Source organism: Vanessa cardui, chromosome 4 (genome assembly GCF_905220365.1).
Source record: "Vanessa cardui chromosome 4, ilVanCard2.1, whole genome shotgun sequence".
In the NCBI taxonomy this organism is placed as follows: domain Eukaryota; kingdom Metazoa; phylum Arthropoda; class Insecta; order Lepidoptera; family Nymphalidae; genus Vanessa; species Vanessa cardui.
The window spans coordinates 7,392,946-7,450,817 of record NC_061126.1 but is presented as its reverse complement, the minus strand read 5'-3'; the positions used below and the strand labels follow the sequence as shown (position 1 = coordinate 7,450,817).

The following is a 57,872-nucleotide window of genomic DNA, read 5'->3' as shown; positions in this document are numbered from 1 at the left end:
GCTACATTGAACATAAACCATAAATTCCACTTTTAAAAATGAAGTATTTATAAATTTAGCCTCATATACCATACAGGCAAGTATTATCTCATTTCATAAGTAAAGTCATTGACATAATATTTTTATATAAATATAAAAACTTAATAAAATATTTTCTATATTAGTTCATGTTTATTTATGTGAAGTATTTTCCGTGATAGGGACGAAGTTTGAAAGTGGTTGGCGGACCGTAAGAGTAACTCACTCAGCCGTCAATGAGTTCATAACGAGTTCATTCGCTGTCGATGTTCTGGAAACTCGGGCAAGGGCGCAAACATACTCTAGGAACACCTATCAGGTATTACTAATGTCGTTTGATCTTGCTATAATTATCTTGCTTTTAATTCAGATCAGATATTAACAAAATCTTGCGTGTTTAAGCTATTTATACACATGAATAGATATTGTGATTATTTTTTATTTATACTTTTCCATGACTAATAGACAACTATTCAAGTTATTTGGTGTCACTACCTATATATTATTTATGTATACATGTGATATTTTTAATTTTCTAAAAACAAAAAATAAAAATATTAAACTACCTTACTAGGAGTACGTCAATATTTTGCTATTGTATTGTAATAGTTATCCACGCAGAGTTATCGACAGCCCTGTTCAGTGAGTTCGACCCCCGGGCAAGTCTAGTCATCCATGTGAAACTTCAAACTGACTGCAAAGCTCTAGTAAATTTTTAATAGGTCACTAGATTCTTTCATCTCTATACTCAGGAATGAAATATTTATAGAATTAGCATAATAATTAGCTTAGCATTGATAGCCGCCTTTTCATGCCAAAAATTTAATATTACAAAGATATTCCATTATTAAACATTTAATATTTTAATGAATGGTTGGGTGTTATACAAGCCCGTCTGGGAAGTGACCCACTCATGATACATTCTACTACATTTCTTTCTACAACAAAACGTAGAGGGTGAGAGCCAGTGTATTATAAAAGGAAAGAAAAGAACATAACATTGTAGTTTCCAAGGTAAGTGGCGTATTGGCAGTCAATGTATGTAAGTGTGTCAATGCGGTGCATGGCATGACTAATAAGTCCTGTGTGGTCCCGGCGGGAAACAGATGATACTATTTTTCATCCGGTAAAATCACAAAATTTAAACCTCTCTTCTTAGATCGCATACATGTCTATTGAGGGTAGTCCCCATATAACATCAAATATATTACAAAATCAAAACATAAGGCTCATAAAAGCACTTTCGAACTGATAGATTTGATATTGCATTAATAAAAACTATCAGCCAGAGAAAACTCAGTATTTACTATTTTCCAACATTTCAATAATAAATTACCTATAAACTCTAATTGATACAACACAATAGAATACAATCAAATTATATATCCTTAGTAATTATTACTGATGAGTCAAAAACCCATTCCTATTTTATTCGGTATACGTCAAAATGTTGCACAGCGAATCAAATGCACATATATAAAAACTTGTTTATTAACTTGGTGCATATTCAGCTATTCTTGAAGTCGATTTAATAACTTTTTTATATACACATGAGCGATGCAAATAATTATAAACATATGCTTATGTGTGTATGTACAATCGGGGTAAGAAAAGGTTCGTCATCTTAAGATCTATTTTCGTGTGCTCGGTGTGAGCGATAATCTGCTTTACCGAACCAAAATGACATATTACGTGCAATGATTTGATGTTTAGATTCAAAAGGTACTAAGAGTTTAAGATTTGATAAAGGAATGAATTTGAAAACTGACGAAGGTTTTCTTACTGTGACTGTACTTATGATGTATGAAATTCGTTTATAAAGAAAAACAATATTCGTCCGTACCTACGTATATGGTAAACGTTTTTTTCTCCGACATGCATAATAAGATAAGCTAAATCTCGATTCTATCCTTGCCATGCAGTTGTTTATAGTTATCAACTTACTTAGTAATTTGTACCTAAAATTTCTCAATAATTTATAACTTCATAAATTTTCTAATTAGTTATTTACCTATAAATATGCGTTAAATTAACAAGGCGACAAAACCACAAAACCGCACATTACAAATCCGATATTGCCGGCATATTATATACATAGTATATCAACTTAATGGATAAATATATATAAAATAATTTACATTACAAAATACAGAAATTATAGAATATATTTAAAATGGCGTATTTGTTAGTGGACACCAAGCTTAAGCTCTAGCAAGTTATAAATTTGATACAAATTTAATTTGACTCATAGCAACATCCTCGTAGGATGTGAAAGATGTGGTGTTATTTACTGCACCGAGCTCAATATTGTCTCCAGTAGTGATAAAGATGTTACACCTGCCCACGACGGAGCGCTTTTTACGAGCTTTAATATTGTACTGCCAGTAACACTTACAAGTAATTGTCTTTAGATTATTTAATACCTACTAGAGCCGAGTACTATATGAATTTAATAATTTAAAATGACATGAGTTGGTTTTCAGAATCAAAATAGATCAAATCTATTATACTTTATTCGTTCTGGTTTTTACAAGCACTTTTTAATCACCATACTAAACATAATTCAGAATATTGTAATTTATATAATTAGAGTGTCTAGCAAAAATCTATAAAAATATCAAAAGCAATCGTTGAAATTCATTATTTATTGATATATTATAAAGCAATTTTTAATATTTACACTGAACAAATAAGATAAATCAAATCATCGATTTCCGCTTGTTTGGACTTGGAACGACAAAATATATCGTTATCGCGTACATGCATTCGAAATGATGTTAACTCATCTGTCTGCTTCAATCAATCATGATTACTTAAACGACTTGGCGCCGCCGTTTCTGTTGAATTAACGAAGTGGAATAGGTTCTCTGATTCCATGTCAAGTATGTCGGTTCATCATCAATATCTGTTACCGTATAACATACATGTACAATTTCTACAACCTTCAAGATTTTAGGCCAATCAGATGAAAATGTTTTAATATCAGAAAGAAAAAAATCCTATTCATAAATATTTTCTCCAAACAAGGATATTTACGCATATAATACAGTCAAATAGATAAAAATACAGCAATAAATTTGTTAGCAGTTCGTTGATCATGACGGACGCTCGGAGCCCCAAAAGAATATTTTCAAACATTTGGCAATTGGGCAAAGGGTCCTGGCAAAGTACCTACCACCAACCTATAAAGTTATATGTGATTAATTGGTAATACGCAAATCGTATCGGATAATTGTTGTCAAATTAAAAAATATAGTCTTATCCTAAAATCGTAGTTTTACTATAGAAATTAACGATAAATGATGATGTGTTAATAACAAATTATCCAGATATTTCTTCACATAAAAGCGTCGATCGGACTTTAAAGTTACACAACCAAAAATAATATTAAGTATACAATTTTTATATTTTTTATATCAGTTCGAATTTGTGTTTACCTACTGCTGTATTTGCATAATTAGAACATCAAGGTTGGCTCTGTAATATGTTAGGTACTAAGTATGAAAAAACATTAAAAAATGTTTATTGTTAAAGATTTGATTAAATTTTGAAACATTTCTTCTGTTACAAAATTAAGGGATCTCTTGTCTTGTCTCATGGGATATTTCCAAAATTGTTATAGTTCACTTTGCTGCAACCTACCATTTGTTTTTCATATCCTTCATTCATATCACTAAATCGCAAAAACATTAAACTGATAAGTCATGCACCCATGCACCCATTTCGATGCCAGAAATATCTCAGAATCAAGAGATATTTCTGGCATCGAAATGGGTGCATGGGTTTCTTCTTCATTTGTCAAGCCTTCAGTCGTAGTTGTAGCGTTGCAGTTTATTTATTTACATTTTATTTACATACAAAGTACCATATACTTTACTTCAAGTGTCAAAAATGACAAGTCGAAGAAGTGGTTGCTGACTGACGATGACTCATGATCACATATTTAATTTGAATAATGATGATTCGAATAAATATTGCACCGATATCGAACAAATTAACGAATAATATCTCATTACTAGTTTTATCTTACAATCACAATTAAATAAAGGTGTGTACTTACACCTTTTTTTTTAATTCAATCTACATCCGAACTTCATCAATCTTTCAAAGAAACAAAATCATAATTATTGCCAATTTTTGTTTTGGAAAAGAGCATTTGGTTAAGTTTGTAAAAGCAACTATTAAATTCAATTTAATCCATCAGAGGACCGTCGCTGTTCGACGGATTAAGCCATAGGCATTATAAATTGAGGCAATTTTCGGAGAATACAAATGTCTGCTAATTAATCTTATTAAAAGGACTAATATCACAATATTTTATTATAAAGTCTTCATAATAAAGAATTTAGCGATTCTTATGCTTAATTAAGAGCTATTAATCTGTACTTGATATTTTTTATATAAAAAAAAATAATTTTCTTGATAGAAAACTGTTCTTGGGTAGGAAATGTCACAACTATTTCAGTACTTTCTCCCACTTTATATTCTTAACTCAGCTATACTTAACGCTATCTATATTAAATTCTTCTACTACTAATTTAAACGGCGGTTTGAGATTATATGTAAGGCATGAACAGTCTTTTTGCACGAAGAGTAATTCTTATCATCCTTTTTTATTAACCATCCATTCACTTAAGGTCTTTTACTTTTCAAGCTTTACGTCTTTGGAATTCACAACCTTTGTCTATAAGAAGCAAGGAATACACCTCGAGCTATTTTTACAATCAGATCCTCTTCAAGTATCCTGAATGGTCACTACCGTTTTTGGCCTCCTCCAAGAAACGCTGCAACTCCCCGCATACGAGATGAGGTTTTTGTCAATTTAACTTATGGATTTACTAAAATAAAACAACATGAAAACAAACTAATTGATTTAACAATAAAAGGTCGTGCTATAACAATAAACATAATTTTTTCTTCGTCGTATTGGGTAGATTGAAGATTCGTGATATACTTGCGCCTTAAAGGTCAAAGCAAGATAATAATTTTCATAGAATATTAGCTTCTGACACGAAACGTATTAGTGGCACGTATTCCGTCAGTGCGATTATCCTGTCAAAATAGCTCGAGTGAACTATTCACTCATACAATGGCGTAGCTATCGTAGGGCCAGGTGGTGCAGTGCACCAGGGCCCCGGAGTTCAGGGGGCCCTCTAAACTAAACCGTAAGCTTTTGAAGCTAGAAAATCATAACCCTGCGCACAAGATTTCTTATTTGGTATCTATAATTTTAAAAGGTAATTATTAGTTAAAGAGGGGGTGAGGGCCCAATTCATTTTCTATGCACCGGGGCCCTTCCTCACCTAGCTACGCCACTGCACTCATAACGCGATAGAAGTTAATCAGATATATTGTTATATTTTTCGTGTAATGTTAGCATTTTTGCTGACTGACACACTGTCTTAATAGGTCTGAATTAAAGTCTATAGTTAGTAAATTATTAAAGAGATATCTCAAGGAAATGTTAATTGATAAACATTCTTAAAATTCTATCCGACATGATGTAAAGACAAGGATTCCTTGCGAGATTTTTCTTCATCACTACGTACAAGATGATCAACTAACGCCATAAAAACACCGTTGTTAGTTGGATTTGAGCATGCGATCTTCAATTAAGATACACGTATTCTACTGGGACACATCGGCTCTTTCAGAAGTTGTTTCCTATATGTTACTATATGTACTCAATTCCATTAGATTACTTTCGGCAATCTTGGTGCAATTACAACAAATATACATTTCATTCATCTATAACATTAAGAGAATAACAAGGAAGATTTCGTTCATCATATGTGATGCAAAAAACACATATTATCTGGTGGATTATTGTATTATTTAATTATTTCCGTACAGAATAATATATCACCAAAATTTTTGAATTCTATAACTTTTAAAAAACAATTGAAATGTTTGGATTTATGTGCCATTGGTTTAATGATCCTAGTATATACTCAAGAATTATTTTCCTAGATGTCTTGACCAAGTACGTTAAGAATAAGGCATGAATATAACATGATAACAGTAAACTAGTGTGGATGAAGAAGTCTTTGAAGTCTATTCTGCCAGCGCCGCCGCTGGGTCTCGCTGCACGGCCGAATTTCTTCCGGCTCATCAGGAAATTGTGGAGGAAAAAACACACTGAAAATTGAATTAATGTAAAGTTCATGCTCAAATAGTTTCTATTAAAAACACATACGCTGCAGTAAACGTTGCCGAGTCGAACCTGTGGTCCTATGAGTAACTAGACGACACTTTAAACTTTAAGGCCATATATTTTCCTTACCACTTAAAACTTTTATACAAACACGAGTTGGCTGCGCTTGTAACGTTCTCTTGAATATCTTTGACTATCCCCCGCATAAAAAGGATCTAATATATTGATCTACTGTACTAGGTACTGTATTACCGAATTTCGTTAAAACTCACAAAGCGCCTGGTAAAATAGTTTATTTTACTGTTAGATCCTATTATTAATGATTAATATAAAAGTAAGTTTTATTATAATATGCAGGTATGATGATAGTGACGATCCTCTCGACGGCTTTCGGCCAAGGAGGTTCTATTCAAGGAAGCCTAGCACACTAGACACTTTTTAGTCTAAGAGGGTGTACAAATAAATGTGCAGTCTCTATTCCCGCACCACCATAATCTGAATGGAATGACGAATTCCCGAGATAACGGGGCTTTAAAGGCTAGCTGCTAGACCAACAAGGCGGTAAAATGTGAATAGGTACATGTTATTCGATAATTATATGCACTGTTGATAGATAATAAATTATAATCAATCAAAAATTATTATACATTATCACAGACTTATTACAGTCGGTATATCTATTTGAAATTAATAAACTTCGACATCGTTTGACCGATCACCATAAAAGTTGGCACAAATGGGTATTTTTTCATGAAAATTATATTTATACACTCAACTTTGTAACTCGATATGAGCGATCTTACTTAGTTCTATACCGATCAGGCGGTTTTTCAGCAAGGTTTACTGAACTAAAATAAATTTAGGATCTACTTACATTCGCGACTCCTTACGCGGAAGTATAATGTTTGAATACAATTTTTGGGCTACCAATTGGCTTTTCCTCATGGAACTACTTGTACTACTTTTAGACCCATAGCTTTGTGAAGACCTGTTAATAGTTAGATCCAAATTATAGTGGTTATTTTTTTAATTAGATATACACTAATAAACAGTTCTTATTATAAAAAAAAGTTTCGCCGTTGAGCTGAGAGCTGAATTATAGACATAATATGGGAGCTCAGTGCTGCCTGGATTTTAAGCACAATTTTAGCCTTAAGATATTCTATCAGCTGTTGCTGCTTAAAATTATTTTTTTTTATAAAATATCCTATCAATGCGAGTAGTTTACTTTATATCAACTTTATAAAATTACATAAAATAACATTCATAATTGTCACAACGATGCTACAAAAAAGGCTTAAAGTTAATTCGATTAGGAACCTCTTTTTTTGCTATGTTTGTTAACGTATAAAAGAATTTTAAAATAAATAAAATTAAACCTAACCCAAATATATAAATATACGACATGTAATGAGCAGTTTCGAATACGTACACGGAAGCCTTTGATTTTCCAGTTTCCGAAGCGGTCGGCAATGGCCTTAGCATTGTATCGAAAGTTGATCGCGGCATACCAATGATCCCAAGAGCGATTCCCAACTCTGACAATTTCTCTTCTGGACCCGCTACCGCGTGCACCAAATAGAGAAGTCTTGGGGTCGGTCTAAAGAAATCACACATAAACACTAAATTGCAGAAGCCAGGGTAACTACAGAATAATGAACTTAATGTTTTTAATGTGTTAAAAGAACAACAACAGCCTGTTGCCTGTTGGCTATGGCCCCTCTCACTATGGAATACATCCGTGGTAAAATTTCTATGAAATTAAACACATGTGGGTTTCCTTACAATGTTTTCCTTGATCATCAAGCACGAGATGAATTATAAACATAAGTTAAGCAAATGTATATTCAGTGATCCTTAACTGGGTTTGAACCCGAAATCATCGGTTAAAATGCACGTTCTAACCACTGGGCCATCTCGGCTCACAATATATAATGTGTTATATTGTTATTTATTAGGTATATGAATAACTAAACAAAGAATTTAATGCCCAATTAAAGATAAATGGTATGTGTACTTGTATTAATATACATATGTCTATGCTGCTGGAAACTTACTGAAAACATTTGATAACGCCTAGTCCCAAAAGACGATAATCAATTTCCCTGTGACAGAACACCTCGTTCATGAGAGGCGAGCGAGTGTTGAGTTTCTTGTCGCGTCGCACGCAGTGACCCAGCAACACTGCACGTTCCTCCTTAGCCATCTTCGCGATATACCCAGTGTGTAGATTATGCTCCACCGCATTAAATATCTCAGACTTAAACACTCTATTCACCTCCAATTCTAATTTTAAACAAATTATAAAAATAATTATACAATTTTACAACCGTTTCTAAAATTATATATGAACACTAATGTAACTACACAATTAGGTACGATTAAAGTACATATAACAAAACATATTGAAGAATGATAATTTACAGTAAAACGTCGAGTACCTGTCAAAACAAACGCAATTTGTCCCGTGAACGTGTTATTTAAATGTGAGAGATAAAATCGTAATGTACACCTATCTGATTGAAAGACTTGCGACCGAGAGCCAGCCATACTATTTGAACACATACTCGTAGCAGTGTCTCAAAAAATCGAGCATCTTTATCAGATAATGATCGACGTTTCTTCTGGGGCCCCATATGATGGAATTTTTTCGTGTCATTTCCACCTACACAGAATAAAGATAAAAAATGTGATAGAAGTATGTAATAAAAAGAAATTGCGTTTGAATACTTCTTTTTTCAACAAACCAATGAGCATAGTGCTGTATTCTTTCGCTACTAAAAGTCTCAAATCCGATAAATTGTCTCGGAATTCGTTTTCAACTGTTTCACATTGTGGCGTACGTACTTTAGTTTCCAATTCAATAATACGATTTGCCATTTCGTCTGCTATCTTAAATTATAGACATATATACATTTTAAAATGGTATTTTACGCCGTACACCTAACATTAATGAAATTATTTATCAATAATAAAGTCAAGTTCACAAAAAAAATCCTTGATTTAATAATACAATACTAATATAATTAATTAATCGAACACGATGCAAAAATAATCATCATCATTAAAAAAAATATATATATCAAAACATTCATAAAATATAGAGAGGCATGAAGAAGCTCCTACTTTTTTGAAGTCGGTTAAAAACTAACTGTACAATAGTCTAGCTACCCGGGTTAAATATTGTGTACCTGTAAATAATACTGGCAACAGAGTACAAGCGCTCTAATGAATCTCTCCGTAGTAGGAAGATGTAACATGTTTATTAACATTGGACTTAAAATATTCACTGGAGCTGTATACAACGCTATGTCTTTAACATCCTGGAAAGTTATATTTCTTTATGATATTATGAAAAAATATTACTTTAGTTAACATTATTTTTGTAAATTTAATAAATTTAATTATAAATGTATAAAAATGTGTCATAAGTAAATTATAAGGAAATTTCGATTATTTACCTGAGTTGTGATGATATCTGCTTGACCCGGTTTTAATTTCCTTTGATAACGCCTTCGAAATCGAATCTTAATTAAATATATAACAAATTAAACCATTAATCAACAATAAATTATGAACCGTTTACATAGCAATGACAACTACAAGGATTTACATTTAATATACTTGTTAATATGCTTTATTGTACACCACAATGAAAATATGTACATAAATCTTAGGACTAAATAAAAAAAATATATATAAATAATTTATGTGTTGAACAAAAGCGAACTTATGACTAATAAGCCAACGTTTGCAGATAGATAACCCAAGCTGAAAGAGATTTTTATTAAAATATAGTATAAAATTGCGGTTTCTACATTCGAAAAACGACTAGTTATGGTTACGAATAATAGAAATATCTTCGAAGAGTAATTTAGAGGCTACAATTGACTTCAAGCTTACGATTCAGGAAGGAAGGAAACCACAAATATGGCATATAGGCTATATCAGTTTTTCAATTTAATCTTTCGTTTATTTAAATTTCGATTATTTAATTTTTCGAATCAATTTTTCATTAATATTTATTTAAAGGAAATAAAGGTGAGAAGATATAATTAATCGATAACTAATTAACTTAATAAAATATGATTATGTGTCTTACTACCTGCTCTATAAGGTCTACATCGTCTCTGAATTCAACTGTCCCAGTTGGGGCTTTAATAGGTATCTGAATTGCTTCCACTGGTTTTGGCGGAAGATCACTTGAAACAATAAAAAATTAATGAACTAAACAGGCGAGAATAAAGAAGTAGTAACTCTAGACGGCATATGACTAATGACAATTTTATATCTATGTGGCTGCATGGCTGGTACTTTAATTGTAAAGGTCATACCAAATATTTTTCTAAATTGTATATGAATTCACATAAGGTTGAATTAATTATTTTTTAAATTCTTTCACGTCTGAGGAAGCAAATCTTTTGCTAAATATTTTACCCGTTAACAGAAATAAAAACAGAGATTTCCATGACATTAATCATCAATTCATCCCATATTTCAATATCCTGGGTGATGTAACTTAAAATAAAACATTTCTAATGCACACCAACGTACCATAAGAAATTACAGTGCAAAATTAAATCATTCTATTGTAAGTAAATAATGGCGCTTGTTTATAAGAAAACCAGGCACTCGCTCTAAAGTAATAAATAGAAATTAATAAGGCCGGTGCTTCTATATACTACATATATATAACACAAATGCCTTTTAAATTACCTAATAAATACCAAGGCTTCTGTAGCGTCATCCCAAACCCAATGACCATCTTCATACAGGCCTCCAAAACCACCTTCATCCTCATCATCGGCCATTTCGATGTATTTTTATAAAAATATCAAAACTTATTTTCATTCAGTCTTGCAGTTACTGACGTTAAGATCAATGTCAATATTGACAAACAATTCTTATTTTATTTTTATTAGATACATTTCGGTACCAATTATTTTAATAAATTGTTTGAATAAAAAAGGTTACATTGCGGATGTTTAATTTTAGATAATTATTTCGCAAGTTTTAAAATAGTTTAATTATTTTGTTAATTTTTATTTGACCAATTAAAATAGAAAGAGATTCATACATTTTTATAGTAACTATAATAATTACCAAATACTCAGACGTTGTTAAATCTACTTTTTCATCGAGACATTAATAGAAAGCTCGCACAAAAGCTAGCTTGTACGTACGGTTATGTAAAATATCATAATTTAATTCATAGACGGCTATAACTTGTGAATCAAAATTTTTATCGAGCATTTGTAAGTTTAGTAGAATTTACGATGTCACCAGTAAGTTGCTCTCGGCAGTGTTGAATATAAAGTTATGTTAATGCAACTGTACTCAACTCTAACCCCTGTAACTTACAAAATATTTCTCACGAATTTCACATAAACGCCGGCGCTTGGATTAAAATTAGTTAAATAATTTACTTTTACTAATAAGCAAAGGTTTATCGAAGCATATTTTATTAAAGGATAACATTGAAAAGGGACCAGTGTGTCAGGTGCTAATTCATTGAATTCAAGCACACAGGCGATTGCACACAAGACTACGATGCGAGGCTTTGATCATGTGCGCTCTGCCATGTGATCACGGCCCTTTGCATGGCGCTGCGAATAACATAAGGCAAGGGCAAGCGATGTTATATAATATCATATATTAATTATAATATCATCTTCATTAAAGTATTACTCATGTGTACTTATAATGTATCTTACTCTAATAGGAAAATATATTCGAGCTAATACAGAACGTAATTTTAAGAGATCACTATCACCCAGACACCAGTGCTGTAAGAAATATTCTTCTTTTCTTTTAACATGAATGCGCCACCAACTTAAAGAATTGTGACTATATGACTCTTTTATTCTCGTGCTCACTCACCTTTCAAACCGAACTAAATTGTAAATTGTAAATAGTAGAATAGGTAGTCTGATGAGTGATTGATACCTACCCGCTGGGCTTGGCAAAGTCCTCTTACCAAATAAATAATATTAAATAATCAAAATGTACTAAATTTAAATAGGTACCGACGTATCCTCAATGTTAGTTTACGTTTATATTACCGTCAGATTACATTAATGATTTTTTATTCTTTTACAAATAGTCCAGTGTTATTTTACCAAATTTATTTTTATGAATGTGCTTAATGTAAAAATCAATATAAGAACCATTCAACCTGTTCTTCGTTTCAAAAATATATAAACAGGCAATTACGGACCACACAACGTTTATTTTCATCACACAGTTAATAAAATGCTGAATCACGAAACGGAATGAGCAACTCTTTCCACTCCGTTTCACTTTTATTTTCAAACTTCCAGTCCGTTGAGTCGAGCGATTGAACCTATTAGGAATAATTTTTCTACTTATGTAATACAACGAAAACACATATGAAACATAATTGATTTTATAGCTGATTTACGCGCTTCCATATTATTTGACCAACATTTATTTATAAAATAAATTGAACGTGTATAAAACGATTTGAAAACTGGCAAACATTTATTAAATTCATTTTTGTTGATTTATTTACTAGAAAATCTGTTTCGAAAATATAACTATCAAATTAACCAAGTCAATCTACTAAAATCAAATCATATGAAGGTGATTTTACCATTACTAAATGTAAGTATCTCTCACAGAATTGGATTGGAAAGGATTAAATCTAACATAAAAAAATAGAAGTTAATCCTTATTTTGATGTCAGCTGTATAAATATATGTTTGTCTTTATATTGTTTTATATTTATTATTAGGGAATAATAAAGGTCTCCTCCAAAAACAACAATCTAAATTATATGTCTAATATAAAATACCATTTTATTAACCGTTAGAAACCCATTTTAAACTTACTGAAGTGAAAAGTAGGGTACATTATTATCATTTCGCTAAACCTAAAACGAATTTCAAAAGTAAATAAATTTGACACTCCTTTTGTTTAAATCTGGCACAATTCTAATAAAATAGATTTCTATAAAATATAATCCAAGAGAGGTTTGTAGATACTAACAATAATGATATAGACTTAGATGAAATTATTTTAAAATAATAAAGTCTTATTGTTATATTCTATTATATTCTAATTTGTTAATATTTGAATTAAAAATGTGCTTGGTAGAGTATAAGAATAAAGGTAAAAATATAAACCATTTCCTATATCATCAAAGCGTGTTGCCATCTACCACTATATGCGCCTTTTATGTATAATTTAACTAGGTTGCTTTTTGTTGGTAAATAAATACATAATAAGTATGTAGGTAGGCCTTACCAGATTATCTTATATAAACCAAGAGAAATAGTTAAACTAAGTATACCTATTTAAGAATGTATTAAATCTTTGATGTCGTTATCGACATTTAAGTTATTAAATAAGTAAACATGAGAAGCAGACGTATAAGCTACTAGGCTTGTCACCAAACAACCAAACATACATTTTCTTACGAGCTCGCACTCTATCACCTCTCATTGTCTTTATATTCCGATGAATATTCATATCGTGATCGACGTTCGCCTCTCTTTATTCACTGTAAACACGTGTACGTGTCTTTCCAAGTTTGTCTTGTATTACGTAAATATTTAGTCTTTAACATAATTATATGAACAGCTTTGGTAAATTTTAATTAATATTTCGTCAAATAATTAATATCAGTGATAGGTAATTAAGTGCTGTATATTTATTTTTATATTTTACTTACTCTAATAAATAAAGTGAAGGACATAAGCTTACGGCCATAATTGTAACTAACAACTTTAAAAAAACTTCATTTTTTTAAAGATTAATGAAGTATATCGTTCCAATCGTTATGGAGACGTTGTAGAAAAAATATTCCTATTTTTGGCAAATAAATGAACTTATTATGGTAGGGCTTTGTGCAAGGTAGGTACCACCTACTCATCAGTACTCAGTATTGTTGTGTTCCGGTTTGAAGACTGAGTAAGCCAGTGTAACTACAGGCACAAGGGACATAACATCTTAGTTCCCAAGGTTGGTGGCACATTGACGATGTAAGGAATAGTTAATATTTCTTACAGCGTCATTGTCTATGGGTGATGGTGACCACTTACCATCAGGTGGCCCATATACTCGTCCGCCAACCTATACCATGAAAAAAAACTATGTAAAAAAAATTAGTAGAGATATAATTTAGGCACACTTTAAAACGGTTTTCGAACCATTCAAATAATATATTTTCTCAGCTGTTTAGGTGTTCATTAAAAAAGAGCTTTACAAAGAAACGTAGTCAAAATAGTTTTTCCATAAATCGTTTTACAAGAGATAGTAAGATGATAGTTGTCCATTTCAAAATAAAAAAATGTTAATATAATGTTAGGTATATATTGTTAAATTTAGTATATAATATCAAACGGTGCGTTGCAAAAAACGAGCAAAAATTATAAACAAAGAAAAGTATTCGATATGGTATACACGTAAAAATCTTACAACAAGAGCGCTTGTGCGCGTCCTTTACGACATTTGTTTTATTTTTTTAATATTATATATTAAGCAAAACTAAATAAAGTATCTCATACTCATATGAATGGATTCTTTTTTAAATTTACAGGTATTACCTAAATTTATTTTATTGTTCAAGGGATATGAGTATAACCTTCCCGCTGTGAATGAACAGCTTAACTCAGTTTTTAGTGTTAAATAGAAAGGGAAAGATAACCTTAAATTAGGACTGAAAGATAAACAAACTTTATAATTTATTGAACTTTGTTGAGAAATACATGAGTGGATGGATGATGAGTGGATTTGTCAATAGTTTGAAAGAAAGTTTATCGTTTGATACGGAGGGTATGAGTTTGGGGTTGTGGAAAACTTAATTTTATGGTGTTATTACCACTTAAACTAAAAGTTCGTTGGTAAGTTCGACTAACTGACATTGATACAGCTCGGGTGGTATATTTTGGTAATTATAGTTATTTTTAGTTAAAGTTATATTAGCGTAACTCATCAAATTGCGTATTGATTCTTTTATATACAGGGCTATTGGTAACTCGACGTATTAGGTTGGGGAAAAAGTCTTTTCGCATATAGTATGTATGAACTTGTAATAAAATCTCTTTGGCTATACCATTTGTATCTGGCTGGTTTTGGTATCATTAAAAAGTTTTAATTTTAAAGAAGGCACTTCCAAATTCAAATTAGGAATTTGTGTGATTTTCATTTGTTTTTGTTGTTGTTAAAATGAGTGAATCTAAAGAAGAAATTCGATACATTTTAAAATTTTACTAAAAAAAAGGTAAAAATGCAACTCAAGCCGCGAAAAAAATTTGTGATGTTTATGGACCTAATGCAGTATCTGTGAGAGTAGCGCAAGTTTGGTTTAAGCGTTTTCAAGCCGAAAATTTTGATATCAAAGATGCATCTCGCTCTGGTCGCCCTGTTACGGACAAAATTGATGCCATTTTTGAAAATGTGGAGCAAGATCGGCATATTAGTAGTTACAATGTAGCTGAAGAACTGGCAATTGACCACAAAACGGTTTTGACTCATTTGAATAAAGCTGGGTACACAAAAAAGCTCGATATATGGGTGCCTCACGAACTCACTGAAAGAAACCTAATGAACCGTGTACTCATTTGTGATTCTTTATTACGACGTAATGAAACCGAACCATTTTTGAAGAAGCTGATAACTGGTGATGAAAAATGGATCACATACGACAAGAACGTGCGAAAAAGATCGTGGTCAAAGGCCGGTCAAGCTTCACAGACTGTGGCAAAACCCGGATTAACTCGCAACAAGGTAATGCTGTGTGTGTGGTGGGATTGGAAGGGCATCATTCATTATGAGCTGTTACCGCCCGGCAGGACCATCGATTCAGAACTGTATTGCGAACAATTGATGAGATTGAAGCAAGAAATTGAGAGAAAGCGGCCAGAATTGATCAACAGAAGGGGTGTGGTTTTTCACCATGACAACGCTAGACCTCACACATCTTTAGCCACTCAACAAAAATTACGAGAGTTTGGCTGGGAGGTATTAATGCATACCTTCAGATTTTCATCTGTTTCGGTCTCTGCAGAATTCCTTAGGCAGTGTCAGGTTAACATCACGAGAGGACTGCCAAAACCACTTGTCGCAGTTTTTCGATCAGAAGCCCCAAAATTTTTACAGCAATGGGATCATGTCACTACCAACAAGATGGCAAAAAGTTATGGAACAAAATGGCACCTACATACTTTAGTCAAATGTAAATAAACTATAAAAAAAACTTTTTGAATTTTCATATAAAATACGAAGAAACTTTTTCCCCAACCTATTATATCCGTTAGGAGGTGGTATGGGTGTCTATTTGCAATAATTTTAACCCCCACGTGCATAATCCAAAAGTGAACTATTTTGAGTTAGTTAGTTAGCAACTTCAAAAATTTATTTAAAAAAAAGTTTCAATTAAAATCTATTTTTTTCTTTTGTTTTATAAAAACGATTAAACGCTGGATATTTGTCAATATTTAAGTAATAATTATCGGTCCAAATTTAAAAATGCGAGACGGTAACGAATTTATTTCAATATTTTTTTGATTTTTTTTCCCTCAAAAATGCCTCAAAAACTAAAAAAATCTTTATGAAACTTGACCTGCATCTGCAATATAAATTTTTGGAAAGCTAAAAAAAAGGGTTATATTTTTAAAATAATCTGCAGGTCAAGTTTCATAAAGATTTTTTTAATATAATTAAAAATATTTTTTAATATGATTTTTAATCATAAAGATTATGCATATGGGGGTTAGAATTATTGCAAATGGTCACCCCTATCACCTCCTAACGGATGTATGTCGAGTTACCAATAACCCTGTATAATTTTGGACTACAAAGTGATGGTATTATAAATTCAATACAATGTCGATGATTTTGGTGAAATGACGATTCAAAGGTGATCGAAAGGGTCTACTATATGATTATAACTATATTACTTATTTACATTTACTACTGCACTATATAGATACTGTTTAATATAACAGTCCCCCAGTATATACCCTATTCTAATATATCTTCAGGCCTAAAGTAAAATATTATAGATACCAACTGGACACTAAGATTATACATAGACAGACAAATTTATTACTTTTACTTTTTACAAATTGTTATAATCTTAACAATTACTTGAAATAAATATATTTTGATTGTGACTACTAATTTAATGTGGACGATAGTAGCGTTTTTCACTACTGGGTGGATTCACACAAGAAAAATTTCCTCAAGTAAAAAATTTAATAAATTTAAATCACGTTTGAATGCTAGTAAAACTAGATAAAATAATTGTAGGATATCTAAAATTCTCCTAAAATGTGATTAGACTAATTTTTAACACCTAAATCGGAAGATATTATCATTTAAATAAAAAGAGGTGAGATGGTGTTGACGGCTGTGGTATGGCGATGATTTACACATGGATGGTGATGATCTTTAGTGTATGGTGATGACACTTTATACATGAATTCACAATTAAATGACAAGTTTTGAGGAAATCAACTTTATTAATAATTAATCAACAACAAATAAATCAACAGTCTAAAATGTAAAGTATTAAACTTAGTAGGTACTCAAACATTTTTTTCTTAAATCAACTTATTATATTTTTATATTCATTGAGATTTAATTTGGTTTTTTTTTTGGTAATCAGTCTTATGGAGGTGAAATTATATGTAATGTCTTTACCTTTCCGTGATTTATTCTTAATTATTATCACGTAATCATCAAATTTCTCAGTTTTTAATCATTTACTTACTCAATAGTTATTTAGATGTTTTTTTTTTCATAATTTGACAATCTTCTCACACTTACTAATCTACCTGCATGTAGCCATACAATTTCGGACTATTTTTTTTGTATTTGGATTAATTTGTTGGAGAGTATTTTTATATTTGAAGGCCCCGCTACAAGTACTTTTTGATTAGTTGGTAAATTGGTAACGTCACAAAGAGTTTGACGCTTTGTTGTTGCTAATAAAGTGACATGATCTCTGTCTTCGTCCTAATTTGTGGTTATTGCGGCTGTATGTGGTATGTTTATAAAACCTAAATGTTTTCCATGATCACATATCTGGCTACATGTGCATTTGAAGCAACTAGATGATTTCAAAGTTAACCTATCACAGTGAACAGTAACTGTTACATTGGTGTGTGTTTGCAAGACAGTCAAAAATTTATCAATACTAGTAATGTCTGTGCCATGATTCACTAGAAAATCAGCTGTCCTCTTGACTACAGCCCCCACCCCATCTGCGGCTCCTTTTCCGTGGCCAGCTTCAGTGTAATTCCATGTGACTGTTGTAATTTGTGGGAAATCTTGGCAAAATTGTGATACTATAAAAAACTGTACTTATTTCTATATTGTGATGTAGGCGAATCTGATTGGAAATGAAGTGTGTCTAGAAATGGATTAATTTTTAAACTTTCTTTTATCAGAGGTAAAAGATGTGCCCATATTGATGGAGCGTCATGTCTTAGACATTCGCTGACGGTGCAGACTGATGTTGGTTTTATATCACTGCTTTGAAAATCAAAAGCATAAATAACGGCAGTATGGAGGGTAATTTTTTTGCGGCTCCCGCCAAAATGTAATGACTGAACTTCACTAGCTGCTTCCATTCTATAATTTTCCGAAATGTCGACATGTATGATAGCAGAATTAATAGTCAAAGAATTTTTGAATTCTTTAAATTCACTATATTGTGTATAGATTAAGTAACAGTGTTCGAAAAATGACTTCATGTCTGTATCCAACTTATTGATAACTTCGAGGGGTTTTGCTTTAATTTCGTCTTTCTTGATGATAGTGATAGTTTTAGGACCTTTTTTTGTTGAAATTAATTCTCGGGATCGTATCCATTTATTTATTTAGAAGACTATCTCATCTTCATTAGAGAACTCATTAAATTGAATATTCTTGCGTTTGTAGAGGACGCATTCTCTTTTAAGACATTTCTCTGCATATCTTGAACAACAAAGACTTTCCAGCAATTCGTGATGATTCTTCTCTCTAATGATTCCCACCTTAAATAAAGATTCCAGCTTGAGATCAATATTAGCATGTACTTCACACATGCATGTGTCTCTTTCCGCCGCAGTGGCTGGCAATACCCAGAATGGACGACATTTCCAAAACGTACAGTAGCTCACCCTTATTTTATGAATCTTCACAAACTTCTCGTGTAAATCTTTTATCGAACTTTTGAGAGTCCTTTTCTGCATTTGTGTTTTAAATCGTGTAATATACTGTTTCTTTCCGGGACATATCGTACTGTTTGCATCATCAACATAAAACTCTTTTATTAATTTAGTGATCTTTGTTTCTGGTAACATTTTGTTTTCTGTATTTTCAATTTAAAGTTTATATTTTTGGATTTTTCTTTGGTTTCATTGAGTTTTTGCCCATAAATATTTTGTCTCAGTCGTTTATTTTCTTTTTTCAAATCCATAATTATTTTTAACAATTGTCTTCGTTTATTGTATTCTAAATGTGGAATTCTTTTAATTTTTACTGAACAGTTACATTTTGGCTTGGTGGGTGTTGTTAATGGGTCCTGATTATCCTATTCTAAATGATCGTTTGTAGTCGTCTCATTACTATAATCGGGATTTATCAATATTGGTTTTAGTTCAATAGTCTTATGTTTTGCTTCATTTTTTTTCTTTTCCCGATATCTTTTAGCTGCTTCACGCCATTTCTTGCACTGTACTCTCTGCTCTCTTGGACTTTTTTCATTTATTGATACGAACTGACCTAATGTTTCTTTTCTGTATTTATATCTTTTCTTTTCTTTTTGTTTAATAATATTGTGTAACTCAGGATCCTGCTGTATGGTGGCATAATTTACACGTTTAATTATAGCTATATTTTGTTTTGCTAACTGAACTTGTCCTACATTTTTTTTTCTTTTACTCATACTATTGATCTGAAAGTAAACAGTCATATTAATAGAGCGTACAATTCTTAGGGTAGGGTATAACATGAAGGGACCGTTACGAATGGTGGTGGCTGATGATAAGTCTGTTCTTAGTTTGCTATAAACTTATACTGATGCTAACTCTATTCTCGGTTTGAAATAGAAAAGAACTTAGATATATAAACCGTTCGTTAGCATGTTGAACTGAGATGGCCCAGTGGTTAGAACGGGTGCTTGTGCGGGTGGTTTCGGGTTCAAAACCAAGCAAGGATCACTATATATATATATATATATATATATATATATATATGTGCTTAATTTGTGTTTATAATTCATCTCGCGCTCGACAGTGAAGGAAAACATTGTGCGGAAACCTGCATGTGCATAATTTCATCGAAATTCTGCCTCATGTGCATTCCACCAACCCGCGTTCCAGCATGGTGGAATATGTTCCAAACCCTCTCCTTAATCATCAGAGGAGGCCTTAGCCCAGCAGTGGGAAATTTACAAGTTATTACTACTACTGTTACTGTTTGTAAATAAGCCAAACATAAGAATAAAGAGAACCTGAAACGCTATAAGTAAAACCTACCATAGATAACTTACTCTAATTCTCTATATTAACAATTTAAAAGAGTAAAATTAGTAACATTTGATGTCTTAGTGTAAGTTTCAAGCAAATTAAGAAAATCGTCATTACCAAACGCCTGTTGTCATCACCGCTTATTAATTATAAACGGTAATGATGCGTATGGTGATGACAATTAGGATGTTACATCGATTTTTCTAGAAAAGTAATAATAATAGTAGGATACCGCTACTCTTTTTGGCATCTTCACTTATAAGTAAGTTTTTATACAATTTATCGTAAGCTTATTGAATGTACTTACCTTGAATGCAAAACTTGACGGAAATGACGTAACTTTGGCTAAACACAACTTTTTTGGACACTTACTCAAAATTTTTGGTGTCGGACCGCGTTTCGGCAGACTTGCGTCTCTTTTCACAGTTTGCTAAGAACTGAGGAAGCGGGTCGGAGTATCGCGTGCCCCGCAAATGCTATACATACGGAACTACCTCCACTTTGATGTTTCCGTGACAGTGTTGACAAAAATCGGTGCTAATTTTTTATTTATTTATTTTACGAAGAAATTATTATAACTTTTTTTTAAATATAGATACAATATGGATAAATGTAAATCATAAATTAAAATCTGCTTATTACATGGGGTAGTCGATTTATTTGACCGCAAACTGTAAGTCATATTTTTTTGCCAGGTGGTGATGATTTTGATGGATGTATTAATTTTGTTAAAAATCAGCTGTTGACTTTGAGGGTGTTTGGATTAAAGTGCTGTATAAAATAAATACGTAAAAAGCCTCCAAATATAAAAAAGTAAAGATATTTTGGCAGTATATTTTTTTCTGTGCCTTCAACGTGATTTTTCAACGATATTGTAAATCCACCCTACTGTGTATGTCTCTAACTCACTAATATTGTGATAGTAGTCCTTGACATGGATCTGAGATATTAGTATTAATAAATACGTACTTGCTTTATGTATTGATAAGGAGGGTTTTTGACGAATTGTTTTCTGATGCATTATACTAGATTATATTAAAGCGTCAGTCTGCTCAAATTATTATACTAAATGCTCGTTTGACCAAATTAGTATACGAAACCGACCATTTTTATTCTATATTATTGTTTTTTATAAGTGGTATTTTAACCAGCATTTTTAATATTTTTAGCTGCTTAAAAATGGCATAATTGTTTGTAGAAAAAGGAAGATCCTTATTCTACCACCCAAGCTGTTTCGTTGTGTATTGGTGGATACACAACGCAAAACTTTCGTAATAACTTTTCCTTCTCTGCAGAATACATACAATAATTTATAAATACAACATGTTTAGCGCTAGAAAACATAACAATTTTCACAACACGCGGTCTGTCCACTGAGATCTCTCTCCACTAACAATTTCTATTTCTATATTATAATAAAGTAAAATTAACGCATTACATTCCAAGCACTTATCTTTATTAAATAAAAAAACACACAAAACAATTATAGATGATTTTTATTTCAACATTTTATAATAAAATTAACTTGTACATTAAATAATAGTATTTGGTATAACTTATGTTACTTTTTTTTCATATCGTGCCGATCTACTTGTCATTAAGGTAGGAACTCTACTTAAATTAAATGTAAGAAAATAGTAATAATAGTAGAACCAGAAATAACAAACCCCTAATGCACAGTAAACTGAAGTAATCATTAGAGGCAGGAATGGTAAAGTTTTATCAAATCCCAAAAATGTATGTATGGAATTCTCATAAATACATACTGCCATAAATCCGTACAAATACAATGACTGAAATCTTTTCAGGCCAGGCAGAAGCATAAAACCTCTTTTCTTGTGAGGTTTCGTCTTAACGAGTTCATATAATGACGGTATGTAACAAAATGCAATAGCCATATGTGTTAAAAGCATGAAGATTTTAATAGAAAGCAAATTTTTCGGATACAATAGAGGAAATAATGAGTAATGTCCAACCACAGATATAAATAAAAATAAGTTGCAGTCAATGTCGCCCAGAACGGAGAGAAAACTGAAACAAATAGAATTTTTAGTTTACTTTTTTTTACAGCACATATATTGAGTAACCACCATGATGGTAATTGGTCATTACTCATAAGAAATTTTAACTACTCCTTATATCGCCGATACACCTTGGAAATTGAGATGTTACGTTTTTGTGCCTTTTATTACTCCGGCTCACTGATCCTTCAAACCGGAACAAAACTATACTAAGTAATGTTGCTTGGCGATAGAATATCAAAAGAATGGGTGGTATCTACATAGAAGGACAGACACACATAAAGCCATATCACCATGTGAAACAAATGGCTTTTCTTGTATATATATTTTTTTTCGTATAGTGAATTGACAACAACAATTGTGTTTTGATAAACTCACCACTGACATCTAAACATGTATAACTCATAATAAAACAATTCGTTGTTTTAATTTTTAACGAAAATTAATAATTCGTTGTACCAAATAATACATCAAAAACAAAACATTATTAAAAAAAGGAGTATAGTATGAAATACAGTTGACCAGTGGTGTTGTTGACAATAGACACAGAAACTATTTTTGTACGGGATATTTATACCAAACAAAAATAATTTTGGTTTTTGTTAATTTATTTCTAATCTAACATTATTTAGTTAATTAATTATATTAATGAATAATTTAATGCTGTGAATATAACTTTCATTATATTCTTAATGACAAACTGGGAAATAGGAATTGCATACCTGAGGGGGATTAAGATCATGAGTATGGCTTTTTCGTGCACATGCCATCCAAACATAAATGCACACGTAGCACACAATGTTAAACATCTGTAAACAAACAAAACCATTAAATTTTATAAATCCATTAACAGAACAAAAAATCCTCATTGCCATTAAGTTTAAAAGATAATATTATCAATACATAGAATTAAACTAAGATTATCAAAATCTTATAGATTACTAATACCAATTTCTATCATATTTAATCGAATAAAATTCTTTGGAAATGGGAATTAATTCTATCATATGTAAAATATGACTATACAATATTTAATTTTTTAATTTACAAATTATATAAAGAGCAGAATTTATCTTTAATCTAATATACAGTGCAGTCTCTCATTTATGATAGAGTATTATTGGTTTTTATAATATTAATTTATATAAAACATTAAATACCTAACAAAACTTAAGCATCTATATCCTCTATCAGCTCCCAGGTGCCAAAGCTTGATAAGAGCAGGAATCATTGATATTGCAGTGATTGCAAAAGTAATACTTGGTGTTATTGTTGGCAACACTGCATGCTCAAATTCTTGTACCAAACCACCTGTCATTGAAGCTTCAGATGTTGCAACTGGGATACCAAATTTTAGACCTGTAATTAATTAATATTCACCTTGAAACATCTAAGTTTATTATACTTAACTCAACAAAGTTAACAAGTTATATTGGTTAACAATGATTACTTACATAACTTTTGTAAAATTTTATCAGCAATATTGTATAGAGCCCAAAAATTCGGAGCCCAATAGGCGTGGCACAATCCTCTTTTAAATGGGAACAATCTTGAAAAAACCTTAAAATAATTTCAATTTCTTAAAAAAATGTAACTAATTTGCAATAAAACAAAACAATAAAATTTTTTCATTACATCATAATTATAGGATGGATAATCCTATAATATTATATTAATATGTTTCTAAAAATGAGGTACCCTACAAAGAGGTTCTATTAAAATAAGACTAACATAAAAAAATAATCAAATAGATTTAAATACCTGTGGTAATTGATCAATGAAGGGTCCAAATGATAAACAAAACACTGATATAACAGTTAATGCCAATTTTATGAGATTTGTCAGTGAGAATGAATACCATGGTGTATGCACACCATCATTTGAAGATACTGTGAAGCAGTATGCTCTTAACATATAGACCACATAGACTGGTGCCACATACAAAAATATGTGTTTAAAGTTAAGTAGTACTGCAAACCAAAAAGCTGTGGCTATGAAGTTGCTCTGGAAAAATATTAAAAAATCATATTAGAAAATTTTCTCACTAAATATTTTATTTACGAAATTAATAAAAAACGTTATTTGAAATGATTCACCATAATCATATAACTCATACTTACTGTTATCATGTTTGATATAGACAACAATAGAATTCCAAATAAAAAGCCATTATACTGAAAGTGAATATGGTCAACCATCAGAAGCCCAGGATTCGCTACAAGAAGTATAAAAACGAGGAGGTTGCCATCGCTTAAAAGCTGTGAACAACTGAAAAAGTTTATTATTATTATTATTAAGCTGATAAAATTGACTTTAAAGTTCATAAACAAACTGCACAGACCTTTTAGCGCCATATATATAAACAAAATCCAATACTATGACTGATAATCTTTGAAATAAAACAGTCATATCTGAAGCATAATTTAAATTTTCTAATTTCACCATCTCCGGGTCAAAAACTTTTGCTATATGAGAAAGACCATACTCCAGCCAAGCAAAGAATGGTGGATAGTCTAGAGTCCATTCTGAAGTCTCGTCATAATACCACTGATCAATTGTAAGATTATGTGTTACAGCAAGCCAATTTCTATGCACTTCAAAATCTGTAGACCGACTGCGAAGATAAATGGTGAATAAAAGGGGCCAACATATGTTATTAAAATAATCAAAGCAATTTTATTACTTACTACAGTGGCATAAAAAATAGTTTCGCTGCCGTTACTATTAGTGATATTTCTACTATCATTTTAGTGCTTAACTCTTAAACAATATTTAGTAAATATAATTCTACACGATGTCGGCCTCATATAGAAACAGTTAAAATTGTTTTGGCAGGTATTTTAAGGAAATTAAAGTTAAAAAGTTGATCAATAAAATCATATCAAAATAATGCGGCTTCCAACTATACACATATTCAATTCAATTTTTAGTTTGACATTGACAATTTGACTTAATAATAATAAATACCAATTTTGACACGGAGGCTATTCACTACTCGATCAAATTTTACTTATAATACGACAATGCATTTTTATTTATTTTATAAATAATATTATAGATGATTTTTTCTAATATAAGAAAAATAAAACATGCATATTATTATTGAGATTATGTATCTGATTTAACTACATTTTATGAGTCTATTTAAAAATATTTCAAACATACATTTTTTTGGTTCTTGCAAACTTTCGACAAAAAAACGAGAAATGATAAATCATTACTGTCAACTAAAAAACGTCATTTTCAAATTGGCATATTATGTTATTTATGTTTACAATAGGAAACCAAAGTTAAATAATATACCTACTTTGATTCTTAATATACATTTAACTTCAGTTTTACTAAAGATTACATATATTCGTTTATAGAATGGCTATACTACATAGGGCTTTATTTACATGGTTTATTTTTTTAGTTTTCTTAATATTACTATGTCTGAGATTAGAATCAAGAACTCATTGGAATTGGTTTATAGTATTTATTCCCATGTGGGTCTACGACAGTATTTTATTAATTTATGTTTTATTTCACATGATATCTCATTGTCGAAATGGTATTGAAAGATTTAAAGGAACAATCAATAAAAACGTTTGGTACATAGCAGCTATAGGGCTCAAAATGGCTGCACAAATCATAATTTGCATAAAATTGGAATATACAAAACTTAATTTGCCAATATATGTAGTAATGGCCCCCATTTGGATGTTGCTACCAGTGCTTTGTGTTAAAGTTTTTATGCATCTAATAAAGATTTCAAGTAGAAGCAGTAGGTATTAAGAATTCTATATTTAGGCTTAAGCCCACTACTTTATTTTGTAAAGTATTATTATAAATATTTGGTGGGAACATGTGACTATGAGATAATTTTAAACTTGGCACTCATCCATTGACATCGTCAGTTTGCATAGTCATGACAAATCATTGGCTCTACTAGATTTTAGAAGCTGCAGTGATATAATATACCATTTAAAGGAGAATAACTTTTAAAAATGCCATCTATAGCAGAAAATATTGCTGATATTAAAAGTACTGTAGTTACTGAGGTGCCGGCTGGTTCTACTGTAGTTTTAAACTGTGATAGTAATGATTTTGATCATAACTTTATGTTTTGGCTCATGGATTCCCACCCTTTACAAATAATTGGCCCTGAGACGACATTTGATGAAAAAAAATATAAATATGAAGTATTATCAGGAAAGCTACATATAAATGTGAGTACTATTGGTAATATTAGGTATTTCTTGTAATAAATGTTAAACATTGTTTATTTTTGAAAATATAAATTTGGTCTGTTTGTTTTTATTTATAAATAAATGTATGATAGCTAAGAATAAAATGTATTTATGAATATAGTATAATATATACTATTAGTATTATAATAATTATATCCAAATCAATAACCAAACCTCATTAAATAGATTTTTCAATGGAGTTACAATATAATTGGATAATTTAAAGTAAAATAAGACTGTTTTAGAAGATGTTATAATATTTCAGAGTGTGTCACCAACTGAATCTGGATATTATAAATGCTTTTCAAAGAAGCTTGATGGTGTTGGTGTTACTGTAGGGGAAGTAGAAATGATTGTTCATGGATCAACATTCACAACAGCAGATGCAATCAAATTGTCAGCTATTGTAATCTCCATACTAGTGCTGATAGTATGTGCTGTTATATACTTTAGGTTAAGGAAAGAATGGAACAAATATGATGGTCGTACAGCTGTGCCAGGTAAATATGTTTTTAACAGATGTTTATTTGATGGTATATTAATTCTTGAAAATTATAATGAATATGATCTAGATAAATATATATCTCAATAATATGTTGTAATTTTGTTTCATAATATATTTATATTTAGCAAAATATATAGAAATATTTAAGTTTTGTTTTATTTCATTATTTAGTGGAAGATGATGAAGAGGATGGTGAGGAAATATATAACCGCACTACTACTGCTATCAGTCAACCAGCACCAGGTCCAAGCAGAAACCAATCATCAGAACATCTTCTATATGGTATAGATAACCAGGGCCTAGACACAGATTTTAATTCTGTCTTTGAAAATATACAAATAAAAACACCAAGTCCAAGTTTAATATAAATTTTGTTTCTGAATTACAAGTTATCTGTGAATCTATATATTATGTATATACTGTTATATATTAAGAAATAAAGTAATAAAAATAATTTTTTAATTACGCTTTTGATAACTAAAAATAAGTAGGATTATGGATAGACCAGGTCAAAAAAGTAGTTAAGTATTCAAACTTTATCAATATTTAAATATTTATTACACTATTGAGTGAAGTATTTTTTGTTTGACTTTTATAGTCCATTTTGTATATAGAGATATTAAAATTTAATAAAAATTGCTAAAATTTCATGTTTTATTTAATTAAAAAGTGATGTCTTGAACATTATGCTTATCAGGTGTGCTTTGATTTTCACTAGCATTTGTTCCTTGAGAAAGAGGTGTTGTATCCAGAGTTTCATCATCCTCATCTTCTCCATTTATTTCCATTTCAAACACTCTAACCTTCCTGTGACTGTTTGACAAAACAACAGCCACTTTACGACCACCGGATACAGCAATACGAAAACCATCCATTTTATCGAGAACCTTATAAACACTAACATCCAATTGTGGTGATATATTTCTCCTCACAACTTTCTCATTAAAAACTAATGACTTTGATTTCATATTGAATTCAGTTGAATTTTCTAAAACAATTTTCAGTGGAACTTGAATAAAAATTGTACAGTCTTCTATACTTGGATGATTCACTAGAACTGATAAATATTCTGGTGAATAAAACTGAAGGTCAAGAATTGAGAGATCCTTCTCAGGTATATCAATATTATCACGTAGTAAACAAGAGGATATAGAAAATTTCGAAGCTGTTGCTATACAAATTCTATCTTTAATATTTACAGACATGAATTTTATTCCTTCTGTCATATGTTCACTGTCAGTAAATGCCATCATGAATCTTTCCTCATTAGCATCGAATATCTGTGATATCCTTAAATGTTCCTTTGTTAATTTGTTTTGATATTCATTTAGTTTAAGGTTATACAATACAGAGAAATACTTGGCTACATCCTTAATTCTAACATCAAATATTTTACCCACAGATATTTTTAAGTGATTCTGCTGTTGTACCAAAGAAAACTTTTTAAATTCTAACATAGAAAAGATTGTATCATTCTCTTTTAATAGACATGAATTTTCTTTGAGAAATTTATGCCATGGATTGTCTTCATCATCTGGGAGTATTGTTAAATCTTCATCTAATAAATATTGACCCAACCTTTCTAGGTTAAATTTAACAGGTCTCTCCGTTGGACTTTCAGTGTTTTCCTCGTGAACATTATCAAAATTGTACAAAAACTCTGCAATATGAGTGAGCTCTTGTTGAGTTATTTTTACAATTTCACTTGAGGTTTGCTCATCCAGTAATCGAACTATTACAACAAAAAGCCACCTAAAAAAAGCTTTATAATTGCGCATTGATACATCAATTACTTGTTGCAGTTCAAGACATTTGTTTAGAAAGGCACAAGAAGCTCTTATTGCTTCGGTAACCATTTTCTCTTCTAAACATAAAACCTGAAATAAAAATGCATATTTGTATTTCAAGACCATATTTAAGGAGAGGACTGAGTACCGTCCCATTCTAAAGTAAATTTCCCTTTGTTGCAACTGTGAAAATATAGAAGAAGTAAATATTACCTTATATCTATCTGGTATTCTGGTTAAACCTCTCAATTCTGCTAGATGATACGTAACACTCTGTCCAATAATATTTAGCTGTCTTAAAACTAACTTTTGTATAGTTGAATAACTCAACTCAACCGAATTGCCAAATTTCTTTAAACCTTTGGCTGTTAATTCTTGGAGCAAGAACACTTCTAATTCATCTGATGGGACTCCTGAAAATAAATATGATAATACAATAACAACATATTTGGTGGTTAATTTATTATAAAAATACTCAACGCAATATATTTTCTATGCATAATATAGGTGTATTTAATATTAACTCCGTTCATAATAAATTTGATAGTTACCTAACATTAATAGTTCAAGCAAATCTGCTGACACTCCACCTTCTGCTACTGAAGAAGCATAATATGCCATTTTTGTGTCCATCTCTAATAGTATATGTTCCCAAGCTTCAGTTATCGAAATCATTGTTCTATCCAAATGTGTCAACAATGACACAATTTGACCATGTCTAGTTGCAACTGTAAACAGTTCTTCAGCATAAGCTGATAATACACTTGTGTTTACAAGAGACAAATTAATAGTATTAGTAGTTTTGTCCAAGTACAATACTTGCATAACACTAAAATCTTCAGATAAATTTATATCAAGTATTTTATATTCTCCATAATCATCCTTAGTGATGTGAGATAGATGAATAGTCCCATATGGATATCTACCAAAAACACTCATATAAATATTTCCACTACCATATGCAATCATTAGCATACTCAGTTGGGTCTGATCTATGGTGTCATGACAACTTTTTATATTATCCTCTACACCCTGATTTTTATATGTATTACTTGGAGAAGGAGGATTTGGTAGAAATATGGATGGGTCATCCTGAAAATAAAGTTAATTGAATTATAAGGCTACAACAAAAGTGAACTTATAATAAAATTTTCAAACAAAAAACTTACATATACATTATATTCCAATGCACTTTCTAAATTTCCTGATTTAACGGCCCAAGTAATACAAGGAATTCCATAATTATTTGCCATATAAAATTCTTCTGATGTTTCATAAGCAAAATCATATTTGTCAATAATTTCTTTATCTTCAATATCTATTATGCAAACAGTTCCAGAGTTGTAACCAATAGCCAATGCCTAAAAACAATGACTAATTAAAAAGTAAGTTATCAGAAAAAAAAGGTAAGACGAGTATCATAGAATCATATCATATCTATAGCATTAATACACCAACATTAAATATGTTTTAAAAAATACTTTTTGAGGGTGTTAAAAAAGTTATAAAATTATATAGATTCTGAGTTAATTCATACATTTAAAAAAAAAAACTTATAATAATGTACACAATACAACACAATTACAAATTATGCTACTCATTTTACCTTGCCATCAGGTCTCCAAGCCATTGAATCAACCACTATATTATCTTTGGGAGGTGGTAAATTCCAAACTTTTTGCCAGTGCAGCCTATGAACCTGGACTTCACCTGTAAAAGTAGAAAACAAAAAAATCATTTATATTCATTAAGTGTTATTTGTAAACAAAACATAAACATATAATTAATTACCTTTAAAATTGCTAAGAGCTAATAAATCAAGACGGTTACTCCAAACCATAAGATCTACTTGATTAGCAACATGTTTCTCTTCCATTTGTCGCATCCCACAATGAAACATTTTGTCCAGTTTGTATTATTTTTTCTGTATAAAATAATAATGACGACCAGTAAGAGCAATTACTAGATGTAAATCACTGGGAAAATCTATTCGACGTTTGTTTTACACTTTAAAGGACTAGTATATAAATTGAGGAATTAAGTAAGGCTCGAAAGTATATTTATAACTAAATAAATTCTTCGTTATAGTAGTATAATCGTTTTATTGTAATTTATATTATATACGTAAAACGCAAAAGTTAAATATCTAGTTTGAATTTGAAGAAATGATAATTCTGTGACAAAAAACAATATTAACACGAATTTACTATTTAACACAATTTAAGTATCTTAAATAAGTTATTTCACGTCCCTTCTTTCACCGGTGAAGATTTTTTTTTTAAATTATGTAAAAACAAGTGTCAACTGTCAAATTAGACAATCACATTGACATAAACTTTTTTATACATATATTGTCTCATGGTAAAGGTACACACCATACAGTCTTTTCAGTTAATTAAATTTCATATATTACATATTCGATAAAAATAAGTAATTGATCTTGCCTTCCACACGTTCTTGCAAAACAATAAATATAAGAAAGAAAATATAAGAGCGATAGATCTCTCAATAGCTTATACATGCTCGTTATTTTTAGTATAATCCTTCTCAATTATAATAATAACTACAAATGAAATTACTGTGCTGTTTTAATCGTTATTTCAATATATGGAAATCTCGATGTATGAATATCGCATAGTTAAATTAAGTTTACAAATTTAACTTAAACTATAGAACTTTAGAAGTAATGACAAAACTGGTTTTTACAGTTCGTGCGTATTGAAATAATGCTTAAAACTCCTCTCCTTCAGGGAGTTCTTCAAAATAAACATAAAAATATCGCATCTTCCCTGTTATTAGGTACTAAATCAAATGCTATTACATTTTAACAAGAACAAGTTGCTACACAAGAAACAATTTGGATTTACAAGGGCTCGCCCAACAACTGACGCTGGTTGAGCGCTCTCAAAAAATATTTACAGTGCCTGGGAGGAGTCACAAGATGCCCTAGGGAGTTTTTGTGATTTACCGAAGGCCTTTCGTCACCTCTAACTTTGGTCAGGAAGCTACGTCATTATGGAATCAGGGACACTGCACTCAGTCTTCTGATTGGAAATTCTGAATGGAAAGAGATCTCTCGGGGCTCAGGTTACCGTGGAGCCCCTTAAGGATCAATTCTTGGTCCATTTCTCTTCCTTGTTTATATAAATGACCCGCCACATGTGTTAGTTGATCTCGAGATTGTATTGTTTGCTGACGCTACGTCTTTAATTTTTAAAATAAAAAGACGCCTTTCAATGTTTGACGATGTGAAAAATGCTCTTTCAGAAATGGTACATTGGTTTAGTGTCAATAGTTTAATGTTAAATAGTAAAAAGACAAAATGTATTTAATTCACTAATCCCAATGTAAGATATGTCAAAACGAATGTACTGTTAAACGGGGAAGCGTTAAATGTATGTTAGAATCAACAGAGTTCCTGGGTATAACCATAGACTCTAAGCTCCAATGGGCCCCCAGTAAATTGGCGAATAGACTCAGCTCTGCAGCCTATGTGGTAGAAAAGATTAGACTTTTGACTGATGTGGATACGGCTCACCTTGTGTATTTTAGTTATTTCCACAGTATTATGTTATACGGCATCCAACTCTGGGGTAATGCAGCTGACATTAATACCATTTTTGTACTGCAGAAGAGGGCTATTCGTGCAATTTATAACCTTTTATAATAAATTACCAATCTCATACTAAATTGATGGTTAGCCTTTAATGGTTTTTGAAATATATAGGATTTGAATCAAATAATTTAAATATAATTCAGTACACAATGAAAAAAAGAGTTATATAAAAATAACTTTAAAAATAAGTTTATTTTTACTTATGTTACAATGATTGCACTTGCGGGTAATTAAATATATGATATTGATAATGTTTTTGATTTTTTAATATTGTTAGGTATTAATATTATTTAGTCCAAACAGTTCATTAAAAACTGCTGTTAAACCAAATGTTTCTAAATATTTTGAAAAACTGCTCATATCAATACGTATTTCCTCAAAATTTTTAAACTTTTGGTTCAAACTTCTTTCAGCTATGTTAAAGGTTTCTGTTTTTCTTATCACAATTTTCTTCCAGCTCATTGATTTTATGATTTTCCACCATTCTTGGCAATCACTTTCAAGACCTTCTATGCATATAACACCAGGCTTTCCTGATAAACAAAAACCTGTTAAATTATATTCTCTTGCCATTTTCACAATCTCCTCTCTCTTTTTCTTGTTATAAATGTGATGTGAATAAATCCACAATCTTGAAAAATTATATGTGCCACTAATTGCACTACACTGTGGACTTGTGGCTTCATTTAATTTATTTTTATACTGATCTATATTTTCTTGAACCCATGAAAATGCTGTGTATAAACACTGTTCTCCAAGGTGGTTATTTTTAATGTAATTGGTGAGATCAGAGTTTAAGTCCGACTCTTGTTGTCGATTTAATTGATTACATCTTATATACATATCTGGTTCTTCTTCTGGGTACAGGCTTGGTAAATTAACAGATATTTCTAATTTAAAGCCATCTATTACAAGATTTAATGTAAAATCTAAATGGTTAGGTGTATATGGAGTTCTATTTTCAACAAAATCTTTTATGTCTTTAAGGACATTAACATCAGTCAGGATAATATTATCTTCATTATAAATAGAAGTTAAAACTTCAATTTCACTTAATTGTTGCATTAAGCAATTAATTAACGTTAACTTAAACGTTTCTTCAGATTCCATGCCTGTTTCGTATATACAACTCGTTTTTACTTTTCCTTTTGAAATTTTTTGGTTAATTTTTCCACATTCAATTTAATCTTGTAAATTTAGAATATTAACCTTACATCTCAGTTTTGTAATTGATATTTGATAGCAAATAACTGTGAGCTGTGACTATTTATGTATTACCGATAAAATAATTATTGAACATTTGAAATAATATAAAATTAAATTATTAAATAATTTGCTCGCTTAATAATTATTTACCAAATATTATCCAATAAGAGGGATATAATTTAATTTTGTTATATTATCTTCAGTACATTCTTGTAAGTTTTAAACTTTAAAATTAACTTAAAATTTATCAATTAATTAACAAGGTAAATATTTTACAAAACAAAGTGAGTGTTGCCACTGCAGTCGAGGGAAAAGGGCCCGGCAGTGGGTACCATAAACTGCTAAAAAATAAAAACTTTTAAAACTAAAACCTTATTAAGTTTTACACTTGCATTGGCGTATTTTACGATTCATAAGCAATTAAATTTTCAATTTAAAAAGGTTTAAAAAATTAACAGCTCATTTAAATGTTGTAAGTCGCTACAAAAAAAGAGCTATAACAACAACAACAGCCTTTATATTTCCAACAGCTGGGCTAAGGCCTCCACGATAACGATATTTTCCATCACCGCCGAGCACGAGATTAATTATAAACACAAATTAGGCACACGAAAATTCAGTGGTGCTTGCCTGGGTTTGAACCCGCAATCATCGGTTAAGATGCACTCTTTGTAACCACTTGGCGATCTCGTCTACAAACTGAGTAATTAAATAGTTTAAAATCTAATTCAAAATTATTAAAAATTAATTTAAAATTATTAAATATTAATTTAAAATCTACTTTTAGCGAAATCTTCCTCATCGTATCTGCTTATGCAGAATATATTGATGGCTGATTGATGTCAGTCTGTTTTTTAGATATGCTATATAATAATTTCATATCATGTTCTGTTCACATATAACATTACAATTACACAATGAAATTGTCAAGAAGATTTAGATAGGATATATTGAATAGCTTTTAATTGTATGGGAATATATAGCTAAATAAATATACAGTAAATTGCTGTATTTTAACAAAAATAAATTAGGTACACTACCTTCAATGTCGTAATTGTCACTTGTCATATTTAGCGGTAGCTGATGTATCCTATTGTCAATGCCAATGTCTAAATCATTTTGATTTTGCGACTTGTTCTTTTTTGCATATAATTTAACTGCATAGTGTAAAATTTATAGGGCATATTTGATAAAATTATAATGGCTTCACCGCTGGAACAATTTGTAAATAATGTGAGAACTACTTCGGCTTCGGGTAAATTATATACTTGCCGTTTACCGTGTATATATCATTGTATGATCGAGTTAATACTTATTTATGTTTTGGTTAATAGGCAATTTTCGTGAATTATGCGATATTATTGGAAAATCTGATGAAGTACTACAGCGAAACAGTGCACATTTAAACACTGTTCTGGAGACTCTAGACATTCAGCAACATTCTCTCGGAGTTCTAGCTGTACTTGTCGCTAAATTCTCTTTACCACAGGTATTACATTTCTTTCATATACATAAGCAATGATTTTGTTTAAATTTTACCATTTGACTTTCTTGTATTATTTAGTTATATATATACATTTTCCACTCAATATTTTTGCCAAAGCTTTTTTTATTAATGTTATACCATTATTGTTGAATTCTAGAGTAACCCTGATGTGGATAGAACAACAATGTTTCAACAAATCCATGATTTTATTAGCAATTGCAATGGTGAACAAGTTCGCTTTTGTCCAGAGCTTTGTAAGTAATGTTTTAATTTATACTTATAAAAATTAAATGTGAAAGTAACTTTGCCTGTCAGCTGCTCTTTCACGGCCAAATCACTATACAGAATTTGATTGATTTTGAATACCAGAAACTTCAATGATGAACTATATTTTTATGCCTAACACTTGACTACCCTTAACACACAAGTTTCAGACAATAACGTGTTCATTATAATTTGTAAGGAATTTGTTATTACTTATGTTAACTTTGTAATTATGAATATCATTTTTGGTAATTTGGGCGCTAATACATTAACTTATTAATAATTACAGATGCTGATCTATGCCATTTACTGACTGACCACTTAGTCGAACTGAAGCAACCTATAAGAGGGATCGAAATCTTAAGGAAAGCAATTAGGAAAATTCAATTGTTTGACTCTCAGTTAACTTCCATCCATGCTGATTTATGTCAATTGTGTCTCCTATCTAAATGTATGAAACCTGCTTATGAGTTTTTGGATACTGATGTAACAAGCATTGGTTCAGAGGTGAAAATTATTTTGTTTTACAATACAACATTTGAATGATCAAAAATTACTTTTATTATTATTTGTGTCATTGTAAAAATCTTGTTCTGATTTCAGCTGGGAGGTGTTAATGACTCTAAGCATTTCCTTTTATATTACTACTATGGGGGAATGATATACACAGCCATGAAAAACTATGATAGAGCATTGTATTTTTTTGAAGTTGTAGTCACTGTTCCTGCAATGGTAGTTTCACACATAATGTTAGAAGCTTACAAGAAATACATTTTAGTATCATTAATTTTGCATGGAAAGGTAAAGAATGTTTTTATATAAACAATTTAACTACTATAGCCATCAAACATATTTTATTATTTAGTAATAAATGTATTTTACCTAATCCAGATACAACCAGTGCCTAAATACACATCCCAAGTTGTATGTCGCTTTCTGAAACCCCTGTCTGTTGCATACCACGAATTGGCTACTTCTCAACATACTGCTATAAAACATAGAGAAACTTTTGTACGAGACAAGAACATGGGGTTGGTTAATCAGGTGAGAAATTGTTTTATGGAATTTTTTTATGAAACATTCACTGATTTTAGAATTTTTATACATTAAGTTGAACACTATTCACTATATATTCACTGAATTAATATCATACATACATACATTTAATAAGAGTAAATTATTAAATAGATGATAAAAAAACAATGTCTATATAATATTTTTGATTAGTATTAATAACTTTTGACTGATTACTATAATCAAAATGAAAAATAAAGCTGGTATTGCCAGTTAATTTTGCTGATGTTTAAATATATTTCTAAAAATAAGTATAATGTGCTTTTATTACTAAATCGAAATTAATTTCGATTTATACTCATTATACTTATCTTTAATCGACCAAATTTAACAAATAAAATGGGTGAAAAAGTTTATGTTAGAATGATATGTGTTCTGCACAGTAATTAGTATTACAAATTTTATTTGGTGGTAGGTGTAATCTACCGCAAAATAGCAAAAATTTTGAATTAGTTTCATGTCAGTATTTATGTATATTTATACTGATAGTTACATCTATAGGTATTAGGGGCATAACATATTAGTTCAACAATATTCTATAAAAGCTGTAGATCTAAATATAACTATTCTTCAAATCTTGTATGTATAATATATTTATTTTTTAATTATAAAAATTCCTTTACGTTAATAAAATATTTATTTTGTTTTATAGGTTCTGAGTTCCATGTATAAAAAGAACATTCAGAGACTGACTAAAACCTTTTTAACACTCTCATTAAGTGATGTTGCTTCCCGTGTTCAGCTAACTGGACCAGCTCAAGCCGAAAGTTATATTCTCAATATGGTAAGATATGTTTAAAAATATAAACTTAACTTTTGGTTGTTAAATAAATTAATCTTAAAAATCCTTTTAAAGTGTTGTTACACATAGTGACTTTATTTGGGTAGCTGGCTAGTAAAATAGCTTTAATCAAAAGTCAAAGTATTACAAATGAGCAAAGTACCCTATTTTTTATTATTAGTTCCATGTTGATTGTAGTATTAGTTTTATATTAAATAATATAATGCCAGGCTCAGTGTTGTAATGTAGTATTAGCTTTATATTAAATAATATAGTGCCAGGCTCAGTGTTGTAAAATATAAGCATATTGTTGTAATTTATCTTTTAAAAATTAATAATACAATAATTAATTTTTAATGTACATACTTTTATGTTTATAATGTTTCGCATGTCATTGAATATTTAAATTACAGATTGAAGAGGGAGAGATTTATGCCATGATAAATCAAAAGGATGGTATGGTTGTATTCCTTGATAGTCCTGAGAAGTATGCATCACCTGAAACTTTATGTGTATTAGAACAACAAATGGCTGCTTGCACTAAGCTCCATCAATATATTCAAGAAATGGATGAGCAAATTCAAGTTAATCCTCAGGTATTTTAAACTAATTTATTTGCTTTTTTGTTTTAATTGTTTATTTACCTTACCTTAACTTTTTGTTTAACTGAATAGCTAACAATTCATTGAAGTTGATTTTAGTTTTTTATTCTATTTATTAATTTGTGACTGTGATTTAGTAATCGAGGTTGAATTTCAAATTTATAACAAGAATGTCTATTTATTATATAATGTTTTTCTTTTTAGTATGTGAAGAAATCTGTTGGCAGTCATGATGAAGATATGCCAGCAACAAGTCAAAACTCAAAAACTGCTTATTCAATGTAAACATGTATTAATTTTAACCACATAATTGTAAGTTTATAATTGTAACAATCCATTAAACAATTACCATAAAAGTGACCTTTTATTCCCACAATCAAAACAAATAACAATAGTAAAACATCCCTATCACAAGTCTATATAGCTTCATGTACGGACTCAGTGAACACAGTCATACTCTCTAGAGGAGTCTGTGGTGTTATTCCATGGCCTAAATTTGCAATATATCTATGTTTACCAAATTTTTGGACCATGTCAATAGTCAATTTCTTAATTTCTTCCTGAAAAGAAAATGTAATGATTTAAAATTCTGAAATTATGTGTAAAATACAACAATCTCATAAAAGAAAGGGCTATGCTTACTGGAGTTTTGTACAAATCTTGAGGATCAAGATTTCCTTGCAGAGTAATATTGCTACCTACAATTTTTCTAGCTTCAATGGGATCTACAGTCCAGTCCAAACCAATAGTCTCATAGCCCATCTGGGCTTGTATATCTAAGGAATGTCCACCACCCTTTGCAAAGATTGTCTAAAAGAAAAAAAAAACATTAACACACCATTTTGTTAAATGTTCAATCATTTATTAAAATAATTCCTACCATAGGCACTTGATCCAGACTTTTTTCTTCCAATATTTTTTTGACACCTGATCTGATATCTTTTAAGTAAGGTGCAGAAAACTCAATGAATTGTTCTCTTGTGAGGTGGTCTGCACTTGATTCAAAAACTTGAAGCAATTGAGCTCCACTTTCCACCTGCATATGAATTAAAGATTAGAAATTGAATAAATAACAAAATAAATACAAAGCAACAACTTATAAGTAAACTACCTGCATGACTAAATAGTCCACAATAACTCTAGTCAATAAACTAAGTAATCTATGAACATCCTTAGAATATTTTTCTAGCCAGTCCTTTGTTTTAGACATAGTCTTACTTCCACCGCCTTCTATCATATATCCCATCAAAGTAAACTAAAAACAGAAAAATTATTAGTTAATATATGTCACGAGATTACAAAGATAACATTAAAGGAACTCTTGAAAAAGTAAAATGTATATGATCAGTATTAACAAAAGTGCTATTTATACATAACATTCATTGTTGAAAATGCCTAACAAAAAATTTACTTCAGACTGCATTTTTATAATTATATCTCATAAATAGAATGAATCTACCCTGAAACTATAAATAAGAAATTAAAAAAAAAACATAAAATAACTAAAAGTAAATACTGATCTTCATATTTGTAATTAATTGATTTAATTGATCACAATTAAATTAATAATAATCAATGCCAATATTAAAAGGCCAATCAGATATTAATATATACTATGACAAGTTGCATTTGTAGGTACAACTTTTCAAATTAAGACTTAGTCTACAAAATGAATAATTTTATTAAAATATAATCTCATAAAATTATTCAGTAAAATTTCTAACATAAAATATGACTGCATTAAAAATTACATTACAAGTAATATTCTTAAATTTTCTAAAATCAACAACATCACACATCTTAAAAATTAATAAAATCTTACTGGTGCTCCTGTAAATCCAATCAAGGGTACTTTTCCTTCTATTTTGTGCCGTGTCAAAGTTATTGCATCACCCACATAGGTAAGTCTCGATACAGCACCTTCTTCTTGAAGTCCATCTATCTCTGAGACATCCTGGAGAGGTGTTGGGAAGACAGGGCCCTGAAATTATTTTCTAGAATTATACCAATTGTTTGAATTATATAAAATCTACTTAATAATATTTTAAAATGACTGACTGACCTTTAATACAGCCTAAGTAAGTGATACTAATGGGATTTTATGTTTTGGAATTGGTGTTTAAACTTGTTTTTAATGAAGTACCACTATAACAGTATTTTACGATAGAAAATTTCTATTAATATATTACTAATTGCTTTATCTTAGGTATTCGAATTTGATACTAGTGATTATGGAGACAAAATTATTACAACTCTTAATAATAAAGAAATACCATATTTATGATTAGAAATGAATGACCTTAGTATTAGTAGTGTTTCACAAAACATACCACGCCAGGATGCATTTCCACAGTCATGCCTAATGCTTGTGGTATAACCAGAATGTCACTGAAAATGATTGATGCATCTAGGTGTTCATAACGCCTCAACGGTTGAAGTGTAACCTCACAAGCAAGTTCAGGAGTCCGACAGACAGTAAAAAAGTCATGTTTCGCTCGCACAGCTTGAAACTCCGGCAAATATCGCCCAGCCTGTCGCATTACCCAAACAGGAACTTTATCAACTTCCTTGCCACATGCTGCTTTTAGCAACCTATCATTTTTTAAAGGTGGAAAGTTCTGAAAATGAATTGCATTTTTGTTTAATCACTTTGATATAAATAATTTAAGGTATATTGCAAATAAACTAGTTACAAACCTTGTTAGTATACTCCATTTTTATGCACGTAAGCAATTGTAAGGTAATTATAAACAGTAGAAAGTTAATTATAGCAATGTTTTTTTTTGCTTATCAATTCCAATAAAATTTGTTTTTTTATTCGCCTTTCAGCCGGTGGTACATGACAATTGTAAAGACATTGTCAGTGTCAAAATGACTTTCTTTTTCTTTTCTCTATAAAAAGGCAAATGAATTACACAATACATTTTAAGAATGATAAAAAATTTAAATTATCAAATAATGTTTACACTTTATCTGTCAAACCTTTTCATTCAGTCATTTTAAGACTACATTCTACTAAGAAATTATTGTGTTACATTTAAATAACAAATTAATTATTATCTATTGCTTTAAGATTAACTTTTATGTTAGTTAAATGTGAAGCCAATCAGTTACATCGATAACATGGGTTTAGACTAGTATCTATCCAAAAGTTGCAGTAAGAAACTTTTAGTACCTAGGTACACTTAGATATAACCGATTCTAATGGAAGTAGGTAAAAAGATAAACAAATCTTAAATATAAGAGTTTCATGCGATTTGCTAATGGCTCAGTTAATTTATGCACTACTAAGAGTTTATGATGAGTAGGCATATCTTTATTTATAATACAATATTACTACACTTCATTACTTATTTCCAGTTTCATTTTGCTTGAATTTTATAAATTAATCAAGCAATTATACTGTGTAAATTTGTTTTCAAATGTTGTTTATTGGGCCTTTTTCCTGTTATTATTGGAATAGAGTATAAATTAATAGGTAAATATATTTCGAATCCAAATTTCTAATTAAAAGATTTTGCTAATTCTGTTAAGTTAGTTTTTAATTCTTCTCAACGAATTGCTTGATTGTGTGCTCACTATACAGGTACACCTTTACTTTACTGTTACCCTTACTCTTATAATCCGATAGAACGGCAATGCGACACGACCGAAGAGAGTCGAAGCACAAGACTTTAAATATTTCCAACTTCCCGAACTTCCCATTATCTAGAAATTCTTGTCTGAAAATCAATTTTGTTTTTTATTAGTTGGAACACCGTTTCCCATGTCCACGAATCTGCAGCTTCTAAGCTACTACAGTACTAATAGTAGGTAACTATTATAGACAGACAGTATTTTATCAAAAATAAATTCTTAAAACATAAATGTCAGTAATAAACGTAACATACATAGATAAATTGCAGGAAAAACTTTTTATCAAAACCAATCATCATATTTTTATTTTACTTGTAATGAGATTATTTGGAGCTGGTTATACAAATTCTCTAAAAATATATTTAAAAAAAAAGACTATGTCTTCTAAAATATTTGGATATAATATTGGATTATTTATATTTCTCGTGCATATTAATAAATTTATTATTATTATAAGTTTAAGTAAAAAAATTATTATTATAGTAAGTGAATATTTAACTTATTTATAAATAAGTTTAAGTTAAATATTCACTTACTACCCGTGTACTTTATAGGGAAATCGCTTACTGTTAACGCACAGTTTTAACTAACTTATTAGGGTTAAAATCATTTAGAAGCGCACTTTTAATGACGTATTTGAAATATGAATCTTTAGTAAAATCGCCTCCCCTCCTAAATAGCATTTCACCATATCATTTTGTTTAACGTGTCATTATTTTCCGTACACTATGACAAACTGACTAATTTCATTTAATTCAATTTTGTGGCAAGTTATGTACATTTGTATGAAAGCGAACCGAAATAACTCTCAAGAAACCTGTAACGTTTAGTGTGGTTAAAAGTTAATTCAATAAAAGAATAAAAAAATAGATAGGGACGTTAAATATACAAAGTTTGCGAGATGACTCGTCTACCTGCCGTCGCATTTCTATCAGAGTGTAAAAAAACACAAATGAGAGGGGTCCACTATAGTTTTTGTTATCCGAACGACACACTGCGACCTATCGCTATATGGATTTTTTGTGTCAAACCTTTATCCCAGTTGCCTAATAAAGTTTATTCGGTTTAGTGGAAAAGAGCTGCAACTTATAAGAAGATAAGAAACTGACTCTATCGGCTAAAACAACTATGCTAGGTAATTAAACAAAACAGACGTTTTTCAACGTAAACCAAATGGAAAAATAATCATTAAAATAGACGAATTTATTATGTAGTCAATTAATACAATTTAGAGTACTTATTCCAACCTAAATTATAAAAAGATAGATAGGTACTATCAAAATATATCTAAATCTCTAATTTATTTAGTAATATACATAATTTTTCAACAAATTATTATGATAATTGAAATAAATAAATCTTAAATTGAAGTGCATAAAATAAAGCTGCATTATTGTTTCTCTGAATCAAATATTGCATATAAAAGTGAATAGCAACACAGGGATACAGGTGCCGCTGTGACTTGTGCATTCTTGAGTCGCAGTGGGAGCCCAAGGCCTGTAGTAGCATTATGTCATGAACATAAATATTAAATACTATTTTTGTATATGTACACATATACATCACTCATCAAGGTATATAATATTGAATATGATAATATAATTAGGTAATTCCAAGCGATTGTAATTAATTTTATTTGAACTGAATTAATTGACTCAGTTGAAAATAAACGATAACGGTCTTGTATATTTTATTAATATAGGTTGTCCTTAAGTACTACGTTCCTATTTTGGTTTGTCGAAAAGACCACCAAAGATTTCTATAAGTTTTATATCTATCGGTATGATTTTACGTTTTTACGTACATACTCATATAAGTGATCGCCTTTGTTTATATACTTTATCGTTTAATGTTATTGTAAGAGCATTTAAATAAGCTTAAAAATAATAAGAAATTTTGATAGGGCTATGCCTTGTTGCAAATCATATTCTTGTCTTATTTTCATAAATGATATAACTTCAACTCTTTTTTGTTTGAACAGACGGCAAAATATATAACTAATCTCCTTTTCGTTTAATCACTGTAACAGTAGTGTGGGAATTTTTCTTTTGTTCCAAATTAGAAAAGAAACAATATATTACACGCTATAATTTGGACAGCTCCGTTATGTTCGCAAAAAAAATTTAGCTTTTTATAAAAGGATTCCCGATAATGGTTGGGATATCTGCGATTCCTTTTTTTATTATATTTTTTTCTGAACCGTTATCAAAGTTCGGTGAGCTCAGTAGGGGTGATTTAGACACGAAATGAGATTAAGCAAAATTTTTTCTTATGTTAAAATTTCGCAAGTCATGGGCTTACTACCTGGACTTTGATATAAACTTTGACATTCGTTATTTTGTATTCTAAAGCATTTTCCAAGTATTCAATAAATATTGGCAAAACGAAAGTGATTTTATTCACTCAATTCTGTCACAATCACAAATTTGCCACACACAATAGTTTTATAGCGAAATGTAGATATGCAGTAATTAGTTATACAATAGTACAGAATTTTCATTAATAGTCTCATAAGTAATTTTGCAGAGGAGTGACTAGACTATGTGTCGAACTGTTTTATAAACTTTTTAAATTTTTTTTTGTTAAAAGATCTTAGATTAGCAATTCACGATTAGTTTTTTGTTTTATTTAATTATTTCATCTTAATCTACAATAATAATCTATAAAAAGAGCGTCGCTTTATGAATATCTAGTCAACTTTGTATTAAGTAAAACTATGGTAATTACTTTCATCGGTATTTCATACGTGCTAGTGTTCCAGTGTAGTCGTTTCAGACATTCAGGTTAATACTCCAAAAATGGTGTGCAAAAACTTTGTCGAAAACTCGTTGACCCCTGATTTATTTCGTGAGATAATCTGGTCTGCGACCTGCGAACTATGCTTAAAAGCTTTATCAATTAAAACACGAACATTTTTATATTAGCAACCTATTTTTATTTACGACTTTTTCATAGAAAACGTCTAAAACTATATTTATTCATTCTATAATACCTACTATATACTGTTAATTGATAATTTAGACGTTAATTTAAAAAGTAACTGGTAGTTATATTTATATTATTGGCATTTATATTATATTCTTTCAGAAAAAAATAAGTATATTTTTACTGATACTTCTGAAATTAAATGACTTAAACGTAAGATCAATTTGTAAAGGACAAATTTTGAAATTAATAATAACGTTGAACTTCATTATGGAGACATTAAAACTTAGCGTTATAGCGAAAGATAATTAGAAGTATTGTTTGTCTGTTTCTATAATGCGAATATTTAATCATTATTTTTAAGCACTTTTTAGTTAGTCACTTTGATTGCATGTCGATAGTCTGAATTAGGGTAATTCAAAGCTTGATAGAGGATAAATAAGAGTCTATACCTACAATTATTCAAATCGAACTTCCGCACTAAGAAGGCCGCGTGCACAATATTAAGCATTTCTCAGTGATATATTAGGGAAATAAAAACATATAATATATGAAGCTAAATCTTATAGAGAAATTAACAACTAATGAATACATATAGCTAGGAAGGTGCATGCGAGCAATAGCGAACAATTGTCACTAATGCAGGGCTCAATTTATTTACGAGACAGCGGCTAGGGGCGAACCAGGACACAGAAACTAGCAACAATGGAATCGCTCTATACATAACAAAAAAATATAATATTTCTTTCCTTAATTAAATCAACAAACCAACGCCAAAATATCAGAATTCGATTTGATCATTGAACAAACTAAACGCAAAAATGAAGGCAAGTGTATATATTTGTTTTATTAACTATAGTTATATAACAATAGATACATTAGCGCGTACGTGGTTTAGCATTTATGCCTGTCGGATCATTACCCTGAAGGGTTCTCTATGAAGGTTACAAGCAAGACGGAAGACGTGCTAAGGTGCCTCCAAGGTTTTCCCTGTCGGCACGCAAGAGGAGGACATTGACTCAAGCATTGTAAACAGTTCCTTATCTCGAGCTTGCTTCGCTGCGTCGTCGTTGCCGTTTGATGACTCGCTTGCAGCTTTTATCTAATAGAAAAATGTTGCTAGATACTACTTGAAATATACATCTGCGTTCAAGTTTGGTCCCTTCAAAATATGTTAATTATAGTTATCATATTTTGATCCTAATTATAAAATATGGTATCATTCGTTTAGTTTTATTTACTATCAAGCAATATAGCAGAACTTTAGACTACTTCCTAATTTGATTTCAAGTAACCTACTGTTAAAGTGAAAAAGATTCAATACTAAAACAATATCATTTCATAGTAGGTATGTTCTAGAGTCAGCAGTTTTTTATATTGCTTGAAATAATTAAAAATAATTTTATTAAGTTGCATCTTTCGTTTATTACGGAAGCATGGTCATGGCTCCGATTATGATCACGAGAAAGGTGTTCGTACTAGATAAAGTATCTTTGTTGATATGAGCGGTAATTTAGAAAGCAGTTTTTTTTTGTTTCCACGGCCAGCTGCCCACCAATCAAAACGCATTTGCAGTTGGGGTTGCTTCGTATAATTTGACGAGTCATGTTGGCGGTTTAGGTTGTTTTGGTCAAAACTTTATTAGGAATACAATAAATGTCCATAGGAAATTCCTATACTTATTTGTTCAAATTAGTGCATTAAGGAATAATTTAGTTCTTTATAATGTCTACTTACAATAAGTGCAAAGCCTATTCTGAAAGATCAAACTGGAATCTCACCAAAGGACACGACTGTGATGTAGCAGAAAGTATACATCATAGATACTTATAAAATTGAGTGGATAGATATCAAAGTGTATCACAATAAATCGGTTTTTAGTATTTAAGGAGTAAGATGGTACCCACAGTTTCATTGTAATTACTTAAAAAAAATAAGCAAGGACCAACAAATTAAGTCATATTATATTTTATTAGAAAACATAATTTATTTTTGATACATTTTTTAATTTTTATTGATTTTTGTTTTAAATCTGTAGCTGGTAAATATAATACCTGGTTAATTTCAATAATATCATAATGTTTTCGCAAAAATGGTAGGTATTTGGTGTAATCTTATTAATATTCCGTCCCACTATACGGCCTTATTTTATTCGAGGCGGCGTGGCTTCGCGTAGGCGCAGCGCAGTACGGCCAGTTGCGCGGGCGCATCGCGTCTTTTTACCTTTTTTGCCGCTTTACCCTTGCCTTACTTGTGTATATATATATTTTATATATGGCGATCGTCTTATTTTATTTTTTTCCCAAACACGGCTTGCAGGTAAATAACGTTCCTCCTTTTTCTTATTTGTTTCGCTACGGGTGGAATTTTATACGCGTCTTTCTTGCATAGCAATGATATGCTGCATTATATTTTCATAAAAAAGTATGCCCTACTGGGGCAACACAGGCACGCATTGAATGAAAAAACGAAAGTAATTGAGATTCTATCGATTTCTGTTGTTTCTAAACAGAGATATCGCTGTTTGAACAAATTTTCATCGAAATATTATCTGATATAATTTTTATAAATAACGAAAGTTTATTAATAAACCCATTAAATAGTAATGTATACCTATTAAACGACGAAAAGACTTATGCGACATGCTTGCTTACTTTAGTTTATAGAGCGTTATACTTACTAAGTACCTATTAGGTATTTGCAATATTGTAATGTTCCTATCTATTAGCAACAATTATATTGCTATTTACGAAGGGTAATATACATTTAAACATAATATATAATTATGTGCTTATAGGTTTACCTAATAAATCCATTGGAAACACTTGTCTGTCTACATTTAAGGGTTATACATAGAATGTGGATGTATAAATGCACGAGCAATTCCACTTTTTTACTCCTGCACATAAAGCGAACAGAGCTCACGACTTGACTAAAAAAACATAACATAATCAAATATCCTTTGCCTGACGCTGTCCGCGTAAACTCACATGCCGCACCACACGACACGATTTCCCGATCGAAGCTAGAATTCCTATTAGAATTTTTGATGCACCGCGAGGAAACCGCCAGTGTGCAACGTGACTCGGAATTCGGGTTCGGGGTGAATACCCTCATGTCAGTAAAAACTATTTTCAAGGTTAGCACGGCGCAAGGAGGGGAGCGTCGCGGGTTGTGAGGTGCAGGGCGAATTCGGCGCGGTGTGGGGCGGGGTACGCAGACGCGCCGAAATGCTGATAGCCTCCGCCCCCGCCCCCCAGACCCACCGCCGTGCCTCGATGCAAGTCTACCATGCATGTTTGCGATGAGTTATAACTTTTGAACTTAGTATAACTTAATACGGACCTACTGTTTTAGTTGGGTTGGTACAATTCGAAAAGTAATTGAATTTATATAAATAAATGTTTCCAACTTGACCTTTTCTCTAATTAGATCATTTTGAACAGTAGATAAAATCAAATAGGTTTAATTGATAGATATATTACTTTAAATGACAGAAAATAGTCAGATTTTTTGTTTTTTTTATTTTTAACGTGAAGAGTATGGTAAAAGTAAAGCAGTCAGGTCAGAGTCGAGCAGTTCCCCTTCGTGTAATTCGCCATTAGTTGGCGTTTGCATTCGGCTTTTTACCTTAATGAGCGTCCCCCGTTACTTTCTCGTGCCACGCACACGCGACCAATACGCATTTTTGTGCAGTAATCCCCAAATATGTATCGTTAGCTATTTTTTCATGAAATAGGAATTAATATAGAAACTTCTTTCTTCATGCTTTTAAATATCTAAACAAAATACATTATTTTGAAATTTTCGATAAGCTTACGTACACATGCTGTAGAATAAAATATACCTTTCTTAATTAAATCAAGCTCGGAACAACAAAAATCAAATTTCGTCCCATACGAGTTCGTATTCGTCTAAATAGTTAAAGCGGTAATTTGGCCGCTTAAACTATTCAGACGAATGTTTCCAGAGATTTTCAGAAATATTAAGAAAACGTAATAAAAATGAAGTGTAAGCTAGAAAGTAAGGTTATCATAAGGTAAGGTATGTTGGTGTTTAGTACTAAAAGATTCATATTATATCATAATATTTCTAAAGGTAGCGGGTAACTAATTAATTATTTAGATACAATGAAGATGAAATGTAGGCATATGAAGGCTGTGCTTTTATAGAAAATTATTATACTCCACTCTACTTTTTTATAATTTATTTATATTTTGTGTGATATATGTCTATCTATATATACTGTCTATCTTTTATCTTTTTGAAAGAAATCTTGGTTTATTATATTAAGTTTAATCGGAAGTACATATTCGACACAAATAATAGGTATAGTGGCAAGTGTTTATTCAAAGTCTTTGACTTTCAGTTTCGTCATGAAGGTAAAACGAATTTGTGCTCGCGGCATACATAACAATTAAGTGGGCACTAGGATAGTGCGTGCAGTAGGTGCGTGCGATAGCGATCTCCGCGGCCCAACGAGCCCTACCCCCCTCTCGCCTCCAAAACAACATTCTAAGTATTTGTGAGCGGAGGGTTTTTTGCGCGAAGCCCAAGGGTGGCGGAGCGCAATCGCCCGCCACCGCACAAAAAATACTATTAAATAACTCAACAGAACCGCGGGGCGGATTGTGCGTGATCGTGATCCGACCGAATTAACGCCGGCGACAATGCCTCAGCTAGTTTAACTCGAGTATTTCTACACTGTTTTTGTTAGCGTGCGCTCCGAAGATTTAATCCGTAATAAGATTACTTAACTATTTACAGTGGAGTTTTTACAAAACGCGAATATAAATTTGTTGATAATTCAATAGCTGTATTTGATACCTACACAAAGTGTCCTGTACATGTATTTAAAATAAAAAAAAAATGTAAACAAAATGTTACCAGCTCGGCGGCTCGTTTGCGTCGTTATATTATTTGAAAGTTTCGGTAAAATTTCACAGAATGTTTAACGACGTAGAGTTCGACTCTGTCCCAACCTGTTTAAGCATCGAAAAAATGCGATAAAAAACTCGCTACATATCGGAATAGCGAGATTTCCCGCCAACTTGGCTGCGATTTACTTTTCTAATTTGAAACGGATCATATATCTAGTCATAATCACGTAAACGGACGTTCTTTACTTATCTGACAATACCAAGATCTCCACTTAATATGTCAATAAATAATATATGGCGTTAAATTTAGGTTAACATTTTCAAATAAAAACCTAGGAGGATATATGAGTGTAAGTGTTATTCAATATTATAGTGTATAGGTATACCATTAGGTAACTCCTTCTGCATACCTATATAATCTCTACCACATATTACCACTAATTACTCACACTTTATTGGTAACACATGGCTGAAAACAACTTTAAATCAGCACCACTGTTTTATAATGTTTGTACAGCGGGTTAGTATAATCGTTAAATTTATGATACTAAATATAGGTAAAGAGTAAAAACATTAAAGCTTATTTAAGTCTGTTAAGTACCGTTGCGCTTTTATATTATACGTTTGGGTAGGTCTTGTCTATTTAAACTAAGTAAGTGTTGAATGACGAGCCATGACAGATATTTAAAATTGGGCGAAAAAGGATGTCGCTAAGTTAAAAGTGAAAAAAGACTGTGTGAAAGGTTAGCAAATTCTTGTAAATATAATAATACTACTTAAGACAAAAACCTGTTCTTGAATAATTTTATTTCTTATTCATCAACGATCACGCGATACGTACCTAAAGCTACACCAATTAATTGAATCTCAATCATTTGACTTTAAATATTAATGAATCTAGTATTGAATGAAAGTGAATATTTTTTTTCAATTGCATCAGGAAAAAGTAATAATTGACTAATATTCATCATCAACTTAAACTCAGTAGAGCTTTTTGTTAGAAAAAAGTAATTTAACCCAATTCATGATTCGGCATAATCATAAAATTTTTAGGACAATTCAGGTTTGAAAATAAAGGTCACCGAGTTTGGTTTTAAAAAGATTTATAAGTGAGCTGTATTGTATCATGTTCAAATATTCCATTAAAAATGTATTGTAAAAGTAAACGCTGCTTATGTCTTCGTCGACGTCCATTATCGATTTTATAAAACATTTGACACCCCATTTTACCCTAACCTGGTCGAACATCCAAAAAATATTAACAAGCAGCTAAAAGTCAATAGAACATATGTCCGTTTCAAGTTTGTAGACTTTGCAGAGCTCGTTTAATGGGTCAGTAAGTGACAGCTATTTTGCTTTTATAACACATAACGTTATATACACTAGTTATTAAATTATTAATAACTGATCATTACCTTGTTGAAAATAAAAGTCAATACCTATATCTTCAAGAGTTCGAATGTTTCCCAATAATATTTCTTTTATAATTGTATGGACACTTAAAGAAAAAATCTTTGCATAATTGTGATGAAATTTAAACAATAGATAACTTTGGGACAGTTTTGTAATTACATAAATATCACCAAGTTCGATTTAAACATGACCCTCTTGGTTAGATTTAACAGTTAAACATTAGTCATAACTCATACTAAATTAAAAGAGAAAAAAATAATGGATGTTACGGAAGCTTAGTGATTAATGATTGATAAACGCACTAAGGTTTGCTAGAAACTTTTAGTTTGGGACTAAATATATAATTGATTGATTAATGAACCCGCAATCATTACCATTGACACGGCTTGTTACGGACGTGATGAAAGAATTCAGGATTTTCAACACATGTTCGGGGTCACTGCTATTTCATTTGGCAATCGAAACTAAGAGACGGCTTATCTACTAATGGTGTTGTTTATGTTTATTAATGACAGAAGCTTCTGGCAAAAATACATCAAGTCTCATATATCATAAGAAAAAAGAACATTTTATGGATATATTCCTATTTAATAATTTTTAAGTTTATCATTCCTAATATGAAATACCTATGAAAAATCGGAAATTGTATAATTTTCTTAGAAAAGTATACAGTATGAAATGATATTGGTAATTAGTGAAAAGATACAGCCAGTTGTGAAAATTAAATTTTACTTAGATTTAATTGAATATTTCTTTTTTAAATGGGTAACAACGAAAATCAGTCAACCAAATCAACTCAATGCGGATTGATAGACTAGTACTTAATGTCGTAGAATTATTATTATATATTGTATACCTATGTATTATTATATATTTTTAATGGTGTATTAGTTACAATTTATTTGGTATAAACGCGTCCAATTTGGCACTAAAGTAAGAGGTATTTTACAAAAAATATTAACTGATTCGTTTTTTTAGATTCATTTTCGTGTCTTGGATTAACGTTCCTAGGTAATTATAAAAAATTACTCTGATTGCGGGTACGAAGTTATTGATTGTAATAATTAGTTTACATTTTCAGGGAGGACTATAAAAATTGTTATATTTTTTAATATATCCTTAATTGTTTTAATAAATACCGATAAAGCATACATTATTTTTTCTCTAAATTTAAATATATATTTATACTCGTTAAGTGGAAGTTTATTTTGCGGAATGACCTTTCGTGTGTCCAGCGAGGAAATCGCGCGAAAATATCGATTATTCTTATCTTATCGGTATCGTTGGCGTGACACGCGGCCGCTCACATAAAAATGGGAATCAAGCTCACGCACGAAACTAGCCGCGGCAATCTGTGGACTAGGATCACAGCGCATGCGTCCTTTGTCTAGCTGTATTGGATGCCGCGAACTCCGCCTCCGAATGAATAATTCTAAGTTTGCAAGCGGCTTCTTCACGCTCGTTTCACCTGATAGATAAAATTCAATAAACCAATTTCATTTGTCACTGAACGACTTCGTATGCCTTCATCTAATTATGAAGACTTACTACTTTTAAATATCTTGGCTATTAACATTTTTAAATTTTAGTAGTTATAACTCGTATTTGCGTATCATTTAAACTAATCTGTGTCGAAGAAAGTAGCTTTGCTCATTAATTTATTCGTATCGCACCAATGTCTTTATATAGTTTAATTCATTATAATACTTATATATTCGTTAGCATGTGAAAGCACTTATTTAAACAAGTTTGTGATACATTCCACCTGCTATATAATCCGCGTTGTTTCGCAACTGTACATACTGGTATCTATGTCACAGCGTTGGAGTGCGACGGCAATATAGCGCCGTTGGGAGATAGACAAAGACGCTCGGAGTGGACCGGACTTCGCAAGAGGACGGAGGGGCACAGCTCCGTACCTATTTCGTTATCTATTCGCGAATATTCTTGCGCAATGTACACCGAGGAAAATGGATTAGGCACTATTAGAACTGAAAACTTGTAGAACTTTGCGACATATTGGTTTTTTTATACCTATACTAATAAAATAAAGTGTTATTGCGTGATTATTCCGTAGAGTATCTATCGAAAAAGATACAATTTAGAGAAGCGTGTTTTTGCAGACTATTAGCGTACAATGTAGATACTTAGTAGCATTACTGTATTCGGCGGGAATAATTATGATATTGTAAAGAATACAGAGTTTTTATATAAGTTTTTAATATTGCTTATTTTATTTAAAGACACAAGACATTGTTTTCATTAATTTATATCGACAGAACCTTTACCATTTAACTAAAAAAATATACCTACAACTATTTCTCAAATTACCTACAATATAAACTGTGAAGATTAATTTCGACTACGTTTCTATGAGCTCTTTCGTGAATTGACAAAAAGTGCTTACTTAAATGTAAGAATTTGTCTTTAATATTAAAATCTGGAATTATAGGGATTTAAGACGCGTACCTACTTATCATTTTATTATGGCCTACCGTGGTGGTAGGTATTTGCAGTAACAATAAGCGACATATAATACCCGACATCTCCGAAATTTGGATAATATTCTTTACAGAGATATATAGTAATCCAATATATGGATACCAGTGCATCTACTTATCGTACAGTAATCGAAGCAAGTTCCTAATGACGACGGCCGTAAACACGTTGGTTACGAAAGCGCGCAGAAGCGGCTAGATTCGCGTTCCACTACTACCGCGCCCGCGCCGCCAACATGGCGGCCACGCACGTCCACCGAGTCAATGGCCTCCAGTAGGCGCTTGCGCAACACCACGCGCGAATCTCAACAGCAAAACAAAGTCTTCACTATGTATGTGTGCTGCCATGTCTACAGTCTACACGAAACAACTACATTGATGTTGTTTGTTTCATTTCTGCGTTAGTATTAGTGACACTGCGCTTGTATTAGTGAAGGGCTTCGGCTAAAAGTAGTTGACCTGCAATACTGATTAATTTAATATTAAAGTCACATTACGTAGGTACCAATAGCGTTGAAGGTTTTCCTGTACTTGCATAAATACAAGATAACGATAATTTGATTCTATTTTTTTAGTAAAACCTTGAATATTGCTATGATTTTAAAATGTATCAAAAAGGATATGTATATATATTTTTAAACTTATTACAGACTAAATTATTTGTATTGTTGTTAATGTTTTTATACTCGACGTCAGTATTTGCGATATCTGTGTGTACGTTATCTTAAAAAGTAAAATACCACATCATAAACATCAATTGGATGATGATGCCCTAAAAATAGGTCAGAACAATATGGCAATTATTACAAGAGCAGTGCAATAAAGATGTCGAATATTGCTCGTTATAGGTTGTCATCACTGATGGATCACGTGACGCACGGATCCAGAATATACGTAGTACCAATATTTATTTAACTGACCATGGATTCACGGCGGACTACTCATGTTGCCTTGTAGAACCTGTTTGTTCAATTTTTCACTTTGCCACGTAAACAATGTGTTGTTTTCCTTTATTTATATTGATTATTAGTTTTTTTTTTACCTCAATTAGGTACAGAGCTCTTTTATGAACTATTTTTTTAATTATTTTGGTAAAAGAAGTGTTTGTAAAATAATTAAAAACGGTGTGAAAAAAAACGGGTTCTTGTTGAAAGCATCGAAGATACAATTTAATGTAACTAAATTGTAACAATTTTTCTGACATTTGCATGTCGACGGTTTTGCATAAGCGTGGGTCGTCGGGCTTAAAACGATATAAGTAGATAAAAATAGTGTATCTTTTTTAATTTAAGAATAGAAATATCTTATCTGTTTTCGCTCGTTGTCACAATTGCTTTCATAATGTCAGGCGGTTACGACTTTACGCTACGTGGCGCTACGGTGGACTACGAACGGCTGGCGATTATTATTCAGGTCAGCGACAGTTTGCATGTGTACTAGTATATCGAGTATTACAGCAAAGTTTTTATCTTAATGAACAATAATATATATACGTACCTATTGATTATATGTGTACGATATTATAAAACATCAAAATAATATACTCCATTTAATCGTCTTAAATGACATTTTATTTATAAACTTCTAAAAAAGAAATTAAACAAATATAGTTGCTAATAAGTAACAATGTTGTGTAATTAGTTTTTTAGGTTAATATTTGTTTTAGAAATGCATACCAGCGAGGCCACACGTTGATAAGAACAGGAAGTAAAAACTACTCTTTATGGGAATTGACAATGGTTCAGCCACCGAAGGACTGTAATTAATATACAGCATTGATGTTTGACTATGGAATACTTGGTTAATGGACGATTCCCATCTAGATCGTAATATAAAAATAAGTATAAGTTAAAAGTTAACCAATTCAATCAATGTATAAGTTTGCATAGAGTTAATATCGATAATTTTATGGTACAAGAAGCAGTCACGCCTTTCAAATATTCAAAAGTAGTTGTGCATGCGAATCGGAAGTGTTCAGAAGAGGTCGCGTCGAGCGACACGTGTAAGGCTTGCGCAATTTAACCTTGCGCTCGCGAATAATACGAACTAAGCTACGCACCGCTACACGTAGACGTGTAGCCCTTATTGCTATTATCATAAACGTTATAATGCATTTAAAGTATCCACCACTGTCGGCTCGCTGTAGGCTGTACCTTCAAGCGTATTGTAGATAATTTTTGATCATGAGTGAAGTTTTCGCCTTTTAGTCTATGTGAAATAAAGATCTCATAAATATGAAACGTTTTCTTTAAATAATTGCATGATTCAAGAAATCTGTGAATTTAAAATTAGCATAAAATTTCGTATACTTTCTCTAAATGAAAGCTAGATTATATTTATTCATAGCGTTATCATCAAAGCATTTTATTTATATTAACTTTGTATAAAGATAGTTTGTTTTCTTATTTTTACATTGAGTTGTTTTGATAGCGAATCAAAGGGCCTTGCGGTTTAAGGTTGTCCAGACCTTCTCAGATACCCACGAGCAGTAACCACTGATAATATCACGCATGTAAATCATCGATAAATTACTTCATACATAATGTATACGTAATTGTAATCGGTATAAGTTAAGGTATTTATCTTAATATAAATGGGAAGAAGACATTATTGACCTTAGTTAGCAAGTACATATGTCATGATCATTTACTCATTTACCTCGCAAGAGAAGAATTATCCTGCTTTAACAGTTACATGAACATAGATAGTACTTTAGTTATGTATGAGTGTAAAGTGACAGCCAGTCAGTTTCCCACTGCTGGGATAAGGCCTACTCTTCCATTAAAGAGAACTTTGAAACATATACCACCACCACGCTGTTCCAATGCGGGTTGGTGGAATGCACATGTGGCAGAATTTAGATGAAATTAGACACGTGCAGGTTTTCTCATGATGTTTTCCTTCACCACCGAGCAAAAGATGAATTATAAACACAAATTAAGCACATATATATTCAGTGGTCCTTGCCTGGGCTTGAACCCGCAATCATCGCTTAAGATGCACGCGTTCTAACCACTGGGCCATCTCAGCTCAGTATGTTATGTATATAATTTATAATATGTAATAGGCTTAACATTCAATAACAATATTCGTTAGTTTTATTTTTAAACATTAAATTAAATTTAAACAATTTTAATAAACTCTACCGTCAAGGTAAAACGTCAGTTGTAAATAATTATCTTATCTTATTGCTATCCTTGTTATTAAGACAAAAAGATATAATTAATCAGCATTGTTTTATTAATAAAATTTACACATTCTAAGTTGTTTTTGTTTTCGTAAAATTGTTTTATATAAAAAAACGTAATTATAATATCGCTATGTAGTTTTCATTGGGATTCCATTCTGCACATTATAGTTGTACTTACTCACACATTCTATAACAAAAAAAACTAAAGAGTACATTTGATAAAGTTACAATTATCAAATAAACTATTGTTTTTATTTTGTCATTTGTCATACAACTGTAGAAGGTGCAAACTAAAACATATATTCATGTCTTGTAGTGTAATGTAAAATATTCTTAGTTAAACTTAAATGAACAAAATAGCAGCAGCAAGATACAAATACTACATATTCTACTATATAGGCGTCCACGCATAGTTAAAAAATAAAAACGTAGCTGGTATTCATAATTGTTGTTCACAAGTCGTAGAACGTTCGAGAAAAATATCTTAAAATTTAGCGGAGAAACGGGAGCGAATTAATTCAGTGTTGCTACCGGCATCAGTTCAAGGAAAACCATGCGCAAAGGGCCGCGTCAGCGTCACGCATTGCCATTGACCCACTTACGTATACCTAACCGGCGTGTGCGCACTGCGAGGTATACTCGCCGCTGAAAGCCCTTCGCTACGCGCTGTGTCACGTATGCACATACCATCAATATTGCTACTTTTTATGAAACTATCGTGTAGTCTATAAGGTAATTATTTTGATATAATATCTATTACATATGTTGTCCTTAAAAGAAACAGTAGACAGGGCACAACTGGATCACGGAAGGCTTGTGTGTACTTTTGTACATGCAACTCTTATTTATCAGTTATTAATGTAATTCCTCAATGAATAGCTCCGCTGTTTTAGGCTTTGTAGTGAGAGACCGTTCGTTAATACAGTCAAAAGGGACAAAGTATCTTGAATAACATATTTGAGGCAAATTAGTTAAATGCAAGATTATGAACGAATTACTTTTTATAAGTGATGCCAACATCAATTCCTTGTTTTTAAATTTACTATTGGCACCCTTTTGTTTACAGCCATCGTTCGCTTATTAAATATTTATACAGGCCGCGTA

General features: G+C 31.0%; 8 protein-coding genes across 8 annotated transcripts; 3 read left to right on the top strand and 5 right to left on the bottom strand.

Moving 5' to 3' along the window:
• Window positions 1-5,854: 5,854 nt before the first annotated feature.
• LOC124544475 (protein phosphatase 1 regulatory subunit 36-like) lies at window positions 5,855-11,024 on the bottom strand. The gene is made up of 10 exons (XM_047123047.1): window positions 10,889-11,024; window positions 10,278-10,374; window positions 9,634-9,699; window positions 9,364-9,495; window positions 8,920-9,064; window positions 8,685-8,837; window positions 8,230-8,458; window positions 7,605-7,772; window positions 7,047-7,160; window positions 5,855-6,156 (listed from the first exon to the last, which is right to left on the bottom strand). Exons 1-10 carry the CDS (start codon window positions 10,981-10,983, stop codon window positions 6,045-6,047), a joined length of 1,311 nt encoding a protein of 436 aa, XP_046979003.1. The 5' UTR covers window positions 10,984-11,024; the 3' UTR covers window positions 5,855-6,044.
• An 11,137-nt stretch (window positions 11,025-22,161) lies between these two features.
• LOC124544372 (probable dolichyl pyrophosphate Glc1Man9GlcNAc2 alpha-1,3-glucosyltransferase) lies at window positions 22,162-25,628 on the bottom strand. The gene is made up of 8 exons (XM_047122892.1): window positions 25,361-25,628; window positions 25,015-25,287; window positions 24,794-24,941; window positions 24,435-24,677; window positions 24,128-24,233; window positions 23,834-24,032; window positions 23,396-23,482; window positions 22,162-22,683 (listed from the first exon to the last, which is right to left on the bottom strand). The coding sequence occupies exons 1-8, from the start codon at window positions 25,417-25,419 to the stop codon at window positions 22,209-22,211; spliced, it is 1,590 nt and encodes a 529-aa protein (XP_046978848.1). The 5' UTR covers window positions 25,420-25,628; the 3' UTR covers window positions 22,162-22,208.
• Window positions 25,629-25,903: 275 nt separating this feature from the next.
• Window positions 25,904-26,450, top strand: LOC124544041 (transmembrane protein 60). The gene has a single exon (XM_047122430.1). It carries the CDS (start codon window positions 26,043-26,045, stop codon window positions 26,448-26,450), a length of 408 nt encoding a protein of 135 aa, XP_046978386.1. The 5' UTR covers window positions 25,904-26,042.
• On the top strand, window positions 26,386-27,864 carry LOC124544040. The gene is made up of 3 exons (XM_047122429.1): window positions 26,386-26,884; window positions 27,171-27,405; window positions 27,582-27,864. Exons 1-3 carry the CDS (start codon window positions 26,663-26,665, stop codon window positions 27,776-27,778), a joined length of 654 nt encoding a protein of 217 aa, XP_046978385.1. The 5' UTR covers window positions 26,386-26,662; the 3' UTR covers window positions 27,779-27,864.
• Window positions 27,865-28,050: 186 nt separating this feature from the next.
• On the bottom strand, window positions 28,051-34,284 carry LOC124544038 (anaphase-promoting complex subunit 4). Its single transcript, XM_047122427.1, has 7 exons — window positions 34,170-34,284; window positions 30,989-31,121; window positions 30,804-30,907; window positions 30,367-30,558; window positions 29,749-30,289; window positions 29,411-29,610; window positions 28,051-29,287 (listed from the first exon to the last, which is right to left on the bottom strand). The coding sequence occupies exons 2-7, from the start codon at window positions 31,095-31,097 to the stop codon at window positions 28,073-28,075; spliced, it is 2,361 nt and encodes a 786-aa protein (XP_046978383.1). The 5' UTR covers window positions 31,098-31,121; window positions 34,170-34,284; the 3' UTR covers window positions 28,051-28,072.
• Window positions 31,326-34,163, bottom strand: LOC124544039 (RWD domain-containing protein 2B). Its single transcript, XM_047122428.1, has one exon. It carries the CDS (start codon window positions 33,921-33,923, stop codon window positions 33,087-33,089), a length of 837 nt encoding a protein of 278 aa, XP_046978384.1. The 5' UTR covers window positions 33,924-34,163; the 3' UTR covers window positions 31,326-33,086.
• Window positions 34,285-35,108: 824 nt separating the features above from the next.
• On the top strand, window positions 35,109-38,582 carry LOC124544166 (COP9 signalosome complex subunit 3). The gene is made up of 9 exons (XM_047122624.1): window positions 35,109-35,274; window positions 35,354-35,508; window positions 35,663-35,759; window positions 36,059-36,276; window positions 36,373-36,570; window positions 36,661-36,813; window positions 37,496-37,627; window positions 38,038-38,220; window positions 38,431-38,582. Exons 1-9 carry the CDS (start codon window positions 35,220-35,222, stop codon window positions 38,509-38,511), a joined length of 1,272 nt encoding a protein of 423 aa, XP_046978580.1. The 5' UTR covers window positions 35,109-35,219; the 3' UTR covers window positions 38,512-38,582.
• LOC124544167 (uroporphyrinogen decarboxylase) lies at window positions 38,495-41,096 on the bottom strand. Its single transcript, XM_047122625.1, has 7 exons — window positions 40,924-41,096; window positions 40,557-40,844; window positions 40,049-40,207; window positions 39,338-39,481; window positions 39,107-39,262; window positions 38,869-39,036; window positions 38,495-38,786 (listed from the first exon to the last, which is right to left on the bottom strand). The coding sequence occupies exons 1-7, from the start codon at window positions 40,939-40,941 to the stop codon at window positions 38,643-38,645; spliced, it is 1,077 nt and encodes a 358-aa protein (XP_046978581.1). The 5' UTR covers window positions 40,942-41,096; the 3' UTR covers window positions 38,495-38,642.
• Window positions 41,097-57,872: the final 16,776 nt, after the last annotated feature.

Excerpts from the sequence above, each read along its gene's own strand:
- LOC124544475 (XM_047123047.1), bottom strand. The coding sequence starts at position 10,983 with ATGGCCGATGATGAGGATGAAGGTGGTTTTGGAGGCCTGTATGAAGAT. Across the intron at positions 10,375-10,888 it reads GAAGCCTTGGTATTTATTAG|TGATCTTCCGCCAAAACCAG; the intron begins GTAATTTAAAAG and ends TATTGTTTCAAG. Across the intron at positions 8,838-8,919 it reads ATACAGCACTATGCTCATTG|GTGGAAATGACACGAAAAAA; the intron begins GTTTGTTGAAAA and ends TATTCTGTGTAG.
- LOC124544372 (XM_047122892.1), bottom strand. The coding sequence starts at position 25,419 with ATGATAGTAGAAATATCACTAATAGTAACGGCAGCGAAACTATTTTTT. Across the intron at positions 24,033-24,127 it reads TAAAATTTTACAAAAGTTAT|GTCTAAAATTTGGTATCCCA; the intron begins GTAAGTAATCAT and ends AATTAATTACAG. Across the intron at positions 22,684-23,395 it reads ATGATCTTAATCCCCCTCAG|TTTTCTCTCCGTTCTGGGCG; the intron begins GTATGCAATTCC and ends TATTTGTTTCAG.
- LOC124544041 (XM_047122430.1), top strand. The coding sequence starts at position 26,043 with ATGGCTATACTACATAGGGCTTTATTTACATGGTTTATTTTTTTAGTT.
- LOC124544040 (XM_047122429.1), top strand. The coding sequence starts at position 26,663 with ATGCCATCTATAGCAGAAAATATTGCTGATATTAAAAGTACTGTAGTT. Across the intron at positions 26,885-27,170 it reads CAGGAAAGCTACATATAAAT|AGTGTGTCACCAACTGAATC; the intron begins GTGAGTACTATT and ends ATAATATTTCAG. Across the intron at positions 27,406-27,581 it reads TGGTCGTACAGCTGTGCCAG|TGGAAGATGATGAAGAGGAT; the intron begins GTAAATATGTTT and ends TTCATTATTTAG.
- LOC124544038 (XM_047122427.1), bottom strand. The coding sequence starts at position 31,097 with ATGTTTCATTGTGGGATGCGACAAATGGAAGAGAAACATGTTGCTAAT. Across the intron at positions 30,559-30,803 it reads CTTGGAGACCTGATGGCAAG|GCATTGGCTATTGGTTACAA; the intron begins GTAAAATGAGTA and ends CATTGTTTTTAG. Across the intron at positions 30,290-30,366 it reads CATTGGAATATAATGTATAT|GATGACCCATCCATATTTCT; the intron begins GTAAGTTTTTTG and ends CTTTATTTTCAG.
- LOC124544039 (XM_047122428.1), bottom strand. The coding sequence starts at position 33,923 with ATGGAATCTGAAGAAACGTTTAAGTTAACGTTAATTAATTGCTTAATG.
- LOC124544166 (XM_047122624.1), top strand. The coding sequence starts at position 35,220 with ATGGCTTCACCGCTGGAACAATTTGTAAATAATGTGAGAACTACTTCG. Across the intron at positions 37,628-38,037 it reads AAAGTTATATTCTCAATATG|ATTGAAGAGGGAGAGATTTA; the intron begins GTAAGATATGTT and ends TTTAAATTACAG. Across the intron at positions 38,221-38,430 it reads AAATTCAAGTTAATCCTCAG|TATGTGAAGAAATCTGTTGG; the intron begins GTATTTTAAACT and ends TTTTCTTTTTAG.
- LOC124544167 (XM_047122625.1), bottom strand. Across the intron at positions 40,208-40,556 it reads TGGAAATGCATCCTGGCGTG|GGCCCTGTCTTCCCAACACC; the intron begins GTATGTTTTGTG and ends AAATAATTTCAG. Across the intron at positions 38,787-38,868 it reads AAGATTTGTACAAAACTCCA|GAAGAAATTAAGAAATTGAC; the intron begins GTAAGCATAGCC and ends TTTTCTTTTCAG.